This window comes from Arvicola amphibius, chromosome 18, assembly GCF_903992535.2.
Source record: "Arvicola amphibius chromosome 18, mArvAmp1.2, whole genome shotgun sequence".
NCBI lineage: Eukaryota > Metazoa > Chordata > Mammalia > Rodentia > Cricetidae > Arvicola > Arvicola amphibius.
Genome location: NC_052064.1, coordinates 32,204,781 through 32,264,912, shown reverse-complemented (window position 1 = coordinate 32,264,912; position 60,132 = coordinate 32,204,781). Strand labels below are relative to the sequence as shown.

At 44.8% G+C, this 60,132-nt stretch overlaps 2 protein-coding genes across 3 annotated transcripts; both read left to right on the top strand.

Moving 5' to 3' along the window:
• Window positions 1–586: 586 nt before the first annotated feature.
• On the top strand, window positions 587–16,311 carry Tmem237 (transmembrane protein 237). Of its 2 annotated transcripts, none has more exons than XM_038315624.1 (13): window positions 587–683; window positions 1,916–1,947; window positions 2,539–2,549; window positions 3,930–3,986; window positions 5,497–5,634; window positions 9,680–9,797; window positions 10,461–10,618; window positions 11,564–11,687; window positions 11,954–12,145; window positions 12,907–12,980; window positions 14,058–14,148; window positions 14,530–14,651; window positions 16,154–16,311. In XM_038315624.1, the coding sequence occupies exons 1-13, from the start codon at window positions 651–653 to the stop codon at window positions 16,213–16,215; spliced, it is 1,212 nt and encodes a 403-aa protein (XP_038171552.1). In that variant the 5' UTR covers window positions 587–650; the 3' UTR covers window positions 16,216–16,311. The 2 variants fall into 2 exon arrangements, with proteins under 2 accessions (XP_038171552.1, XP_038171553.1); XM_038315625.1 differs by having other exon boundaries at window positions 14,535–14,651; window positions 16,154–16,291.
• A 3,728-nt stretch (window positions 16,312–20,039) lies between these two features.
• Window positions 20,040–59,930, top strand: C2cd6 (C2 calcium dependent domain containing 6). Its single transcript, XM_038315558.1, has 13 exons — window positions 20,040–20,426; window positions 37,070–37,156; window positions 38,329–38,380; window positions 40,295–40,440; window positions 41,726–41,851; window positions 43,122–43,166; window positions 44,495–44,563; window positions 47,485–47,564; window positions 52,470–52,607; window positions 54,465–54,570; window positions 56,490–56,562; window positions 59,151–59,188; window positions 59,562–59,930. Exons 1-13 carry the CDS (start codon window positions 20,040–20,042, stop codon window positions 59,928–59,930), a joined length of 1,716 nt encoding a protein of 571 aa, XP_038171486.1.
• The last annotated feature ends 202 nt before the right edge of the window (window positions 59,931–60,132 follow it).

Here is a 60,132-nt window from a genome sequence, read left to right as displayed (position 1 = left end):
CCTTTCCCTTAATAAAAACCCCTCCAAGTAAACTCTGTCGCCTGGCGTCTTTCTCTTGCACGCCACTTTTAAAAATGACAACCAAAGGATTCAAAAAGCTCGTCCTCTTCTTAAAGTGAACACCGTACCTAAGGCAAATGCGGGGAAAATTAAGTCGTTTTCGCATGACAGGAAGGTAGGACGGGATTTGGCTACAGGTTGTGGTTGCTAAGAACCCGTTTTGACGGCTGTTCCCATGGAATAAACGGTCAGAGCTGCACCTATGAATTACACTCTGGGCCGGCAGGGAACCTGGGCTTGGACAATCACAGCCTGCCCGGTACGGTACCCCAGCTCTAGGCATCTCCCCTCTGACAGCTCCCCAGCAGGCTGCAACCAGGCCCAGCGTCTCCGCGTTGCCACGACGACGCCCGCGCGCGTCGGAATCCGAGGCTTCCCCGTTCCAGCTCAGTTTGAAAGGGACAGAGCGGGTTCGGATCCGGCAGCGCCAAAAACCTCCCGCGGCAGGCGCAGCCTGATGACGCGGAGGGGAGGGGACGCTCCGGCGGGAGGCGCAACCCGATGACGCTCGGCGCCTGCGCCTGGGTGGGCGGGGCGGGAGCGCGGGCGGGAGCGGCTCCCGCTGCTCCGCCGCGGCCCCTGGAGACGCGATGGGGAAGAAGCAGGTGGTGAGCGAGGCTCAGGTACTGCAGAGCGGCCGGACTCTCGTCTTCTGTGGAGCCATCCTGGTTGGGAGGGCCGTCGGGTTGCGGTTTCGGGATGGGCGAGATGGGTCGTTTCTGCGGGACTTGTGAGACGTGGACCACTAGGTGGGCTGGGTCCCGCTCGGTGGCATTAGGGCCTCCTTCAGTGCCCTGGTCTTGTATGGTTTTCATGAATCTGTTTGGATGACGGCCACAATGGATTGCTAAGTTGGACAAACAAGAGCATCCAGTATTTAAGCCTTGGGAATCAGTGCCCTCTGCAAGCAGCATGAGATGCTTGAGATATTAAACTGACTGCTAGGCTTGTTAGTTTTCAGTTCTGTTAAAGATTTATTTATTCAGTTCTGTTAAGGAACTATTTATTTAGTTATTTACTTATTCACTTATTTACATTCATTTATTTATTTATTTATTTATTTATTTATTTATTTATGATGTTTTGCCCACATCTGTCTGTGTGCACCACCGGTGTGCCTGGTTGTCAAAGAAGCCAGAAAGAGGCTGTCCGTTTGCCTGGAACTGGGATTACTGATGGCTGCGAGCTGCTTCGTGGGTGCTGGGAACCGAACTGAACTTCTGCAGGAGCTACAGGTGCTCTTAACAGCCGAGGCGTCTCTCCTGTGCTTGGTTTTCTATTTTGAAAGGTTTCAGAAGGCTCTTAACTAATGCTCCCTGAACTTGCAAATGTGATATTTTTTTCTTACTCAGAGCAGCGTAAATTATACCTGAACCCCAATATTTTCTGTCTTAAAATATGTTTTCTATTTCTCTTTAAGATAACTCTTTAAAAAGCATAAGACCTCAGTTGGCTTCCTATTTAATAAAAGCAAACCTATACTCCTTCCCTTGGTTTGCAAAGCCGTAATTAATCCAGCGTCTGCGTTGCTGTCCTTGGTTACTATGCTCCAGCCTTGGTGATCTTTACCCGGAGCCTTCTGAGCCCAGGGTTACCTGGAAGCCTTAACGTTTGCTCCCTGTTGCCTGTCATGTTGGCCCCTTTATCATGCAGGGCTCAGCTCAAATAACCTCAGAGAGACTTTCCCTAAGTAAAGTAGCACTTTTTATTCCTTATAGTTATTCATCATATCTAAATGCACACACACACATCACCTCCCAAGTTTCACTGATAAAACATTTTCAAAAGATTTGAAGAGAATAACTGATCCACTTATGAGTTTTTTTTTTTTTTTGCCTTTTCCTTACTCCTATAGCATCCTCCACGAGCCCTGCCACCTGTGCCAAGGTAAAAACAATTTACAGTCATTTCATTATTGAACTTTAAAGATGTAAAAATAAGTAACAAAATTAATTTTAAAAACTACAGTGCTACAGGGGGGAAAAAACTTTCCTGGAATTTTTAGGAAAATTTTTCCTAAAAGTTTGGAGGCAAACTTTAAATTTGAATCTTGAGAAATAATTGATATAAATAATAGAAATCCTTAATCCAGTATGATAGAATAATGGGCCTGTTTTGAGTGTTCTGGTGACCTGTTTATGAGAACTCTCCTGATGCCCTTGTATTTTCGGGAACAGTTCCATCAGGGCTGAAGCTGATTATACCCAGCAAAGAGTCCTTAATCTGCTTAGTCCCTTTAATTAATGGATAGCAGGGAATATGTATTTGTGTTTTCAAAAGGTTTTTTTTTTTTAGCAGTGCTGTTAAACAGAATGCTTCTTACAGATAATAAACTAGTTTATAAACTAACTGACAGTATGTGAAAGCTAGTCGTATTTTTAAGGTTGTAATGACGTAAGTCAGTTTTCAGTCTGATAATAATTAAGTTTCTTTCTTTCTTTTGTCCTGCTGATTCCGTTTGGCTGGGGCCACGTGAAGTGTGATTCAAGGTGAGTTCGTTTACTATTGGTGTTAAAAAACCCTAAGTCTTGGTGTTCTAAGACAAGCATGGGGATGAGTGTGTGGCCCATGCCAGTCCTAGTTCAGTCAGGGAGACTCTGAGCTGGAGGCCTGAATGAGCTGCAGAATGAGATCCTGTCTCAGCGGGGTTGAATCTGGGGACGGTGGCGTACACAGAGAGTGCCAGCCACTTACAGGCAGAGCCAGGAGACGTCGAAGGCAGCCTGGGTAACAGCCAAACCGTGCCTCAAAATAATAATAATAATAATAATAATAATAATAAAACAATAATAATTTGATTCCTTAGTTTGTTCTATTTAGAATTGAATCAGAATCTGTAGTCTATTAAACAACAGTAACCATTTGTTATTACAAACTCCCGTGACTGCCATTTTAAAATTATCTAAGACATACAGTTTTATATTGTTCTCTGCAGCCCTCCAGAGTGTACCCCTTCACTTGCTGAGAGCTGCATCAGACTGTACGTTTCCTTTTTCCTTTAGTCAGGGTAGGCAAGGTTATTCACTTAGTATCTTCTCAAGGTTGTTAGAAATAATACAGAGTGGGACCAGCAACATGGCTTAGTGGGTGAAGGCACTGCTTCCCAGCCCGAGAACCTGCGTTGGGTCCCCCGAACCTGCATGGCGGAAGGAAAGCAGTGACTCCTGCAGGTTGTCCTTTGACCGCTACATACAAGCTGTGGTGTGCGTGTCTACACACACACACATGCACATGTGCGTACACAGAATAAATGTTCTTTTTAAAAAATAAAAAACCCTGCTAGGTTAATTGCAGAGTCACTGTGCAACAGCCCACAGCGATTGCCTTGGTAACGATGTGCTGAGATCTAGGCCACTTTTGTCACGTGGTCCTGTGGTCCCACTCTGAAGCTTGTTTCCCTGCCATGGAGCCGCCTTTTCGGTGTTTGGGCTCCCAGGTGACCCACATCACTTTCGTCCTAGTACTGAACAGGTTTCACCCTGCTTACCCTCTGAGGTCAACAAGGTCAGTCCCCTTCAGAGCTGCAGGCAGACACAAATCACTTCTGTTCAGCCTCCTGGCCAGAACCAGTCTCGACCGTACCTCAGCACAAGGGGCTGGAGACTGTATGGGACCAGGTCTGTATGGGACCAGGTGGACGTCTCTTGAGCCCACTTTCTAATTCACAGTTGTAGACAGCACTGGGGGACAATGTGTTATTTGTCCCATGCTGTGTGTGGTGGCAGGTGGCCCTGTCAATTTCTTAACCTTTCCCCCAGTGTGTAAATGCTGGCTGGTCCCAGAGAAGAGAGGGGAATGTCTTCCTGATCAGAAGTTCCATTCCAGCTGGTTTTCTGCCATTCTCGCCGTGATTCTTTCTGTTTCTATAGATGATGTACCGCCTAGCCATCCTAAGAAGAAGAAACCCAGAACGAAAAGCACATTAGGTAAGATGTCCTGTGTTGTGGGAGACCGCACGTTTCCCCAGGAACTAAGCACGATCGGCATCACAGATGACAGAGCCCAGGTTCTCGGGTACCAGACTGATGTGTTGAGGACAGAGAGGCAAGCAAGGGCAGCCAGGCATCTTCATAGGATAAACTATTGTGCCGCCCCTGTCTGATATTTACAGTATTGCTGTGCCCGTCAGGTCTTTAGTCCCTAGGTAACATAAGTGTTTTTAAGCTCTGTTTGGTTCCAGACTTTTGAACACAATAATGGATTTGGAGACTTGGGAATTTTTAACTTTCCTATTCTGTGTTAGAGCAAGACCCCGAAGGCAGGTCAAATCATCAGTGTTTCCAGGCTTTAATAACAGCAGGGCCATGACCCCTTCCACCTCAGCCGCCTCACTGGTGACCGTGGATGGTCTGTGAGTAACCGAGACTCGACACAGTTAGAATTCATTACCTTTGGTCGTCAGTTCTCGCTACTCGTTATTTTCCCAGTGGGCTTGGAATCTCAACGTCACCGTTAGTTGACTCCTAAACTTCACCCTTTCCTTAACCCTGCTCAGAAGCCTAAAAGCCTGTGTGTGTGTGTGTGTGTGTGTGTGTGTGTGTGTGTGTGTGTGTGTGTGTGGTGTTTCTAAAGCTGACTACCAGCGGTGGAAGGATGTGTACTGCTGATGCTTGGGTTCTGCTAGCGTGTCTTCAGGGAAGCTTCTCTTACTGCTGCCATCATGAATCCAGGGGTGTGATACCTTCTCTAAATCCCTAGCAACGTGGGGCAATGCCAGTCTTTAATATTCATGACTTCAGGAATCGAAAAGTGGCTTATCTTCCACTTGTGTTTCTCAGCCACTTTCTCCCAGTACTAGGAGAGCCCAGGCCTCCACGTGCTGTGCAAATGATCCTCCACTCCCCTGCATCTTAAGCCACACACTTGGTCTTCCTCTAAATGCAAGTGAGGCTAAGAACACTCACCCTGTTCTCAGTATATTTTTATTTTCTATGGAATGGCAATAGACAAGAGAAGGTGGTCAAGGGTGATTCAAATTTCCCAAATTATGTTGAAATTCTGCTAAAAGGTTTCATTAGGGGAAAAGTTGCAACTGCTAATTGACCTGCTACCTCCAGTTAATAATTCCTGAAGACTTCACCACGCGCTGACGTACTAGTGAAGGCAGGAGCAGTAGAGGCGGTAGAATTCTTAGGGCGGGGGGGCGGGGGGCAGGAGCATTGTCTGTTCTGTTAGTTTTCAATTGTTTGCAACTTTTAAAAGCTTTGAGTGTTCTGAGTCAGTTCCTCCTCCTCCTCTTCATTCTGCGGGTCTTCCTCTTGGCCCTCTCGTCCTCAGTTTTCCGAATCCCACATTATTTCTTTCCCATCACAGAGAGGGGGTCATGAAGTCGTCAGGGCACAGCTCGGAAAAACACAGAAAACACTGCAGGTGTCCTTGCCCATCTTCTTTCTAACTCGGTGGTCTCTGCTCAAGATGACCGGTTTTCTCCTGTAGCTCCTGCTTCTTCGGAAGGCCTTGCTGAGCCCGTGGCTCATAGGCGATCAGAGAGCAGTGAACCAACAGCTGCGGAGCTCAAGGGACACCCAGAGGCTCCTGTTCCGCGGAGACAGAAGAAGATCAGGCCGCCTCCTGGTACGTGAGGAAACCAAGGTTAGACTGTGGCAGAGTTGTGGTTTAGAGCTTTGTTCCCGTATTCGGGTTCCCGTAGATGGGTTCTTGCTCCCTTAGTTAAAATAACCGCCACTTCGGCTCTGGTGACTTCAGGATTCTTTTCAGGCCTCTTTGGTCATGGAGTATATGAGAGAAGAAGTAAACAATTCAGGCATAAAAGAGAAAGCTCAGATCTCAGTGCATGCAAGAACTTAGTAAGTGAAGTGGACGTTTCAGATTAGTAGGACAAATTCTGGACTAACAGTAATCTAATTAAGAAACAGCATAGGGCCGTTGGGATCGCCAGTCTGCAGATCATTACACGTAGACTTATTAATTATGAAAGCTTGCCCTTTAGCTTAGGCTTGTCCCCTAGCTCTTCTAATTTAAATTAACCCACAATTTTATTAATCTACATCCTACCACAAGACTTTAAACTCGCTCCCGTTCTGTGTATCCAACTCATTCTACCTCCTGATGGCGTCTCCCCTTCCTCTCGGCTGCCCAAAGTCCCACCTGTGTCTCCTGCCTGGCTGTTGGCCAGTCAGCCTTTTATGACACCAGTGACAGCTGCCCATCTTCACTCAGCGCACAGATATTCCACAACACAGCAGCCACCATTTATTGAGTATGTCTAACTCAGGCAGTGCTCCCCGTGTAAACAAAAATACTCTGTGTGTGTGCGTGTATATGTGTGTGTACATGTGTGTGTACATGTGTGTGCATGCATATCAAGATGGCAATGCTATTTGCTTTTTAAATTAGAAAATCTAGTGTTGAGCTGTGCATCATACATACGTACCTGTAATCCCAGCACTCACAAGGCTGAGTGAGGCAGGAGGATTGCAAGGCATAGGCCAGCTACATAATGAGTTCCAGGCTAACCTAAGCTACAAAGCAAGATCTTGTCTCAAAAAAGAGCACAATATGAAGATAAAATGAATCTAGTGTTAATGGGAACAGGTAATACACTAGTAGAAGCATAAATTGCCTCAGTCTATTGAGATGTCTAAGTAGAATCAGCTGTAATAATTGATATAATCAAAGGATATTAGCTATATAGTATAAATGGGTAACCACTAGAACACTGTGGTCCTGATTAAATAATCACAGTTTATCTAAATAAGTGTGAAGCAAGTACAGGTTAGGAGGATTGTTCAAGTGAACTAGTATCCTGGGAAACTATCTACAAAGTATTATTGAGTCAACAAAAAAGATAAAACAGTAAGTATTGAGAGGGGGAGTCTGACTGTCACAAAAATATACTTTACTAATTTCCTGTGGTTGCTATAACAAGTTACCATAAACTGGGAGACTTCAAACAGCCAACATTTATTTTTTCATAGTTCTAAAGGATAGAAGCTCAAAATAAAGACACCTGTGAGGCTGCACTACTTCCAGGGGCTCTGGGAACGGTGCCTTCCTTGCCCCTGGGAGCATCCAGTGCTATGGGATAGTCTGTACACGGTGAAGATGTGTCTTTGCCAAGGCGCCTTCTGATTGGCTTGACAAAGAGCTGAATGGCCAATCGCTAGGCAGGAGAGGATATGCAGGATTTCTGGGGAGAGAGAGAGAGAGACAGAGATGCCAACAAGACACTGAAGAAGTTGTACATACAGTACTGAGGAGAGGTAACCGAGCCACATGGCAGAACGTAGATTAATATAAACAGATTAATTTAAGCTATAAGAACTAGTTGGGAACAAGTCTAAGCTGAAGGCCAAGCTTTCATAATTAATAATCAGTCTCCATGTTGTTACTTATGTGCTGGTGGCCCAGAGAAAGCTCCGACTACTTCCCTGTGATTGTTGGTGATCTTCAGCATCTGTTGACGGTGGAAGCATCATGCCAATCCCTGTCCTGTGTCATGTCTTCATGCAAGACACTAGTCGTCGGATTTAGGGTCCATCCTCACCCAGCATGACCTCATCTTAACTTGTCTAAATATGCAAATACTCTATTTACAAAAGTTACATGTGTGTTTCTGGAGCATAATTCAACCCAGAACATAGGTCTAAGCCCACACATGCGCAGTGAAAACGGGGAAAGTTGGCAGTGCTATCAGTGATTAGATTAAAAAAAAAGAAACAAGGTTTTCCTGTTTCTCATCTAAGAGTGCGCATTCCTTTATTAGAAGAGGCAGTGGACTGACTTAATGAAGTGGAGTAAACCTGAGGCTAGCCCTGCAGACACAGGTTAGCCCCTGGGGAGAAGTTAATAGACGTGGAGTAAACCTGAGGCTAGCCCTGCAGACACAGGTTAGCCCCTGGGGAGGACTTAATAGAAGTGCTTTCCCTGGCTGGTTAGAGGACTGTAGGCGCTGATTGAATAGCGTCTGGAGCAGAGCAGTGGGCATTAAAAATAGGAAGGACACAGCACAGTCTTGGGAAGCCTTGAAGTGGGTGCCTTACGCCCGGGCACTGAAGACCAGAAGGGGGCGGGAGGAAAACCCAGGTGGCTCTCAGTTGAGCCTGACCTTGAGGCAGGACTTTGGCCTAGGTTTCCTCATGGGTTTTCTGCGTGTATTTCTCATTTAATTTTTATCCTAAATTTTTGGCTCAACTTACTTAATCATCACCAGCATTAAATGTAGTTTGGTGAAAACAAGGCTTTAATCCTTTGGTTAGGAAACAAATTTGGCAAGTGAGATGATCGTACTTTCTAGTTTGTGGAGATTATCTATATAAAAATGGCTTGGCCATTTTCAGAGAATTCTGGACCCAGCTGGGTGTGGTGGCACCTGCCTGGAGTCTCACCACTTCTGAGGCTGAGGCAGAAGGAACATGAGTTCAGGTCAGTGTGGGCTAAAGTAGTGAGACCCTGTCTCAAAAAGACAAAACACAAAATAAAAGAAAAATCTAACCAGTAAAAGGTCCAAACTGAAAAGCCACCAAGAAAAATCAAACCCAAGGAAGTTTGGGCCTGTGGGGAGCCTATTACTGCCACTGTAAAATGCGCTCACCTTGCGGGTCCAGCGTTTCAGTATTTTTCTTCTCTTCCCAGGCAGGCTGTGTACCCCAGGCTCCTCTTGATGTCTTGCCGAGGATGGACGTGAGCTTCTGGTCCTCCTTTCTCACCGCCTCCCAGCTACTGGGATGACGGTCACTATACTTGGGTTTTTATGCTGGAGACCGACCCCAGGGCCTTGTGCGTGCTGGGCGAACGTACTGCCCGCTGAGTTACATCCACAGCACTGACATTTTAGGATTTTAAAGCTCTCGTTCCTGCTGTGTTTTACCCAGAGAGACCATCATGTGCTCTTTAGTCAGTATTGTCTTTTCTAGCCTAGGCTGTGATTCGGGATTTTGGTAAAAGTTTGTGTGACTAGCTGTCAGTAAACCCCTAGGTATTGGGACTCTGATGAGCTTCCCTGCAGAAACTGCATCTCCCGTGGTGTCGTGACTTGTTGCTGGGATAACGGCCACCTTATTTGGCTCCACTGATGGAGGACTGTGAGCACTGACCTGGTTCACCTGAGCCTGCTCCGTTTTCTTTTTCTTTTTCTGATTTTGCTTCTGCTCTCTGCCTGTATTAACTACAGCAGTGAGCGTATGACTTCTGAGTGCTGTGAGTCCTGGGAGCACGTCGCCAAACCTGGGCGCACCCCAAACATGGGGATTAGTGTTTTGTTTGAGACAGGGTCTCACTTTGTAACCCTATCCAGCCTGGAGTTTACATGTAATCCAAGCTGACTTCAAATTCACAGATTGTCCTGCATGTGTCCTGTGAGTGCTGAAATTAAAAGTATGACCACCACACCTGGCTAAGTTTTTCATTCAAAACATTTTACACCTCTATACTATAATTTCAAGATTTAATATCAATAAATATGGGGAAAACATTAAGAAATCTAATCCTAGCTGCATATGTTGGGCCATGCCTTTAGCAGACAGTTCAGGATTGACCTGGCCTACATCATGAGACCCTGACTCAAACACTAGCGCTGGCAGTAGAAAGAATTGGTACCACTGACGGTCTTTCGAGGGTCCGGAGACCGAGTGTTGTCTGTCTTTGTGTTCGTTTTCAGAGCTGGAGACTTCCTTCAGTGAGAAGCCGTCCAGTCCACCTTTACTGCGGAATGAAAATGGCATTGAGGCGGAGTCGCCTGCGGAGGCCGTTCTCCCGAAACCGCGGAGGAAGGCAAAGTAATGGTTTCCTCGCCCTTGTGGCTCTCTCGAGGAGGTGGTGCTGGTGTTTACACTGTGTTTGTGTGTGTCCGATAAGTCGTGTTACAGAGACACAAGTTAAACCAATCGACGAGGGGCTTGAAAGGAATAGAACACTAACAGAAGAGCAGAGTATGGGAAGAGCCTAAAAAAGCTCAAAACAAAAAGTATTTCCATGTAAGTTGCAAAAAACAAGATAAAGATTAGTCATTGAAGATGAGCTGCTTTGTTCTTCATGTTAATAGAGTTTGAACTATTTGCATTAAGCATAACTATTGTGTTTTAATAAAGGAAGTTAAGTCTCATAGAATACAAGAGCATACTTTAAAATAAGACCCTGGAAGTTATAAAACATTGATGTTTGTACTTAAAAACGACTCTACAAACAATTCTCAGTTACATTTAGAATTTTATAACTTTAGGTCAGGAGCAGTCACGTCCAGCCAGTGACCGTTTTCTCGGTGAGCAAACCGAGGTCCGCAGAAATACGGGCAGTTTGCGTCCATAACAGATCTTGTTTGGGTAAACAGTGTATTTTCATGCTCACGAGTTAGGACTCTTTTCATTATATTTATGGTAATTTTTAATGTGGGTCTTTCTTCGGGGATGATCTATTTTTTCAAAGATTTGCCCTGATTTCAGGAAAACCCAGCCAGCAGAACTGCAGTATGCTAATGAGCTAGGAGTGGAAGACAAAGACATAATTACGGATGAGCAGCGTATGCCAGAGCAGCACTCTTGGTTGACGGCACCCACGGGCGTCAGCCAGCCTGTCGGCAAAGTATTTGTGGAAAAAAGCCGTAAGTACTTTCTCATTTTAGAATACAGTTGCTCTAAATATCGTAGAAGGATTTCTTTAACCTGGTAAGTATAGTTCTGATGACCTGAATGAAGGAAATATTTAAAAATATGAACAAAAATTGACACACAAAAGTGTTATTAAACTATTTTCCCAGGCTGGAGAGATGGCTCAGTGGTTAAGAGCACTGCCTCCTCTTCCAAAGGTCCTGAGTTCAATTCCCAGCAACCACATGGTGGCTCACAACCATCTGTAATGGGGTCTGGTGCCCTCTTCTGGCCTGCAGGCATGCATGCAGGCAGAACACTCTATACATAATAAATAAATAAATATTTAAAATAAATAAATAAATAAACAAGCAGGATCTATCTTTGGGCTGGTGCTCACCAGACTAGACGTTCTTCCTGGGGGCCTTTGTTCGGACCCCAGCTGCAACTCCAGTTCCAGAGGGATCTGGCTATCTGGCTTCCACAGGGATTTGCACACGCATCCACACACCCACACACAGAGTCATGCACAAACACATATAAATAATTGAAATAAAATAAAAGCAAAAAAAAAAATGAAAAAGGAATCTGGAAGATGGCTGTTGAGGTAAGGGTGCTGCCTCAAGTCAGCCTGATGTCCTAAGCGTGGTCCCTCGAGGGCAGAACTGACACCCCAGAGCTGTCCTCTGACCTCACACGCATGTCACTCATATGTACCAAACAAGCACACAAGCGTAAGAAAACTAAAAGGAGGGTAAATCTAAGGCTGAATTGTGGAGCCGTCTCTGCAGCCCGTGGTTGTTCCTGAGACAGAGTCTCATGCAGCCCCATGACCTGGCACTCGTGAGCCTGCTGCCAGTCCCCCCAGTGCCCGGATGGTGGGCTCGCCCTGTCACACCGGGTCGAGGCTCCTTCTTCCTAGCCGCTGGCGATCGTGTCTTTTCTGCTCTGCCCTCCAGGGAGGTTTCACGCGGCAGATCGTTCGGAGCTGATCAAGACCACAGAAAACATAGACGTGTCGATGGACGTGAAGCCATCCGGGACCACTCGGGATGTGGCGCTCTCGGTGCACCGAGCTTTCAGGTGACACTTTTCGTTGACGTTCGTTAAGCTTATGTGAATTGGATTTCATCGTTTAAAACAAAAGAGAAAGGTCTTGGCTGTTCTGTACTTTAAATAAAATTGACAATTTACAATGGTAAATAATAGATTTATAGATTTATTTTTATAGACAGTCCACTTGTTCTTTTCATAGTATGTTGAATCTTATTTTATATGAGGAGATTTAAAAAAGTTTGCTAACTTTTTATTTTAGGGATCGGTATATAATTAAACCTTTTCCCGTGCAGGATGATTGGTCTGTTTTCTCACGGCTTCCTGGCTGGCTGTGCCGTGTGGAACGTTGTGGTGATCTATGTTCTCGCCGGGGACCAGCTGTCTGGCCTCTCCAACCTCCTGCAGCAGTACAAGCCCCTGGCTTACCCGTTCCAGAGCCTCCTCTACCTGCTCCTGGCTCTGAGCACTGTGTCAGCGTTTGACAGGTAAGGCTGCGACGGTGGATCCTTCTAGCCTGTCTTCAGGAGGAGGTGGTGAGCAGAACGTGTCACCGGCTGTGCCTGTGTGTCTGCAGGTGACGTCAGCCGTAGGAGTACCAGGGTTAGGCACTCACCGCTTACATTGGGGAACACAAGTTGACCCCCCCCCTTTTTTTCTTTTTTTTTAAACCATCAGCAGGGCTGGAGAGATGGCTCAGTGCCCTCCAGGGGAACCCACAGCAGGAACTCACAGGGCAGGGACATGGAGTCATGAACTGGAGCCGAGATCATGGAGGAAGGTTGCTTACTGGTTTACACTCCATGGCTTGCTCAGTCTGCTTTTTTTCTACAACCCAGAACTACACACCGCAGGGATGGCTCACAGTAAGCTAGGCCCTCCCACATCAATTCTTAATCAATAACGTAACCCTATCGGCTTGCCTACGGGCCAGTCCTATGGCGGCATCTTCTCAGTGAGGTGCCCTCTTCCCAGCTGACGCTAGCTCGTGTCGGAAGCTTGATCTACCGAAAGAGAAGGAAGTTCATGATTTTTGAAGATGAGAATTAGTTTGCTTTTTCATGATGTCTTGATACTGAATAGTCTTAATATTAGATATTTGATGTGGCCTTTGTAAGTAAGGGTGGACAGCCTTTCCACTTGGAGACTGGCAGGCGACCGTGGGCCTGGTGCCAGCCGACTGGGGAAGGGAAAGGTAGTGAAGGAGGAAGTCACCGTGCACAGTGACAAGCGTCCTCCTTTTATTCAGGACCGACTTTGCGAAAACCTCAGTAGCCATCCGGAACTTTCTGGCCCTGGAGCCGACAGCTTTAGCTTCTTTCTGTAAGTAATAGTTTGCCTTGATAACTGTCATAATTGAGGAGTCTTACTGTCGTTCTGAATCAAGAAAAGTATTTTACAGACATTTAATATTATTTCTTTGTATGAACCATTACTTATAAGTCAGGGAAATTGTAATTTAAAACATAGGAGTAACCTTGATAGAACTTTTCTTTTTTTTGAGGCAGGCTCTCTCATGTAGCTCAGGCTGGCCTTGGATTCCCTGTGTGGTCGAGGATTGCCGTGAGCCTCTCGTCCTCTTTGCTCTCCCTGGAGTGCTGTGATTTGCGAGCCTGCACCGCCACACCTGGCTTCCAAGTGTTTTTTTTAAGTTGAATTTATGTGTGAGGTCCTTGGGTTCATTCCCTGCACCAAAAAAAAAAAAAAAAAAAAAAAAAAAAAAAAAAAAAAAAAAAAAAAAAAAAAAAAAAAAACCCAAAAAAACAACAAAAAACAAAAAACAAAGTTAGGGGCTGGAGAGATGGCTCAGAGGTTAAAAGCATTGCCATCTCTTCCAAAGGTCCTGAGTTCAATTCCCAGCAACCACATGGTGGCTCACAACCATCTGTAATGGGGTCTGGTGCCCTCTTCTGGCCTGCAGCATACATGCAGACAGAATATTGTATACATAATAAATAAATAAATATAAAAAACAACAAAGTTAGCTGTGTTGGCCTTCACTAGTTATCTGGCTCCTGTTTTTTCTCTTGGCGTCGGACAGACACAGTTGGCATGGCCTTTGCGTAATAAGCACTATTTCTGTATTTCTGGCAATCTGTGACACATTTGTTCTAGGTTACAAGAATTTTGTTACAGTTAGTCTGAGCAGCTGGAGCAAGTCATTTGAATTCTTAGGAGATCTTCTGGGTTCCTTCTTGCCAGTTCTAGTGATAAAGCAGTGCTCACCTGTCACACTGTGCCACACCCGTGCCCAGTGAGAGAAAGCTTCCTGTCGAAGGGAACTTGTTCTGTGCAGTCTGTCACCCACGTGTGGGTTACTCCGACCTTAAAGAGCCCATACCACACCCGTGTCAACAGGAAGTAGAACAGCTGTGGTTTGGCCCTTGTTTTTCTTCCCAGTGTACTTTGCTGCTCTGACACTGTCTCTGAGTCAGCAGATGACCAGCGACAGGATCCACCTGTACACGCCGCCTGTTAATGGGAGCCTCGGGTAAGAACTCACACAGGTGTTACCAGCTGCGGGGGTGGGGTGCTGGAGTCCCAGTCTGTTCTGAGAGCGTGGGTGGGTGGGCTAAGAGAGGAGGAGAGGACCGTCAAGTGAGGAAGATTGCCATGGTGTTGTAGGGGAAACAGTCAGCACTCTTGAGGGGAATTGAACTTTTCGTCTCTGCTAATCTACAGAGAGCTCTTTAGACTCTTCAGACATGCGCTGAGGCCTCTACTCTAGCTGTTTGTTTTAGGAGACTCAGGCTTTATTTCGTACTTGGGATCTCTCTAGGAGAGGGCTGCTTTTTAGAAGTTCATAAAATCGTTACATTTGGAGGTGCGAGCAAAAAGGAAGGCATTTCTAATGAGCCTCTCTCCTCCCCAGGGCAGCAGAAACCGAGGAGCAGATTCTTGTGCCGTGGATCATCGTGAACCTGGTGGTGGCCCTCCTGGTTGGGTTATCCTGGCTCTTTTTGTCCCGCAGACCAGCCGTGGATCTTAGTGAAGGTATTAAAATACAAAGATAGAAGTATTCTGAGATTTCTCTCCTCATCTTATAAGTCTTCCAATAATGCTTTAATAACGGAGACATTTAAAATAAAATGTTTAGAAGGACAATGAAAATGACAGGGTCTCAGGATGATGGCGGAAACAGGGAGGAGGACCTAGAGAGCTGGAGCCTGGGAACACTTGGCGAGGGTCCTCGGCCTTCTGCGCATGCGGCCCGCCCATGTGCCTTCTCGGCGTGCTCGCTCGGGTCCCGCTAAGGCTCTGGAGTCACCGCGCTCAGCCTTCTTCACTTGATGACGTCACGCTCCTTGGTGTCGCCTCTGTCACGCAGAAGCGAGTCTCGTTGGCACAGAGTCTCGTTTCGTTCTTATTTTACCCCCAGTGTGCCCAGTGCCCAGTGAAGTCACTGATCTCTAGACCCGTGACTCCTCAGAACACCCAAAGGGGAGCCCCCCTTAGCAGACAGCTGATGGTCAGCAAAAGCTCCAGGAACACTTGGGGCTTTTCCGGACGCTGGGCTGCTTGGCAGGGCCTCCCCATTTTCATCCGTTCGTACGTGAGCACCGTAGTTACATCATTTCCGCCGTCTAACCAAACTGATGAATGTGGAGAGCAGCAGAGGAAGACGCTGACATCCACTGCCAGCTTCTGCATGTGTGTGCACCACAAATGCGCACACTCGTGAACATGTGTACACTACACACGTATTCATACACAGTGACATTGCACTCGATGTATATTGCTGGTTTTTTTTTCTCACGAGGTATGTTTTTTGTTCATTTGAAGGATTTTTGTATCTAATGCTTTATGTCAAAGGACTTTTATTTTTGTATTCTCAAGGTTTAATTTTTCTCTATTTCTTGACATTTTAATGATATGTTTCTGTGTGAGACACTATTCACTAGTTCAGTCATGAAAATGCGCCCCAGTGTTGCTGAGACTGGTGCCGATCTGGCTGGCTCGTGCAGGTTCTGTCTCAGTTGCCGTGTGCATGATGCACAGCAAGAATTTTAGAGACTGCTGTCTTTTAAGGATGGTAAACTTAAAAAGCAAAATAAAACACGGGAATACCCAGCTTATTGAGTGTTTTGGAGATGAAATGGGATTGCATATTTGAGGTATTTTAGTAGACACCCAACGTTAGCTCTGAATCCTACTCCCCTGCGTTTTAAATTACCCGATAGACTTAGATCATCTTCAGTGATCCTAGGCTGCCTAGGTGACTTAATTTTCTTGGTAAGATGTGTTTCGTTTTCTACATTATATTTTATTTTTAAGATGTTTATATTGAATGTAAAACTTGAACTTGTAAAAATATAAAACGTGTCCACTTGCTGCCAGCTTAGCATTTAGATAAGAGAAACCTCCCTGAAGAATTCATACTTGTACTGGGGGACTTTGTATCACCATGCACAAATCAGTATTTATTAAGCTGCAAGACTCTTTTTTGAAGAGCTGGGAAAATGTTTAAAGTGTGGTATGTTCATTTTCTTCTCCAGAGCTGATGTTCTTCTCTGACGTGGAAGAGAACCCTGATAGGGGAATCCAGGCGTCTTCATAGTGCCAACACCGCCTCTGCAGCACAGACCGCTCTTCCTCGTTCTTGTTTTTATAAGTGTGTGTGTGTGCGTGGTGTGCATGTGCGTGTGTGTGTGCGTGTGTGCACGTGTGTGCGTGTGTGTGTGCGTGCGTGTGTGCGTGTGTGTGCGTGTGTGTGTGCGTGTGTGTGCATGTGCGTGTGTGTGTGCGTGTGTGCGTGTGCGTGTGTGCGTGTGTGTGTGCGTGTGTGCGTGTATGTGCGTGTGTGCGTGTGTGTGCGCGTGTGCGTGTGTGTGCGCGTGCGTGCGTGTGCGCGTGTGTGCGTGTGTGTGTGTGCACGCGCACACGCGTGCAATTGAGCTTTTGTTATATGATGCTGGAAGACTTGTGAAGATTATGAAAAATGTTTAAATTGTATCTGGTCTTTATACCCAGCATTAATTTCTATAGTATTGTCTGCCACCTTAGTGATACAGGAGATAATGGGCTAAAAAAGCAGGGGGAAGTGTTTGATTCCTGTTCTCTCAGATTTGCAATATTCATAATCATAATAAAAAGCACCAAATTTAGAAAAGCCATAACTTCAGTGTTACAGAATATACATCACATTCCAATGTAAATGTAGAGAATAAGGTAGAAGGGAGAACACCTTCATTTTGTATTTTTCATGTTTCCTTATTGAACACACTACAGTATAAAATCTGTGTTTTCTGAATCTGCGTATCATGTAATAATTATAATTTGAATTGAAAGATATTTTACTTTATGGCTAATAAAACAGATATCTTTTTGTTTGAAAAGCTTTTTAAAAGTTTTATTTTTCTCTTTTAAAATCTGTGCCGGTTGTTCTCTTGTCCGGCTTCACGTCAGGATCTGTAGGAGCTTTGGAAGAACAGCTGTAAGGGCTGGGAGTAGTATTGTGTGGCCGGGAAGTGAAGGCAGGAGAATCAGGAGGCCAGGGCCACCGTCCGCTGCTTAGCAAGTCTGAGTCCAGCCTGGGCTACTCGAGAGCCCTTTTCAGAAACCAAAAGCAGCAGCAATAAATTCAAACATAGCAAAAGAGAAGCCGAGCCATGACTCAGCTCAGCCCTGTGATTTCGGGCTAACCTCTGTGGAGCGTGATCCCCACCCCACACCGTCCCATCCTGCCCCACCTTTTTACAGCTGCTGGAGAGCAAACCCAGGGTCTCATTCTGGAGGCAGGCGCTCTGCCGCTGGGTCTCATCTTTAGCCCCCTTGTGTTTCTGTTTGTTTGATGAGAAAGGGTCTCACTGTGTATCCCAAACTGACCTCAAACTCCCGATCCTGCTTCCCAACCTCTGGAATGCTAAGGTGGCAGGGCCCTGGTTCTTCTGAGTCACAAGAAACACGGGTGAAAGTTCACCATCCTCGTTCTCAAACTCTGTCGGGTATCTTCAGGTTTCTAGGAAATTCCGCATGGAAAAGGCTGACTTCACACACTTCAAATCTTTCTTCAGCTGTTGCCTGTGAGCCCCTATAGCGTACGTCAATAGGGGAGACCTTAAGAAGAGAAAGTGGCTCAAAGGCTTGGACATGTCTCTGGAAGTATCGGACCTCTCTGGTTAGCACACGACCAAACGTTGTATAGAAGGTGATTGGCAGACTGATAATTGAGGTGTTTGTCCCTGAGGACTGGTCCGTATTTGGTACAAGTACCACACTAAAAATGTCTCTTCCTGTCTGTAAGGCCAGAGTGGCAGGACAGTGTGACTCTACAGGCAGTGCTGACTGTCCTGTCCGTCTTAGTTGTCCTTGTGATTGGCAGCAGCCGGGAGTGTAGGCCTTTGCTCTACAGCAGCTGCCGGGAAGTTGAGCTGAGATTCATCACATCTGAACTGTGGTCCCTTGATTTGGACCCAGCTGTGTAGCTTTGGCTGTCCAGGAACTTGCTCTGTAGACCAGTCCGGCCTTGAACTCAGAGATCCGCCTGCCAGGAATGGAAGGTGTGCGCCCCCATTGGCCAGCTGCACATTAACTCCATTTTGCAGCCACCTGCCTCTGTCTCCCGAGTGTAGTTACAATCACTTTAGAGTGATTAAAGGTGTGTGCCACCACCACCCAGTAGGACACAGTACAAATAAAACCATCTCTCATTGTGCAACAAAACAAAAGACCCCAAGATTACATTATCTATGGTGCTAGCTATACTTCATGCTGCATTACGTGAGCCCTTACGAAGTCAGAATGAGCTGCAGTGACATGTCTCGCCGGAGTGGAGATTAAACATTTTGCAGCATAGACCCACACGGGCAGCACTTAGGAATTAAGGGGCTTGGGATTTTGTGCCTTGCATCCTGAAAGGGCAAGGCAAGGACGGGAGTTCTTGTTCCTAAGGAGTTCTGCCTTTGGAGATCGGCAGCTGCTGATGGCAGCCCGCCTTGAGGGTTGTGCCAAGCAGCAGGTGGGAGACAGCAGCTAATTGTCCTTTGGGATGTGTGTGAGAGCCCAGGGCAAACATACTGTCTGCCATCTGGAGGGCCTTAATCTATTTAGAGATAGGAGTCGAGAATCTAGAAAAGGCTCTAGCTGAGGCTGGATGTGAGCAGGGACTGTGCGAAATGGAGTTTTTAGTGGTAGAGATTAACTAAAGGTGACTTTTGAGCTCCCTCTGGCCTAAAAGACTACATTTCCAATATTATAGCAATAAATAATGGCTCTGAGATAGTTAAACATATTTAACATGTTTTATTTAAATTTTTTATTATTTAAAATTTAATATTTAAAATGTTTTATATTTTTAAAAGCCCAATGTGCAGCTGGCTAATGGGGGCACACACCTTCGATTCCAGGCAGGTGGATCTCTGAGTTCAAGGCTGGCCTGGGCTACAGAGCAAGTTCCTGGACAGCCAACGCTACACAGAGAAACCTTGTGTTGAAAAACAAAGCAAAAACAAACATCCAATGTGGTATCCACCTTGCCTGAGAGCCACCTTTAAAAAATATCTTTAAATGTTAAATGGCCAATAAAGTTCTGGAAACCTCTTGGTTGGCTTTGTGTATAATGGTTAAATTATTCTAATTCTGAGACAGCAGAAGGAATTGATGAGTCAGGCTGGGAAACCATAGAGTAAATCGTTGTACTTTTCTGTGAGAGAGATGTCCCAGAATAGGAACAGTAAAGAAAGTGTAGGGTTCTTGTATCAGGGATACAATTGTTTTAAGGGTCAGATTTTTTGTGAATGTGGTGTTACTACGTCAAATGAATTTGGAGCGTACTAGAGCTCTGGAGGTAAATAAACATACGACTGCTGTGCTCCGTGTTTGTGGAAGGGTCAGATAAATGTGTTCAGGTAGGATGCTGGAAATATACATTTGGCGCACAGGTGATTATGCACAGAAAGTGATATCTGATATTATTTTTTTCTTTTTCTTTTTCTTTTTTTTTTTTTTTTTTTTGGTTTTTCGAGACAGGGTTTCTCTGCAGCTTTTTTTTTTAGAGCCTGTCCTGGAACTAGCTCTTGTAGACCAGGCTGGCCTCGAACGATATCTGATATTATTAACCTAAAAGAAATGGCGTGGAGAGAGGCGGGCTCCTAAGACTAAAGTACTATTTAGAAAAATAGTCCATTAGTTGGAGGAGGTTGCCCACCAGCAAGCTCTGACTTCCGGAGGAAACAGAAACTGCCTGATGAGGAACCAGAGCAGACGGTCCAGCTTGCTAAATCCACACCTCCAAACCCAGGAGACCTCCGGCCCTGCAGCCCCGGGGCGTTCTGCACGTGGTCCAGAAAAGCGCGGGAAAAAGGCAGCTGCGCGCGGCGCGGCGCGTGCGCAGCAAACAGCGGTTGGGTTAGTGGCTAATAGGGCCCTGAAGAGAATGTAACAATGGAGTTGCCTCCTCCGGGAAACCGGAGGGTTTCCATCAGTAACCCTCAAGAGGCACCCCGCAGGTTTTCCACCGCCCAAGGCACGGTGCCCTCCCGCTGGTCTATGGCCTCCGCTGGCTCCACGAAGCACCACGCCTTGCCTGATGCCCGCAAGTCTTCCATCCCGAGCAGTGTGCCAGGCGGGTCCACGCTGCCGAGCTCCATCCCCCAGAAGAGCGCCCTCCTCCCTCCGGATGCCGCCGGGCAGCGCAGAGGGTCCACCGTCTCCTCCGTGCACTATGCCGACGAACAAGGCAAGCAACTGGCCACGGACAAAGAGAAGGACACGGAGAAGAAGGGCAAGAGCAAGGGCAAGAGCAAGAACAAGGGCGCAGGACTGCTGAACGTGAGTGGCCCCAGTGGAGGGGTGGGTTGGGGTGGCTGAGGATGGGAGACCCGCGGTGCCCTCAGGGCTCTCCATCCCGAGACCTCCCTCGCTAGACACTTTAGGCGATTTAGCTTCGTCTCGTATGTGAAAGACGGCGAATAGGAGCTCATGCCCAACAGGGCAAAGGACTATCACTGCATGTTCGCTGCAGGCAATGCCATGGTTGGCTTGTCATTTATCAGGAGAGGCGCTAAACCCGAGACGCTTTAATTTTATGATTTTTATTTATTTTGTTATGACGCGTCTTTGTTTTGTTTTGCCTTTCTGCGTAAACTCTGGCTGACCCGGTACTTGCTATGAAGCCCAAGTCGATTTCAAACTCTTGGCAACTTGCTATGAAGTCCAGGTCGATTTCAAACTCTTGGCAACGCCCCCCCCCCCCCCCCCCCCCCCCATATACCTAAGGGATGAGATACTGGTGTGTATCACTACATGTGGATATTACCAAAGCCCTTACATTATGACCCTGGAGCACTAATTCTACATCAAGTCTCCAGTATTTAGTGGTAACTAATACTTTATGGAGGCATAAATGACAAGGGAGAACCAAGTTGTAATTCGTTCTCTATAAAGGTCGTTAGAGGTTTATTGGGAAGATTTTCATCCTCTGTTGCCCTTACTTAATGAAGAAATAGTGGAGTTGAATTATTCAGAAACGTGGGCGGTGGTGGCACACGCCTTTAATCCCAGCACTCGAAGGCAGGGGCAGGCGGATCTCTGAGTTCGAGGCAAACCAGGTCTACAAAGGGAGTTCCAGGGCAACCAGGGCTACACACACAGACAGAAAACAAAAACAAAAACCCTCTCAAAAAAATCAAACAACAACAAAAATCCAGAAACAGATGGTACATACAAAAGATGAGCTCCATCTCTGCACAATAATTACATGATCTCCAAGAGACTGCTAATTCCAAGAATTTAGCACGCTTTTAGAGCATTGTTACACATTGAGAGCATATCAAAGACTAATAAAAGGAGAGATTCTAATGTATACTACTAAGTTAAAAACCACAGAAGCGTGTAAGAGAGATGCACTTTGAAATCAGACCATGGGCTGAGCTTATTGTATATGATCTTAAGGAATTTGGGCTTTATTTCCCAGGATAGTGATTGCTAATATTGTTTAGAATATGGCAAATTCCCTTTTTAAATGTAAAACTTTCCTTTGCATAAAATAACTGATCTTTGTTATTTGCTGATTGGGTAATTATAAAACCACAGCAATGAGCAAAGAGGCCTGGTATTATTAATAGAATTCTCCCTAGGTCGTGGTTTGTGTTATAGTTTTTTGTTCATCTGTATCCAAGCCGTACTTGGTAAAGTGTTGATATTGGAGCGCTGGGGAGAAGGCTGAGCAGTCAGAAATGTGCACTACTCTTGCAGAGGAACCTGAGTTCAGTTCCGTGCCCACAGCAGGCAGCTCACAACCACCGGTAACTCCAGCTCCAGGAGACCTGGCCTCTGAGGTCATTTACACTCATGTGCACTCACACTCATGCACATCCATAAAAAATAAATCTCTAAGAATGTAGGTTTTGAGTCTTCACCATAGTCCTCCTGGATGAGAAGGGTGTGTTCAAATCAGAACTATTTTGAACCGATTCCTAGACGTGAGCTTAAGAATCACCGCAGAGGAAAAAGGGACGCATTGCTATGGTGACAACAGCCAGAGGAACTGGATACATGGTGGTGGGGCTGTCTCTCCGTTTGTAGAGTGCCTGTGTACCACGCACAAGCCCCGAGTCCAACCCCTGCACTCCAGAAACAGTGGCCCTGCCTGCACTCTCGATATCAGGAGGTGCAGGCAGAAGGATCAGAAATTTAGGCCTTATCGGCCTACATAGTGCGTTTTAAAAATGGATGAATGGAATAGCATCAGAAGGAGGGCTAAGGCACTGGGGGTCTCAAATACTTTTTAATTTAATTTTTTATTTATTATCCTGGTTATTGTTTGTTTGTTTGTCCTTCTCTGTTAACTCGATGCAAACTAGAGTCACCCAGGAAGAAGGAAGCTCAGTTGAGGAACTGCTTCTATTAGATTGGCCTGTGCCCATGTTTCTTGATTGGTAGTGGACCATGCCACCCTTGGGCTGATGGTTCTGGGTTCTATAAGAAAGCAGGCTGAGCGAGCCATGGGGAGCAAGCCAGCAAGCAGCAGTCTTCCATGGTCTTTGCTTCAGTTCCTGCCTTGAGTTCCTGTCTGATCCTCCCTCCATGATGGGTTGACTATAAGCTGTAAGATGAAATAGACCCTTTCCTTCCCAAGTGGTCGTATTGTCTTAACCTTCTGTTTCTGGGGAGAGATGCCATGATGGGCTCATGGTCCCAGAGGGTTAGTCCATGGCCATCATGACAGGGAGCACAGCAGCAGGCAGGCGGGTATGGTCCTGGAGAGCTCACATCTGATCCACAAGCATGAGGCAGAGAGGGGGCCTAGCTGGGAACAGTGTGGGCTTTGGTAACCTTCACCTCCCTGCAGTGACACACCTCCTCTGTCAAGGCCACACCTCCTAAGCCTTCCCAAACAGTTCCACTGCCTGGGAACCAATCAAATACATGAGCCTATAGGGGCTGATTCGCTTCCAAACCGCCACACATAGTATTTGTGAGAGCAATCTAAAGCAAACCAGGACAGTTACTACCGGGAGCTGTCACAATGGTCATACGCAGATCAGAGGATAACTTAGTGGAGTTATTGTCATGTGGGTTCTGAAGGATAAACTCAGTTCACCAGGCAGAGGAACCACTGTGCCAACCGTTAAAGAGATTTAAAAAGAAGTTTTATTAAAATGTAGGTTTCTAAGGAAATTGGAAAGATCGGTTATGCATAGTCCTTAGGTTATGATATATTGTAGCTTACGACTTCAATAAAAATGTATATTGCCATCCTGGTTTGATGGCACACACTGTTGTTCCTGCATTCAGAGACTGCATTCAGGATTGGGACTGCAGGACTGCGCAGTATAGTGAAAATCTGTCACAAGACTAAACAAAGTGTGAAGAACGACCCCAAGTTCTAGTCCCAGTTCCCTTCAACAGATGGCAACAGTTCCTCACCCTGGGCCTTGTCTACATCATGACCAATCTTTACTTCTCATACATTGGAATCTAGTATTCTTCTAAACCACCATTGATTTTCATCTATTACGTCTGTCATTTGAAATAAACGCCAAACTCTGGCCTAAATGCAGAAGACGCGGCGGTGGGAAAGTCAGTCCCCTTCCTGTATGCGCTGACATTCAAATTGGACAGTTACAGATAGCTTTCCATCCTAAAGGAAATAGAAAGGGTGATGTCAGGGATTGTGGTGGAGAAGGGATGGCTGGTGCTTCGGCGAGCGAGCGTAGCAAGAGAAAGCGTCTCTGAGTAGGTAGCTTCTGAATGAAAACTTGAAGAATGGAAAGACGTTGGGGTGGAGGAGAGAGCATTGAATGTGGGCCAAGCAATCACCAGGTTTCTGTGGAGTCATTAAGTGTGGAACGTTCAGGAAACAGGGAGTGAGAGGGAGAGTGGTGTGGGGGGAGGCTAGAGCCCTCTCTTTGTTTAAAAGGCCCCTTTAAAAGCTTTTGAGAAAGCATTGACGGCTCAAATTAATTTTCCTATCACATTTGTATTCTTTTGTGCTTTGGATTCCCCCGAACTTCTTTAATATATGTACTCCTCTGTGATAACTATCAAAATTAGATGGTAGCTCTGGAGGAATGGCTCTACAGGAAAGAGCACCCTGGCAGCTGTCCCGGAGAACCCACGCGGGCAGCTCACAGCCACCTGTACCTCTAGTCCCAAGGGATGGAACACCCTCTTCTGGCCTCCCTGGGCACCATGCACGCGTGTGATGTGAAGACATGTATGCATACAGAACTCCTATATACACAGGATAAATAAATACATTTTTAAATTAAAAAATAGTCTTCTGAGTGCGTGGAGTACTTTTTGGCCGCACGACTCTTTGTTAATTAGTAGAATCGCTTTTCTGCGCTCTAAAGTTGCTGTTTCTTTCTGTTCCTTACCTTGTCACGGTTACTTCCTTCACTGAGTTGTAGTTAGCTTAATTGAGATCTTCCTTTCTTGGCATAGGCCCTTTCTTGTCTCTTCCTCTAGCTTTTTGCAGCATTCTGTAAGTCTGGATGTTGCAGAACCAGTTTTGCTTGCCTGAAGTATTTTATTTCTTTCACCTGTTGGTTGCCCTGCTGTTTCTGTGTCATTTCCACACGCGTGTGAATCCTCCTGGCTTCTTCTTGCTGATTTCTAATTTCACACCACTGAGGCCAGAAAAGATGCCTGATACAGTACAAGACATTTGTTGTTGACCTCACGGCATCCGTCCTGAAGAACGCTCAGTGTGCCCCAGAGAGAGCCCGTGTTGTGTTGCAGTCGGATGGAATGCTCTGTGTGTTGTCTGTCAGCCTCACCAGGTCTGAAAGGTAGCTTCGAATCTAATGCTTCCTTGTTGATTTTATGCCTGGAAAACCTGTTCATTGTTAAGAGTAGGGTCCTTGTGGGGATGTAACTCAATGGTAGTACGCTTGCCTGTTGTGCTGGCTATTTTTTTTCAATTATTTATTTTAATTTCATGTGCACTGGTGTTTTTGCATGCATGCCTGTATGAAGGTGTCGGATCCCCTGGAACTGAAGTTACAGACAGTTGTGAGCTGACATGTGGGTGCTGGGAATTGAACCTGAGTCCTCTGGAAGAGCAGCCAGGCCTCTTAACCACTGAGCCATCTCCCTTAGCCCTGTGCTGGCTGTTTTTAAGTCAGCTTGAGGCATGCTGGAATCATCAGAAAGGACAGAACCCCAGTTGGGAAATGCTTCCATAAGATCTGACTGTAGGAAAGCCTTTAGGGTGTTTTCTTAATCAGTGCTTTATAGATTTTTTTTTTTAACTCTTTTGGTTCTTTGGGGAACTCACCACCAAATAAATCACACAGAGACTTATTCTTTCTTATGAATGCCCAGCCTTAGCTTGACTTGTTTCTAGCCAACTTTTCTTAAATTATCCCATCTATCTTTTGCCTCTGGGGTTTTTATCTTTCTCTCCTTCTCTTTTCCCTTCTTTACTTCTTACTCCATGGCTTGCTGTGTAGCTGGGAGGCTGGCCCCGATGTCCTCCTTCTTCTCCTCTCAGATTTCTCCTCCTATTTATTCTCTCTGCCTGACAGCCCCACTATCTTTTCCCCTTCCTTGCTATTGGCAGCTCTTTATTAGACCAATCAGGTGTTTCAGGCGGCAAAGTAACACAGCTTCACAGAGTCAAACAAAGGCAACATAAAAGAATGCAACCCATCTTTGCATCATTAAACAAATGTTCCACAGCATAAGCAAATGAAATATATCTTAAATTAATATGCCACAAGAGTGATGGATGGGCCTACCCCATGGTGGGTGGTGCCACCCCTGGGCTGGTGGTCCTGGGTTCTATAAGGAAGTAGTCTGAGCAAACCATGGAGAGCAAGTCAGTAAGCAACACCCCTCCATGGCTTCTGCAGCAGCTCCTGCCTCCAGGGACCTGGGCTGTTCCTGTCCTAACGTCCTTCAGTGATGAGCAGGGATGTGGAAGTGTGAGCCACATAGGCCCTGTCGTCCCCAGCTTCCTTTTGGTCACGGTGCCTCATCACAGCGATAGTAACCCTAAGACACCTACCATGTGCAAGGCCCTGGGTTGAAGCCCCAGCACCGAAAAAAAAAAATGGAAAGAGAATTGAACCCCAGTTGTATTTTACTGCCATTTGTCTCTTCAGGTATAGCAATATTGTTATGTACTCTGATCTTAGATGAATATATAATTACAGTTATCATAATCGTCCTGACAACTCGATCCTTTGATTATTATGTAATGATCTCATTTGTCTTTTCCATGTGTAATAGGGTCTGACTGTATAGCACAGGCCTGTCTTCCTGCCTCAGCCTCCCGAGGCTGCCATGACAGGGGTCTGTGACTGTGTGGCACGGGCTCGTCTTCCTGCCTCAGCCTCCCGAGGCTGCCATGACAGGGGTCTGACTGTGTGGCACGGGCTTGTCTTCCTGCCTCAGCCTCCCGAGGCTGCCATGACAGGGGTCTGTGACTGTGTGGCACGGGCTGTCTTCCTGCCTCAGCCTCCCGAGGCTGCCATGACAGGGGTCTGCCGTTGTACTCAGCTTCTTCCGTTTTAGCGGTTTGACTGTTCTCTGTCCTTTGATTGGCGAATGAATCTATTTCCACATAAAGTAGTTATTAATAAGTACCGATTGTTGCCGTCTTGTTCACTCTTTTTTGGATGTGTTAGTTCCTTATCTCTGTCTTTCTGTTTGGGCAGTTTTCTGTTAGGTCAAAGTCTCGAGGAGGATGAGTTCAGTCTCCTGTGGGGCTCGATTCAGCTACCGCTGCCTTTGGTTTTCCCCAGGGATGAAGTATTCAGCACAGTGACTCAGTATTTACTTCGCACGGGCTGGTGGTCCCTGTTACACTCTCGGTTACAGCCAGTTTAACACTCGGTGTAACAGGCTTGGTACCTACCAGTGGCTAGGCACCCCCCGTGGCCCAATGCACCCCCAGACACCCGTGCGGTTAGTCTGCTCACAGCGAGTTTTCTGTGCTGTGTGGGAAGAGTCCTCACACCTTGGTTCTCTGATGCAGCTACCACAAAAGGCTGATATTTTGTTTGGTTGGTTGGTTTTTGTTTTTCGAGACAGGGTTTCTCTGTAGCTTTGGAGTCTGTCCTGGCACTAGCTCTTGTAGACCAGGCTGGCCTCGAACTCACAGAGATCCGCCTGCCTCTGCCTCCCGAGTGCTGGGATTAAAGGCGTGCACCACCACCGCCCAGCAGAGGCTGGTATTTTTATAGTGGCATGTAATCCCCTTTTCAGGGGCGTTTTATGGAAGGTAGAATTTGTAAGCATTTTTTTTTTTTTTTTTTTTTTTTTTTTTTTGCTTCTCAACTGCATTAGCAGGCTGCAGGCTCAGACTGGTTTTGTGTAAAGGATATCAAAGAACGGCACTTTTCAAGAGAGAGAGGTTTGATATTTTGTATGCTTGTTAAGAAGTACAGTATTGGAAATTAAAGGTGGACAACTGATAATTGAGGAGTATGTCAGTATTTTTTATGTATATTACCTGTTTACTTGTACAACTCTTGTACAAATTACATGCAGCTTCATTTTCAAATGAATCTTTAAGGAAAACTTTTCAGGAAAAACATTTAATTTTTGTATTTTTGATTTTAAGGCATGTGTTGTCAGTTTTTCAGTGTATTAATGAAGATTTTAACTTTTCATCAGGTTGAGTTGTTTTCTTATTATTATCTGTTATGTATGTAGTTAGCATATTGAGTCACTGAACTGTTTAAAAATCTAGCACATAGAGCAAGCCTGTTTTGTGGAATCCTTATTCTTAAAAAAATAATCATGGCAGATCTTCTGCAAAAAAAAAAGCAAATGCATTTGCAATTCAGAATACTGATTTTTTATTTTTAAAAAAGTATTTTGCTTGCTGGAACAATTCATTTTAATGAGAATCTTTGAAATGTATTTATCTTTAGGGCACTTGGGCATCTTTATGCTGTTTGTTTTATGTCTTGAAATAAAATGTACATACGTTACCTTTAGAAAGAAAGAAAGAAGGAAGAAGGAAAGAAAGGAAGAGCGAGCCTCTCACTAAACTTTGGAGCTAGGCTGACAAACAGCAAGGACCAGGATCTTCCTGTCCTCTCCACCTTTCATTTGCTTTCTTGTTCTTAACCAAAGTTTAGTATATTTCTCCACATTTACCACCTTAATTTTTTTCTATAATTTTTTTTTGTCATTCCTTATCCTTCTGTCAATTCAGACTAGGTAGATACTCTGCTAGATAAGACCACGTAGTTGTTTGACCCACTCAGCTGGCAAATGCAATCCTCTGAACTCAAATGCAGCCATGAAGCATGGCATGCTCTCTGACCACCTCTCACTTCCTGGGGATGGTCATCTACTCCTGATGGTCGTCTCCTTCCTCGCTAATGAGGAACTGGGGAGTCGTAGTATTCTCTCCCGCGGCTCTGGGGATAATACCTGGTTTGTGTCGTGTTTTGCTTCTGTGCCGCTCCTTGTTTCAACAGAGACAAAGAGCCTCAGACGGCGGAGGGAAGTCATTGCTCTGACACTTGGCTGGGGGAAAGAATGAATGCGAAAAGAACACATTGTTAGTCACCACTTCCTGGCATAGTGAAGACTCGTCTAACGGGGCAGTTGACTCTTCCTCTAAGGTACAAGAGTTGGGCTGGAAGGAACTTGAAGTCAAAGTTTCCTCTTCTTTTTTTTTTTTTTTTAACTCTTCTTAAAATATTTATTTATTTATTTATTTATTTATTTATTTATTATGTATACAATATTCTCTCTGTGTGTATGCCTGCAGGCCAGAAGAGGGCACCAGACCCCATTGCAGATGGTTGTGAGCCACCATGTGGTGGTTGGGAATTGAACTCAGGACCTTTGGAAGAGCAGGCAATGCTCTTAACCTCTGAGCCATCTCTCCAGCCCAATGTTTCCTCTTCAATTCCCAACAACTTCTGCCGAGCCTGGAGAGACTGATTCGGGTAACTTCCGGAAGCCCCTTGTGGCTTTGACAGGAACGTCTGTACCCGGTTCACGTCCTCGACATTCCATTCTCTGGAGACGTTGTCTTACCCACAGAGTTTCTTGGAAGCCCCGCTAACCCATAGTTACTTTTCCTAGATGCGTTTACTTCCTAGTCCTGATTGAACCCCTCGTTATCCTTAAGTTAATTGTTTCGTGATTACCCATACAATGACACCACTATGTGTCTGGCACCAGCCCGGATTCCAGCTTGAAGAATTCTTGCCCTCGAAGTTCCAGGTCATATTGGAGTCTTTATGTGATGTGTTAGAACCCTTGCCCAAGTTCTATTAGGAATTCAGCAATACGCGTTTTTCTGCTGTTGCTGCTGCTCACGAGAGCCGTGCTCAGCTAGGAAGGAAAGCAGCCATGCTGAGGTAGGCAGGCAGGAATCATGGTCAAGGAACTGAGCACCAGTAGCGAAGGCCGCTTTAAGGGTTTGCAGATTAGGCTCTTATCAACTGAAGCTCGCCTTTCAGAATAGACATCGAGTCCATGCCCGTACCTGCAGCATTTGGAAGGCTGTGGCAGGAGCATGTCAGCGGTTTTGACGACTGCTTAGGTTACACAGTGAACTTCGCATTAGCCTGGGCCACAGAGGGAGACCTTAACATAACAAAGCAGACTTCCAAAGTAAGGGATAGAACTGTAATAAGAAGCATGAGGCTTCACTTAAATACAAGCACAATATATCATAGTTAGACACATCTTATGGTATGGTAATTGTAAGTAGTTACTGTAAACTACAGTTAAACCACAGACAACCGTGTGTGTGTGTGTGTGTGTGTGTGAGAGAGAGAGAGAGAGAGAGAGAGAGAGAGAGAGAGAGAGAGAGAGAGGTTCAACAATAACAAACTGATTGCAGATATATCGGATCATTTTTCGATTGTTTATTGATACCTATTATTAGTTCTTGAAGGAGAAAAATTGGGAGTACCGGATTCCTCGGTCCCATGCATCCTATATTGCAGTTCTGAACTATGCAATACGTCACTATGATCCATATTACCCATGGTATTCAATAGATCACTGAAACGTACTCAGTTTTCTCCAACTGAAACTCTATCCGCTTGGGCCACGCTTTCTCCCCACCTTTCCTCTGGCTCTCCCCTGCAGCTTCCTTCACAGTGCTCTCCTGTCTTGTAAGAGGTTTTGACTATTCTTAAGATTCCACATATAAACAAGGTCACAGAAGTCTGGTCTTTCCGTGCCCAATCTAGTTCACTGAGAACAATATTCTCTCGAATGGCCCATGTACGGCAATGGGCAGAATCTCCTTTCTTTTTTAAAAAAGGCAGAAGCATACTTCATTTTGAGCGTAGTGTGTTTTCTGCAACCAGCCGTGGGTAGCATGAGGCCGCTTCTACCTTAGCGACTGGGGATGGTACCGCCACGAGCACAAAGACACACTAGGTCTTCAAAGCTCACAGCATGTATGAAAAACCGTGGCAGGTTTCACCCTCAGCTGTGAAAAACAGGAAGCTTCCTCCTGACTTTTTTTTTTTTTTCTTTTTTCTTTTTTTGGTTTTTCGAGGACAGGGTTTCTCTGCAGCTTTTTTAGAGCCCTGTCCTGGAACTAGCTCTTGTAGACCAGGCCTGGCTCGAACTCACAGAGATCCGCCTGCCTCTGCCCTCCCGAGTGCCTGGGATGTAAAGGCGTGCGCCCACCACCGCCCGGCTCCTCCTGACTTTAAGAACATTTTTAAGACGCTCAGCATTTGTATTTAAGACAGGATGGACTGGAAATCCTAGCCACCTTAATTAGATAAGAAAACAAATATAAAAGGGAAAAGTGAAATTTTCTTTGTTTGTTTTACACATTAAAAAATTCTTAATGATGATATCAGAAACCTGCTAGAACCGATGAAATTGTAGAATAAAAAAAAAATCAGTGTAGAAAAACCATTGTAATTGTTAAATGCTTTTTGTGTGTGTGTGTGTGTGTGTGTGTGTGTGTGTGTGTGTGTATGACAGTGTGTTGCCTAGGCTAGGCTGGCCTTGAACCTTCTCTGTAGCTGAGACTAGCCTTATATAGTGTTATACTCTTGTTCCTTTTTCCTCTGCCTCCCAAATGCTGGGATTACATGGGCATGCCACCATACCCAGCTTTAAAACCCTTTAATAAAAAATTTCCACTAAGGCTTTGTTTTATATATATATATATATATATATATATATATATATATATATATATTTTCACCTTTTGCCTCCTGAGTGCTGGGGTTAAAGGTGAGCACAATTACCACCTGGCTGAATTGTTGTATGATTTCACTACTACCACCTAGCTGAACTGTATGATTTAACCACTTCCACCTGGCTGAATTGTTGTATATTTTAAGAGCTGAACGAGTAATTATTGAGAAATAGCTAATACTAAACCAGGAAGTTAATGCTTACAAAGCCATGTTGATTCCAGTTCAGCAGAGGTGGGGGTGAAGACAATTGTCCTTTTGGGTTTGATTTTTAATAGGCGGCCTTTCCCTGTCCCCTCTGGCATCCCTTCTTCCCGGGTACTTTACCTTCTTCTGGCACGGGCTCTTTGGAAGCATGTTGTTTAGTTTCCATGTGTGGCACATTTTTATGACTGCTTGATTCATGGCTCAGGAAAATACAGATTGCCTTGCGACTGCTGGGTGATCCCACACTTCAGACGGCCTCTTCAGACATCACCCCAGCAGGGAGGGGTGCAGTACTCTATTGGGTGTGCATGGAAATCCAGGTCCTCCTTGTGGTTGGTGTCCATTGATGCTTTATGGGTGCAGGAAGGTGGTGCTGTCTTGTTATAGTAGTGAGGACGGAAGCCCTGGCTCCTTACATAGCTCTTTAGTGCAAAGTCAGAAAGATATGGAGGCATTGATATATAGATCTTGGTATATAAGTATCTATCTCTATATATAGATACTTATATACCAAGATCTATCTGTATATATATATATCAGATATATAGATCTATATCTATATAGATCTTGATATATATGCTTATAATTCACCAACCATCCATGATATATATATGTATATTTGTGTATATATATATATATATATATATTATACTTAGAATTCACCATCCATCCATGATTAAAAATATCTCAAGAAACTCAACACACAAGAACTGTATGTGACCACAATAAAGGCCACATATGACAAAGGCACAGCAAACATACTGGATAAGGAAAAAGTCGAAACCTTTTTTCTTAGGCATGGAATGAGATAAAAATGCCTTTCTGCTCAACACAGTTTTGAAAGTGCTAGCCTAAGCAATCATGTAAGAAAACAGGCATCCTGACTGGAGAGGAAGCAGTCACATTGTCACCGGACATTGCCCCTACAGGTAGAAAAGGTTGTCACAAAACCGCCAGAGCTAAACTGAAAGAATTCTGTAAATTTGGGGGTTACAAAAGGAACATACGAAAATCGCTAGTATTTCTTTACATTCGGAGAAGACGACTTGAGAAAAACAATCAAGAAAACATCTTCATTTCTAATAGCTATAAAAACAAAAGCACTTAGGAACAAATTTAACCAAAGAGGCAAAAATATCTCTACGCTAAATACTGTGAAACATCCATGCGAGAATTGAAAAGAATACAAATCAGTGTAAAGACCTAATTTTGTTACAATGTCCGTGCTTCTAACAGTGAGCTGCAGGTTTTATATTTTGCCAACAAAACACTGACTTCCCCTCAAAGGTTACATTTGTAAAGTGTTCTCTGGGAGTAGCACCTGCCCTTGCTTCCCGTTCTCTTCAGCAGCCCCTGCCCCTCCCCACCACCAGGTACCAATCTCTGGTTTACCCTTCCTGTATTACTGATGTTCTAGCCTTGCATTTGGCTTTTATGTTACTCTTATATAATAAAGCAGTAAAACGAAGCAAGTTTTATTGCTTACTCTTATATGCAATTTAGTAGCTTTAGCCTGCCCAGTGTGTCTTTGTGGAGGGCAATAACTTTTCTTGGGATCACTGTGAGTCAGTCTTTCCAGGCACACTGCAGGTTCTATAAATACATAGATATCCTGTTATTGTTTGAATTTTTCCTGGAGATGGTAATTTTATTTTGTTTTTCAAAATTATTCTTCTATGTGTTACATCCCAACTACAGTTTTCCTCCACTACCCAAAATCTCCTCGCAAGAGAGCAGAGGCAAAACCCAACCCACAGCTGCGAAGATCGCAGGCCGATTCCCCTCCCCTTCCCTCCTCTCCTCTTCCCTCTCCTTTTCTCCTCTCCTCGCGTAGAAGGGCACGACTCCTCTAAGAGAAGAACCCCCCTTCTCTCCTCTCCCCCTCCCCCGAAAAGAAAAGACGAAGAAGAAGAGACTCCTCCCTCTCCCTCTCCTCTCCTCCCTCCCCTCCCCTCCTCCTCTCCCCCTCCCTCCTCTCCTCTCCTCTCCCTCCTCTCCCTCCTCTCCTCTCTCCCCTCTCTCTCCCCTCCCTCCTCTCCCCCTTCCTCAAAAAGAAAGAATCTCTCCCCTCCCCTCCCCTTACCTCCTCTCAAGGATCTCCTGTAGATCCCTCCTCTCCTCCCTCTCCTCCCCTCCCACCTCCTCCCCTCCTCTCCTCTCTCCGAGGAGCCCTCCCCAAAGAGAAGAAGGAGAGAAACGAAAAAAAACCTTCTCTCCCCCTCACCTCCTCTTCTCTCTGAGAAGAAAAGAACACCTCTGCTCTGCTCCCCTGCCCTCTTTTCCCATGGGTTTTCTCCTCTTCGCTTTTCCCATGTTGCTCTTTCCTCCTACCCCCTCCCCTCCATCTCCATCACTCCCCTCCCGGAAAGTCCCCTCCTCTCCCCTCCTCTCCTCTCCTCTCCTCTCCTCTCCTCTCCTCTCCGCAAAGAGCAGGCCTCCCAGGGACATGAACCAAATGTGGCTTACTATGCTACAACAACACCAGGCACACAGCATCGTATGATGTCCCGACAAGGCTGCCCAGTAGGAGTTTTCTCTTCCTCCACTTCTCCCATTCCCCAGCTACCTCCCCTCTACCCCAGATCCACTCCTCCCCCCCAAAAAACCAGTTCTCTCAGGGATATCCACCAAACATGGCATAGCCAGTTTCAGTAGGACTAGGAGTTAGAGACTCCCTGCTCCCACTGCTGGGAGCCCCACCAGAGCGCTCAGCTATACACCCATAACATGCATGCCGAGGATCTAGCTCAGACCCATGAGGGTCCTTGGTTGTTTCAATCTCTGTGATCTCCTATGAGCCCTGCTTAGATGATTCTGGGGGCCATGTTCTCCTGGTGTGCTTGACCCCTCTGACTCCTTTGACCTTTCCTTCCCCCTCTTCTGCGGAATTCTCCTGGTTCTGCCTAGCGTTTGGCCATGGGTCTCTGCATCTGTTACCATCTATTGCTGGACGGTATTTCTCTGATGGCAATCGGGCTAGGCACCTATCTGTGAGTCTAGCAGAAAGTCATTAGTAAGTGGTGTGGGAGGTCCTTCTGTTTATGTGTGGCTTGTATTGGTTAACAAACAAAGAAACCGCCTTGGCCTGATAGGGCCGAACTTAGGTAGGCAGGGAAGATGGAACTGAATACTGGGAGAAAGAAGGACGGAGTCTGGGGACGCCATGGATTCGCTGCCAGAGATAGATGTGCTGAAACTTTGCTGGTAGGCCACGACCTCGTGGTGATGCACAGATTATTAGAAATGGGTTAACTTAAGATGTAAGAGTTAGCCAATAAGAAGCTAGAGAAGCTAGAGCTAATGGGCCAAGCAGTGATTTAATTAACACAGTTTCTGTGTGATTATTTTGGTTCTGGGGCGGCCAGGACAAACAAGTGGTTCCTTGCAGCAAATAATCATGTCATTTAATTTTTTTTTCATTTGTGTCTGGGTCTCTGGGTTGTCCAGCCTCTGGTTCTTGGCCATCCAGGTAGTGTCATGGCATGGCACAAGACCAGTCATTGGTTGGCCACATCCATAAGTTTTGTGGCCACCATTACCCCAGCACATCTTATAGGCAGGACAGATTGTAGTTGGAGAGGTTTTGTGGCTGGATTGGTGTCCCAGTCCCACTGCCGAAAGCTGTGCCTAGTTGTAGAAGGCGGACAATTCAGGCTCCAGATTCCCTGTTACTAGGAATCTTTACTAGGGTCACTCTCGAAGATTCCAGGAAGTTTCCACTGCATGAGGTTTCCATCCCCATCTGCCCCCAATTCCAGTCATCTCTCCGCTGACACCTCCTCCCCCCACCGGATCCCTCCTGTTTCCATTCTCACCTAGTCCAGGCAGAAATAAAGACTTCCTAGAATTCAGTGACCATCAATGCACGACATGCCCAAACTTATCTAAGAGGAAAGTAGACACTGAGTACCTACATAAAGAGATTGGAGAGGTCCCATATCAGCAACTGAACAGAACACCTAAAAAACTCTAGAGCAGAAAAGAAGCAAACTCACTGAAGAGGAGCAGACAGCAGAAGATAATCAGACTGAGGACTGAAATCAATCAAATAGAAACAAAGAGGACAATAAAGAATCGATGACACAGGAGTTGGCTCTTTAAGAAAATCAACAAGATAGACAAACCCTTGTCCAAACTAACTAAAGGACAGAGAATATCTAAACTAACAAAGCCAGAATTGGAAAGGGGACATAATAACAGACATTGAGGCAATCCGAAGAATAATTAGGTTATACTCTCAAAACTTGCACTCTATAAAATTGTGGATCATTTCCTTTCTTGTCAGTAAGGGTGATTGTGGGAGACTGGCTTTATGTAGATTGGGCTACGAGAACAAAGGTTTGGTTGAGTGAACGCTTTCACACCAGGGCCCCACAGGGTAGGAGAAAGTCAGCCAGTTGCCAGCACAGGAAAAGTCATGTTTAAAGAATGAGTTATACGCTGCTGGGATGTTTCGGGATGAATCCCATTACGGAAGGGAGCAAAACCAGGGCTTCACAAGATTTCTACAGAATTGATGGTGACTATCCCAAAAACAGGTGTTCCTGAAGCTCTGCAGATCAGGTTAATCATTAGATTATATTCTTGGGAGTTTGTCTATTGATCTGTATAATGCTTGTGGCCACCAACAGTGAAGTATAACATAAATGTATTCGGTGGGTTTTTTTGTTTGTTTTTTGGTTTTTTGAGACAGGGTTTCTCTGTAGCTTTGGAGCCTGTCCTGGAACTAGCTCTGTAGACGAGGCTGGCCTCGAACTCACAGAGATCCGCCTGCCTCTGCCACCCGAGTGCTGGGATTAAAGGCATACGCCGCCCGGCTGATTGGTGGTTCTTATTTCATGTTCTGCTGTCCTTAACTCCCCGCACAAAACATCTTTCTTTCTCCTTACTGTTACAAATTCAGGGGACCCCGCTCCTCCTCTGTCTTTTTCCCTGAGAAGCAGACCTCCTCTGAGGAGGTCACACCCAGTCCTTCTCCTGCAGGGCTCGGTTCCTACCCAGTGCTGTACCGTCTGCAGCCAGAACGTGTATAGTGTTGACTTTCTCCTTGATTTTGTCTCTTCTGTGGTCCCTATTCCTCCCTACTGTTTTCCACAGTCACTTACGGATTTTCTTTCTTGGTCTCCGTCCCCATGGGTTTGTGCTGAATTTTTTTTTTACTTTCTTCCTTTCCTTAGAGGAAATCTGGAAATTGTGAGACCCTTCTCTAATGTGTCCTATGTTTCATGTGTGTCCTCATCTTGATAGAGTTATGTTTGAATAGAAGTTTGGGTGACTGCCATACTGGATGGAGTGATCTTATAAATGTTTCAATATATCCTGCTGTGTGTTCAATCCATTAACTAACCGAAGGACCATTGTTCATATGCGTGTTTGCTTTTCTCCTCTTTTCTGACTTACTGGATAATTCCATATTTAATTATTGTACACTTTATTTGTTTATCTAGGTGATAAACTTACTGAAGATAGAAATGAGTTTCTTATGGTTATATCCACTGCCTAGAGCACCAGATACTTACTAGACACTCGGAAAATATTAGCGGAAATAATATTTTATCCAGTTATGTTCTACTTCTTCTTCTAAAGTGTTAAATTAATTTATTTTCATTATAGATGCTAAGAAAAACTCTTCAAGGGTCTCAGAGTGAAGAAATGATAGTAACAAATGAGACACCAACGTTGATACCGTTTGGAGATGTGGTATGTATGAGTCTCCTTCAGCGAGCCCCGTACAAATTACTCCTCATTTGACATGAAACACAGTTGATATTATTGTCTGGTGATTGAAAAGTAAGTGGAGAAAAGAGTCCTCTAGGGTAAGCATGCTCATGAATTTTTATTTATATGAGTCATCAAACCACTAAATATTCACCCAAATTATGGAAAACATTCCAATTCACAGAAACAATGTTTTCGATTATAAGGATTCCCAATCACCTGACATAATTGCAAGACACTGATTCGAGACCCACCTAAGATCCACTAATGTCCAGCGTCTGTCTGACACGATTGTAAGACACTAATTTGGGGACCCGCCTAAGATCTGCTAATGCCCAATGTCTGTCTGAAAGAGGAGTCTGTGAACCAGTGTTTTTGTTGAGCTCAAGTGGTTATACTTATTTACAGATTGGCCGACGGTTTAAACATTGACTCCTTTATCCCCTTTATCCTCCGTGCTCCTCGCCAACCTCAGAAGCAATAGTCTCCACATGGCCACAAACCTTGCTTGGGTGGTGAGATAGCAAGGGGGCCAAAGGCACTTGTCACCTGCTAAACCTGAGGACCTGCATTTGAACTCCAGGACCCCCATGGTGGGGAAAGGGAAACAGCTTCTTCTGCAAGCTGTCTTCTGACCACTAGACATGCCATTGTGCACGTGTCTACACACACACACACGCACACACAAAATACACACACATACACAAAATACACACACACACAGGTGGGGTGGGGAAAGGAGAAAATCAGAAGAGAGAGAGTGATGTAATAGAAAATTGTAAAGAAGAAACAGTATTTTAAGCTTTTGCTATTTGTGTGTGTGTGTGTGTGTGTGTGAGGGGTATGTATGTGTATGTGTATGTGTGCCACCTGTGTGCCTGGTGCCCATAGAGGCCAGAAGAGGACATCAGATCCCTTGGCACTGGTGACCTGATGTGGGTGCTGGTAACTGAGTTTGATTCCTCTACAATCACCGAGCCATCTTTCCAGCCTCACAAAACCATGCTTATAGTAAGAACAAACAACAGAGTCCTTCTAATGTGAGAAACCCAACCCGATTGTGTTTTAAAGATTTAGAAACTTCACCGTGAAACGTAAGAAACTTAACTTTAAAAAACGTGTTTGCCTTTTGTGTTTTGTTGCGGTTGTTGCAGGTCGGCTGCCTGGCTGTTCACATAAAGAGTTGTAGACAGTTTTCCCACAGATGTATCCTTTTGGTCTGCAGACCACGGCATCGGCATGTCTTGCTGCTCTGGGGTCTTACTGCAGAGTCACTAACTACCTGGAAGCAGAGCAGCAGCTTGGAACACTAACCATTTGATCCTCAAACGCTCTGTTTGCCCTCCAGGTGGTACGTCTTCAAAGTGTTGGCTTTGGCTGCTGTTTGGTAGTTGAAAGGGACTAGGATGCTCTGCCCTCCAGGGAGGACGCCTGCAAGGGTGGGCTTGGTAGGGTAGGGTGGTTTAGATGCTTGTTCTAAGCCGGGCGGTGGTGGCGCACGCCTTCAGTCCAAGCACTCGGGAGGCAGAGGCAGGCGGATCTCTAGTTCCAGGACAGGCCCCAAAGCTACAGAGAAACTAGGTCTCAAAAAAAGCTTGTTCTGTTCATGGATCACTCGTCCTCCTGCACTTGTTTTCAGTTTACAAAATATTACACATTTATAACAAACCCTTGATTACCATAGTTCTTCATGCTCTCTCATATCTCAGTCTCGGATGAATGTCTCTGTCGTCCATTCTAATGCCAATTTCAGTTGCAATCACTGGACTTATGTTAAAATGATCATGAATGCCTGCCTGTTCAGATTCAAGGACATCAAAAATAAATCCCATTTCTCAGTGTAGAAGTTTAACACAAAGATTTTTGGTCCTCCGTGATTTCCGTCAATCACCACATAAGCTAAAGGAAAACCATGGTGTGCCCTTAAGAGATAATGCTAAGCCGGGCGGTGGTGGCACAGGCCTTTAATCCCAGCACTCGGGAAGCAGAGGCAGGCGGATTTCTGAGTTCGAGACCAGCCTGGTCTACAAGAGCTAGTTCCAGGACAGGCTCTAGAAACTACAGGGAAACCCTGTCTCGAAAAACAAAAATAAAAAAAGAGAGAGAGATAATGCTAATTTACATGTAAGCAGTAAGTCTACTCAAACGTCTTAAAAAGAATTTACTTTAAATTTGTGCCTTGTTTTGGCTCTTTGTGAGTGTCTTTCTACATAGCCCAGGCTGGCCTTGAACTCCCAACCCTGTTGGAATTAGAGGTGTGGACCACTGTATTCCTCTACGCTTACTCTTAAGCCACTCTCATTACGGCTTTGCGTTTCCTCTTTTTGTATAAAGGGCATTTTTCAAAAAAAAAAAAAATTCTATAGTGATGTTTGAAGAAACTCAAATCTGGAAAGCATTTTTTTTAAACTTATAAAGTACAGTGAAAGCAATATAGTGCCCTCAGAATGGAGACTAATTCACTAAAATGAAGTGAATTAGAGTAGATCACATTGTTGTGAATTCTATCTTAGGATCCAGTTATTCTTAGTTTATTTGCTTGTTTGCCCCCAACACCTTGGCTGGCTCTTGGGAGCCTGTTCCTCATACTGGATTGCCTCGCCCAGCCTTAATACGTTGGGAGGTGCTTAGTCTTGCTGCAACTCGCTATGCCTCGCTTGCTTGATACCTTTCTGAACAGGAGGAGGAGTGGATTGGGGGAAAGGGGATGTGAGGAGAGGAGGGAGGGGGATCTTTGGTCAGGATGTAAAGAAACTAATTGATTTTAAAAACTTCTATATATACTTAGATCTGGAAAATAATGTCAGTTATAGATTATATATACTTAGTCATCTTAAAATTAATATATAAGAAAATTGCAAAGAAATTACAGCGAGAATGCAAGGATAGAAATGAGAGGTATGTAGAGAAGAATAATCACTCCTGATGACACTGTGCCTAGCAACGAGAGTCAAAGATGTAATTATGAAAAGTTTTTCCTGTTGTCCAGTATACTCAGAGATTGTCTTCTCTTTGTACTTGCTTGAGTTTTATATTTTGGCCCGGATTGTTTAATAGATTTTACAATGCGTTGTTTGATCAATTACACCCGAACTTGTTTCCTAAATATTTTATTCTCAGTCATTGTACAACAGCATGTTAATCTGTTCGTTCGTATCTCTATAAACCACGTCACGAAATGCACGAAACTCCGGAACTTGAAAGCCGCCAACAACGAAAAGAACTTTCTACTCAGGTTTGACGAAGTGAAGTATTTTTCTGTACAGGTAATGGGAAACCTCTCTTCTCAATAGAATGATGTGTCTTTATAGGTTTCAAGCATTCTAAGTACTTGCATCTTTGGGGAGAAAAAAAAGGCAGGCAAGAACTAAGAGTAGTGCTTTTTTATTCTGGGTTCTGCAGGGTTGTGCTCCCCCGCTGTGGCCTGGGGCACCTTCCTAAGAAGTCCTGTGAAGCTCTGTGAAGCACCTGCACCTCCACCCTCCGCCCATCTGTTGATTGCGGGTGCTTTATCCTTTCTGGGTTTACTCCTCTGAGTCCTTTACGTATTCCGGATTTTAATCTCCTGCCAAATGAGCTGCTGGCCAAGGGAGTTTGTTTCCCCATGCAGAAGCGTTTTAATTGATGCCTTCCTGCTTGCCAGTCCTTGCTGCTGTTTTCTCCAGCTGCCAGGGGCTCTGTTCAGAAAGTCACTGCCTGTGAATGTGTCTTGAAGTGCGTTTCTGATGGTCTCTTAAAGTCTCAGGCCTTACACTCACCTCTTCTGGATTTGTTTTCGTACAAAGGTGGGGATCCAGATCGTTCTTCTGCATACGAGTATTTGGTTTTCTCCAGCACTGTTTGGCGAACTGTCTTTTCTCCGATGTGTATATATATATTTGTGCCCGTGGAAAATCAAGTAGCTGTGTGGCCCTATATTTGATTCCACTGGTCAAGGCCTGTTTTGTTCTAGGGCCATGCTGTCTTTGTGACTATGGCTCTGTTAGGATAATTTGAAATTGAGTATTATGATAGCTCTAGCTTTGTTCCTTCTGCTTAATATACCTGAATCACACTTCATCTTTTTTTTTTTTTTTTTTTTTTTTTTTTTTTTTTTTTTCGAGACAGGGTTACCCTGTAGTTTCTAGAGCCTGTCTTGGAACTAGCTCTTGTAGACCAGGATGGCCTCGAACTCAGAGATCCACCTGCCTCTGCCTCCCGAGTGCTGGGATTAAAGGCGTGCGCCACCACCGCCCGGCCCCACACTTCATCTTTAGACGTGACTTCAGGAGAGTGTTGAGGGCACCTTTCTAATGTATAGTTAAAAGGACAATTCGGGCAATTGATGATTCGAAGGATCATAATTAATGTTAGACATAAACAAGTCCTGATTTTGTTGACCTTAGAATATGTGGAATGACAAACTTGGAAAGTCACAAGACTAACGTGCAAAAAAATAATAATTAGCAATGCCCACGGTATAGTATGCCTTAGGAAGGCATTTATTTGGAAGTCACGCCTGAAATCCAGGCCTGAAATTTAATGCTTCCTTTCATACATTTTGGCATTGAGGTTCCCAGGCGTCAAGATGATGACCGGAATAATATCTTTTTGGAGCTAATGCAGGACGGAGGAAGTACAGAAAGACCCCCCCTTTCCTTGGGCAGCGTTGAAGCACATCTTTACGAAATAATACAGGTATGTATAAAAAATAACCCTCTTTTCCCCCCAGCTACATGGGACCCATACCTGTAATCCCAGTACTTGCGGTGTGTGTGGGGGGGGGGGTACAGACAAGACAGTTATGAGTTCAAAGTCATCCTTGGCCACATAGTGACTTCAAGGCCAACCTGGGCTATGTGAGACATACTCTCAAAAAAAAAAAATGAATTAAAAAACAAAAAGTAAAAAAATAACTAAATCTTGGTGCCGTACTGTCTAGTTGGCATTTTTCATCGTGGCTCCTGCTTTCTGATGGATACCTTTTGTTTACCACATGCATAGGAAGCAAAGTTCATTATAAACAAACAAAAAAATTAGGACCGTCAGAAAGCATGAGGTTTTAAATAAGAAAACTTTGAATCCCCACATGAGATCACGTAATTTGGGGCAACTGAGGGTAACGGGGGCCGGGGTCTGCATTACTTTCTGACGTTGACTGGTGAATAAGGCCTTTGCTTCAGGGTCTGTGAGAGACAGCACAAGGTGGGGACGAGAAGGAAGATCGCGTCACATACCAAAAGTACTCAGCAGTGTGTATACCAAAGTACTCAGCATATAGTGTGTACGGTTCCCCCCCCCTCTTGTTTTTCGAGACAGGGTTTCTGTGTAGCTTTGGAGCCTGTTCTGGAACTTGCTCTTGTAGACCAGGCTGGCTTCGAACTCACAGAGATCCGCCTGCCTCTGCCTCCCGAGTGCTGGGATTAAAGGCATGCGCCACCGCCGCCCGGCTGTGTGCATGGTTCTTAACCATGAAACAGGAAGCAGTGAAGATGCTCAGGAAGAAGAATAAAGCCCGGTTGGGCGTTGAATTGGGCGAGGTAACCTATAGGAGAGCAGAGATAACCGCAGATGATAACCCCAGATCAGGGTTGGCAAAGATTCCAGAGCCTGTCCGTGCCCTTGGGGTGTGAAGGTCTTCCACCTGTCCGGAGTTTGCCATGGAGATTTGCAGTTAGCCAGAATGGGGGTTGATGAACAGGAAGGGAAGTCTGCCAGCAGGAACATTTTTGCCCTTGTAAATGCTAATGTCTACATTTATTTCTGTCATTTGCAACTGGTTTTTTTTAAAATGAACATTCGTTATATTTGTATTTTAATTTAGTTAAGATGAGATCATATTTGTATTAATATTGTATTTTAGCTGTCAAATTCGTGTATATTTAAAAACGACGACCAGATTTGTATGCTACTGTGCTGTAGATAAACTACAGACACACGCGTGAACCGTTCTACCTCTGTTTTCCAGAAAGGCTGCTTTACTGAAGTCCTGCAGATGAAGCACAGAAACTCGGTAAGAACCGCACCGGCCTTCCTCAGATTGCCCATGCGTGGTATCTAACAGTGCCGAGAATTTACTCTGATGGTTTAGTGCCTAATTTTTAAGATTTTTTCACTACATTAACCATAGTTATATGAATTAGTAAAAATATGTGTAACAGAGAAATTATCATATTTGCCCACAAATTCTTTATTTTTAATATAAATTTTGGCATCATGTTTTTCAGACTCAATTTAGCTTCTTTATATTTTTTATAACTTTAAAAATTATAAAGTCACTCCCCCTTTCCATTTTCTCCCTCCAACTCCTTCCACGCATGCCCTCCCCCCTTGCTCTTTCTCAAATTCTTGGCCTCTTTTTCTTTGTTACATCTATACATATATAAATATGTTTTAAGAATTTGATCCAGCCGGGCGGTGGTGGCGCACGCCTTTAATCCCAGCACTCGGGAGGCAGAGGCAGGTGGATCTCTGAGTTCGAGGCCAGCCTGGTCTACAAGAGCTAGTTCCAGGACAGGCTCTAAAGCTGCAGAGAAACCCTGTCTCGAAAAACCAAAAAAAAAAAAAAAAAAAGAATTTGATCCTATTAGTGAATTGTGGAGGAGAGGCTTAGAAACCACGGGACGAGACTGTCTGCGGAGAAGTCTCTGAAGACGTGTTGGCAGTCCCTAGTTCTGAACGCATCTAAATGTTGGTGATTTTATCAGATGATCAGTCCGAGCCACTTCTGCTGTCTCCTGGCCAGAACGGGGTTGAGGGACATATAAAGCCACAGAGTAGGGGGCCCTTTCTCCCTTCACACATGGTCAACCTGGGTTCAGAGGTGAGGTTGCATGTCTCAATCTCCATTTGATCTGGGGTAGATAGGAAAGGCATTAGACCTATAAACATATATAAAATACATACCTTACTCGGGCGATGGTGGCGCACGCCTTTAATCCCAGCACTCGGGAGGCAGAGGCAGGCGAATCTCTGTGAGTTTGAGGCCAGCCTAGTCTACAAGAGCTAGTTCCAGGACAGCCAGGACTGTGACACAGAGAAACCCTGTCTTGCACCCCCTCCCCACAAAAAAATCAAAATATATACATATAAGTCAATATCTTAGGATAATCTTACTAATAATTCTAAGTTCAAATTTTACACATTTGATCACTAGCATTGTGTTAAGGTGAAAGGCTTGTCATGTTCTTGGAACCGAACAGAACTCTGTGGGAGTTCTCTGTGTATGTGAGGCTTTGGTCTCTTCTCTTAACCAGAATGGTCACCCTAGGCTTTTCTAAAGTGTACGTTTATGACACTGTCATCCCGGCCACTTCTCTAACAACAGCGTTCCGATTCCAGTTTATCTGCATGGTGGAGGTGGAATTCATGTTTTCCTACGGAAGCTTTGGTTATGGATTTTCACATCAGGTTAGTCCCGTTTCAAAGAAATGTCTTCGTTTGAGCGCATTAATCCAACTATTCTATTCCTAGCCTCTGTTTCTCTCCAGCTGGGCAACTTTTAAAAATAAGCGTTTTTTAGGGCTGGTGTACAGGGCCTAATGACCTGGGTTCAGTCCCAGGAGTCCACATCGGGGAAGGAGAGAGGTCTCTCCCTCAAGCTGTCCTCTGATCTGGGCATGTGGGCCATGGCTCATACACTCCCCCTAGAAAAATAATGAATGTTAAAAAAGAAATGCTGTTTCACATTCTGCTCTTGAGATATAAGAGCTTTTCTTCACACACATACACACACATGCACACACACATGTTTGCACACACACACATGCACACACACACACACACACAAAACCCGAAAACAAACAGAACACTTTACCACGTGTTTGCTTATACATCTTAAGCGATGACATTTTATTCAAAATTAATTGATTGTAAGACTTCATTTTTATTGCTCCTCCACATTTTTACTATTAAAATCAATGCTACCTTAGGCATTTAACTGAGTATGGGATCTTACATCTAGAAATGTTAATCAGAAATGGAGTCACTGATCAGAGAGAGACACATGCCTGTGATCCCAGCTTTCAGACTGAAGAATCAGTCTAGAAAAATCATACCATATTATATAAACACTGTCACCTAGTATTTGAATGAACTCTTTGGTTTGGTTTGGTTTTCCGAGACTGGGTTTCTCTGTGCAGCCTTGACTGACCTGGAGCTCACTCTGTAGACCAGGCTGGCCTCAAACTCACAGAGATCTGCCTGCCTCCTGAGTGCTGGGATTAAAGGTGTGAGCCACCACCACCCAGTGAAACCCCTCTTGCTATCCCTGGATCAGCAGAATTCCAGGCGTGTTAACCCGGCTCTATGAGTGCTGATTTGGGGTTGGGGGGTGAGCCTTCATTTCAGATTCCTGTTTAATAGTCTTGGATGAATTTTGGTTAGTAATTGAGAATAAGGAAATAATCTTGATAAATAAGTCTACTGCTATGTTGATTGAAAACATCCCTATGACGTGTTTAAATTTTGCCCACAGTATTCCATGTTTGTTAATATGTCTTGAAGCAGAAGTATACAGACGACAGCCACAAAGAACGAACCTTTCTTTCTAATCTGCTTTTCCTGTTCCTCTACTTATTTACTAATTGTATCGCTTGCTGGGTGGTTAGCACGGCCTTGAGCACAGCAGGCAGATGCTCTACCACTGAGTTGGGTGCCCAGGACGCGGCTTTTAGAAATAGGGACTTTCCAGACAGCTCAGGATGGCCCCGAGTTTCCTGTGGAGCTGGGGTTTCCTTTAAAGTCTCTGATTAGTACCTCAGACTGAGGAGTGCTGAGATTGCTGGCACGCCTGGCTATTTTACCCTATTCTCTGTGCACGCATGCCTGCATGCTTGGGTGCACTGTGTGTGCATGTGCACGTGTGTGTGAAGGCTAGAGGCAACTCTGTCATTCTCCCAAGAGCTGTTTGTTTTTTTTTTCGAGAGAGTCTCTCACTGGGACCTGGGGCTCAGCAGTTAGAATTATCCAGAGACCCCGTCTGTCTGTCTGTCCGTCCGTCCGTCTGTCCGTCTTTCCCAAGCACTGGGATGGCAAGGCCTGCCACCAAGCCTGGCTTTTTATGTGGGTGCTGAATACAGAACTCAGCTATTCAAGTTTGACCAAGCCATCTCTCCGGCCTTTCAGTTTTCTAGTGATTGTGATGATCACGCCTTCCGGGAAGCCGCTATTTCTGCTACTTATGTTTAGCAGTCATCGCTAACGAGTATAACGTTAGAAGTAGGTTTTGCATTACATGTGAGAGAATCCTTAGAGGGAGAGGTTATTTTCAGATCAGCAATCCCAGCACTGGGGAGGTGGAAGCAGGAAGATCTCCGGGGCTTGCTGGTCAGCCACTGCAGCCTACTTGATGAACTCTGGGCCAGCGAGAGGCCCGAGGTGATCCTCTGGACTACCCATGCAGCACACACACCTCCAGATACAACTGAGCACACATAGGCATGACAAACAAGTGCACACAGAGAGAAAGCGGTAGCTTATTTTCAGATGGAACTAGGCAAGTATTGCCTTATGTGTAGACCTCACTGAAAACGTAGAGCAAAGGTTTGATATGGAAAAGAACTGGCTGATCAACAAGAGTGCCGCTTGACTGTGAGCCTGTCATGCTTCCTCCACGCCAAGCGTGACGAAGTTGGGGGGGGGGCTCTCTGCAGCGCAGATAATACAACCAGAGACAGGCATTGGAGTCGATCTGAAGATCAGAGAAGCAAAGCAGCCATGCCGCTAGAGAGCTCTTTCTTGTATGACATCTTCAGACTGAAAGAGAGCGAGTTCTTGGCTCATCTGCCTTATATTCCTCTCTAGCGCTGGGATTAAAGGCGTGCACCACCACTGCCTGGCCTCTATGGCTGACTAGTGTGGCTGCTGGGATTAAAGGTGTGTGCCACCACTGCCTGGCCTGTCTGACTGCTTTGCACTGATCTTCAGGTAAGCTTTATTTATTAAGACACAAATAATATACCACTATAGAGCTCCATATAAAAGGTAGAAAAATCTACACTCACACCCCATGTTGCGCACTCATGCCCCGTGTTGCATACTCACACCCCGGGTTGCACTCTCATGCCCCGTTTTGCACATTTTGTAACCTTGAATGAATTACTGTTTAGTGTGATCTATAAAATACTCATACTTACCTCCTACTTTTATCAGAAGGGTTAGAGAAAATTGAAAGTGTGTCATGCTTGGCAAGTGTTCAGTGCTCAACAAATTAAGTTCCTTTCTTCCTCTTGTCTATACGCACGCCACTCAAGTATGGTATAGGCCTTTTCGGGGGGCTGGGGCTGTTAGTCCTATCATGGAGAATTATACAATCATATAATTTTATCCAGTTAAAACCTCTTCAAAAAATCATCGAGCCATCCATGTTTATGAAGATCGCCCCTCCCCCAGAAAGGACAGACCCTGTCACGTAAGTGTTTCAATTTCGTTACTTTATTAAGAGCAAATGGCATTTCAAAGGTGCAATGGAGCATATCAGTTATCTCAAGAATCCCTGAGAGCTTGGCCAGGACAGCTAGATCCTAAGGTAAGGTGAGCACGGAACTCCTTTGCTTGATAAGGTGAGAAAAAGAACCAGGTATAGTGGCTCATGCCTGGAACCCCAACCCTCGGCAGGCAGAGGGAAGAGGATGGGGAGTCTGGGGAGGGGGGGTTACTTGAAACCTTGTGGGGAACAAGCCAACAGACAGAGAGATGGGAGAGTTTCTAGGGGTCCCTGCGGGGAAAGGAACTGAGGTCTAGAGATGAGAGGAAACGGTGGCTCCTTCGTGAATGAAGAGGTGGCATAATGAGGAAATTAGCCATCAAGATCCTCCTTAAGGAATATAGAGGAAGAACTTTTACGATCCATGTGTCTAGGGTAGCCAGTTCCTGTTTTACAGGGTGTCAGTGTTAGCCCACCCCACACCACGCCAACTGTTACTTCCAAATGGGCTGTAAAACAAACAAACAAAAAAACCAACAATAAAAACTGTGTTAAAAATGTTATTAGTGGGGCTGGGTAGATGCCCTGCAAGCTGTGTTCAGATCCCCAGCATCCATGCATAAAGCCAGTCACGGCTACAGGTACCTGTAACCCCCAGCTTTGAGGGACAGAGACAGGGGTTTGCTGACCAGGCCAGCTGACACGGCTAGCTTCAGGTTCAGCCAAAGGGACCAAGGCAGAGAGGGACAGAATATGACACATTCACGCTCATGCACCACTCCCACACTCCATACCTCCCCCCACAAAACATATTTTAAGTTGTTAGCAAAGGAAATGTAGCTTAAAATATAGTATTCCAAATGATCTTAAAACTTCAACAGTAAAAATACACTCAAGAAAAAAATATGCACCAGAGAAAGAACTATCCAAGAAGAAGGGATTGTTTTGGAAAATTGAAATGAATCAAGGAAATTAGATATGGGATGTGGGACTCACTCTGTAGACCATTTCAGGACAGCCAGGGCTACACAGAGAAACCCTACCTTAAAAAACAAAAACAAGCAAACAAAAAAGATACGGGATGGGATACTGTGTTTTGAAGGGATTTTTTTTTTTAATGGTCTCACCACTGGGTATTTCATTAAAAAAAAAAACAATTTATCCACTTGATAGTGGCAATTTATGAAATTATAAAGTTTATTTATTTTTGTCTTGATCCATTCATTTACAAAACATTTGCTAGATGTCTGCCTCATTCCTGAGGCACTGAAAATACAAAGATAAATGCCATCCAATTCTCCTGCCTTGTGCTTGTAGTTTAATGCACAGGTAATTTGAAAAAAAAAAGACTTCAGAGAGAGAGACAGAGAGAGAGAGACAGAGAGAGACAGAGACAGAGAGCGAGAGAGCGAGAGAGCGAGAGAGAGAGAGAGAGAGAGAGAGAGAGAGAGAGAGAGAGATTGCTTGGCTCCTTAAGGAGACCCCAGTGGGTGAATTGTACAACAGGCCTTTAGAGTGTTTGGATGAAACCCCGGTGGCTGTACAAACGGCAGCTCTGCTTTTGAGAGGGAACTCTGGCCTACCAGTGGAGCCCAGTGGAGACTGAATGTGAAAACCAGAGGCCATCAGCCACCATGTAACCTCCACTGCCATCCCACTGAGGGTTGTCTGGCCCACTCAGCCGTAAAGTTGGCAGTGCCGGTAATGCTACATCCTCAAATGGAAATAGTACCGTGTGATTACCTACCTACCCTGGACAATGGTGCCCTGTTTCGGGTACGGCTTCGCTTGCCCTGTATGCACTGGTGGTCTGCAGACTCTAACAACGCTCCTCCCACCGTCGCTGCAGCTAACGAAGCGCAGTCGTCTCCCCGTGATCCGTGGAATCCATTCTTACTACGTTCCCTGCCGTCCTGAAACAGCCAGCTCCACAGAGCGGCGGAGTGGCCTCTCCAATAATCAGCCACAGCGCCAGCTCAAACACCCAGACCTGGGGAAGGTTCTCCAGAAGGTTTCGTTTGCTCTGAATCAGTTACCAACACCTGAGGGGGTTTCTCCCATAGCCAGCATCCAGTGGTCCATGAACTGAGGACTGAGAGCGAGAATTGCCTCCCATTGCCACTCCTGATTCACGAGCAGAACTTTCTCTCCCGTTCCTGTGATCTTACCTTCTGCTGGCCTAGAGTTACTTCCAAAAAAGTAAAATGCTTCCACTGAGTGACCGCACTGAGCTAGAAGTTAAGGCCACTACACAACTACCCGGGGTCCTCGTGACCTAGAACCAACAGGCAAAGGAGGGAGTCCCTGCCCTGGTAAAGGATTGACCCCAGCCGCCAAAGAAGGCATGGGAGAAGGGATGACCTAAAATACAGGAATAGAAGTGCCTAAAATACAGGAGACCCGTTAGGGAATCTCTTCATATTACCACTCTCTGCAATTAAGAGGTTTTTACATTAGAAACTACTTGGAGACCTAGAAAAAATAGCTCAGTGGTTAAGAGCACTACTGTGTGCTGTTTTACTCCTTTTGCTTCTTTAGTGGGGGCACCACCCAGCTCCCCCACACAGAGGCTTATTCCTAATCCTGAATGCCTGGCCTTAGCTGGGTTTGCTTCTTTACCTCTTACTCCATGACTGGTTGGGTTGCTGGCCCCTGATGTCCTCCTCTCCTTCTTCCCTTGTTCCTTGTTCTCTCTTTATACTCTCTGCCTGCCAGCCCCAACCTAGCCTTGCTTCTGCCTCGCTGCTGGCTGTTGGTCTCTTTCTTAGGCCATCAGGAGTTTCAGACAGGCAAAGGCTCACGGCTTCACCGTTAATCAAATGCAGCAGAACCAAAAGTAACACACCTGGAAATAATAATTCCTAACGGAGTCCTGGCTCCTCTTTCAGAGCGCTGGGGTTAGGTTCCCAGTACCCACAAGGTGGCTCACAACTATCAGTAATTTCAGTCCCAGAGTCTGATGCCCTCCTTTGGCTTCCTGGGCACTGCACACATAGGGTGCACGGGTACACACGCAGGCAAAAGACCAATACACGTAAATGAATAAAATCTTAAAAAAAAAAAAGAATTAAGAAGCATTATTTGGCGTGGGAGGCATAGCATGGCGTGTGCGTGGAAGTCAGAGGACAGCTTGTGGAAGCTGGGTCTCACCTTCTTCCATGTGATGCCAGGAACGGAGCTCAAGTTCAGTTTTGGCAGCAAGTGCCTTTGCCTGCCGAGCCATCTCCCTGGCCCCGAATAAGAATTGAATACAAAGCTACAGCATTTTAATCTGCAGAGGACTATTCCCGACCCTGAGGAGTGAAAGTTTAAGAGGCCAGCTGAGGTGATACTGAAGTAGAGGAAGGACAGAATGGGCGGTGGAAGAAGAGAAAGATATCGGCTGTGACATATGAACAGTTACAGAAACAAGGGTGATGCCTGTTACGAGTATTTCCTCGACAGTTGGTTACGACATATGTGTAAATAGCTTGTTTTTTTTTCCCTCTCTTATCCCATATTCACAAAACTAAAAGTTGAGGATATTGAGAAGAGTAAACACCACTCAAAACTCGACTTCCTCTCCAGCCTGTTGGCAGACGGAAGTTGTATCATGTCAGGTGGAACTGTGATCCCATGATTGTCTTCCTCTGGAGGTGAAGGATGACTGAAGAAAGGCAGGGTGGTGGTGGATACGCCTCTCAACCCAGCACTTGGGAGGCAGAGGCAGGCAGATCTCTGCTGTGGGGTATTTGTACCCCGTGTAAAGATGTTGCTGTGATGGGTTTAATAAGGAGCTGAATGTCCAATAGCTAGGCAGGAGGTACGGGTAGGACTTGCACGCAGAGAGAGGAAGCAGGAGGAGAGAGCTGAGGCTCAGAGGAGACGCCAGGGAGATACGGAATGAGTTGGACACACAGAATGGGGGAGAGGTAAAGGCCACGTGGTAGAAGGTAGGTGGATAAAAATATGGGTTAATTTAAGTTATAAGAGCTAGTGGAACAAGTCTAAGCTAAGCCCAAGCTTCCATAATCAACAATAGGGTCTCAGTGTCATTAACTGGGAGCTGGCTGGGGGGACAGAGAGACTCATGCACAGACCACTAGGTACCCACGTGGTATTACGAGGCTAGAAAAGTTATGCATTTTTCTATTCTGGACATACAAAACCCAAGGTGCTCATCACTGTGCATAGCTAAGATTAGTGTTGGCAAAACTGTCGAGTGTTAGCTATGGCACTCCCTCGCTGTTAGACATGTAAGGGAAGTGGTTAATCTCTTCACTCCCGGCTCTCTGGTATGTCGAGTGGATTCAGTAATTCTTATCCTGTGGGTTTGCCATGCAGGTGGACTAAGACAACCAATACAGACAGGCATACGGATACAGAGCCCGACATAAAATCTACTCCATAGAATCAGTTGTTTGAAAGGATGGGGGACGCTGGGGGCATATTTGGCTATAAATGGTGGCCAAAAGACCTGAACTTTTTTTTTTTTTTTTTTTTTTGGTTTTTCGAGACAGGGTTTCTCTGTAGCTTTGGAGCCTGTCCTGGAACTAGCTCTTGTAGACCAGGCTGGTCTCGAACTCACAGAGATCCGCCTGCCTCTGCCTCCCGAGTGCTGGGATTAAAGGCGTGCGCCACCACCGCCCGGCTCAAGACCTGAACTTTTTATTTCTCCTTCCTCTGGGTCTCCTTCCCCATCCCTACTGCCCACGGTCTTGATGAGTAACCAAGAGAGCAAGAGAATCCCAGGATTCCAATCCTTGCCTTCTTCCTTAGCTCTCTGTCTTCTTGACAGCCCGGGGTAGTGGGTGAGCTGGTACAAGAACAACTCAGAACAGCGGCTACCACACTGACTGTAGGGATGCACTCTTCCATAGTGCTGGCATTAACTCTACTACCGTTTTTCAGAAATGTTATTACCCCACAACGAGTCGAATACCCAGCATTCTTATCCCCAGAACTTAACGTTTCCGTCGGGGTTGCCGAGAGCAGCCATCCGAACGCCGCCGTGCGACTTGAAAAACTCCAAGAGAAACCCCGGGAAAGGTAACAGCACACATTTCATTTTTTCCCACGTAGTCTGTGTCATTCCGAATTTCTTATGTTGACCTCAGGCTTTTCATGACCTAGGGATACTCACTGGGATGCTGTCTCGTGTGTCCCTTGGAAGTTTCTCAGGGAACACATGGCATACAGTAGACATCCAATGAGTCTTGGCAAAACAGCGTGTCATATTAGAGGACAAAGGTGTGTCCTTTGGTCATGCATCTCACCTTAATGGATTTATGAAGGCAGAGAGCCAGCTTGTGCCCATACTCACTCTCTACGTAAACTCTCATAGGTTACTTCAGACTATTTCATTGTAGGACAATGGACAGCGAAGTCTGGGTGAAATATGTTCTAAAATTTTGTTTGAAAGCAATGAGTTATAAAAGAGGTTCAGAGATGTCAAGCCCATCGTTTGGGGCCATCATTTTCAAGGAACTTGGTGACAGCCAAGATGATAAAAAAAAAAAAAAGTGAGCAGAGCTAGGATAGACATGCAGAGTTCAGCGAATCCCAAAGACGATGAACCCCATAACACCCAGACTTCCACTTGGGCCACCGATGAGCCATGACGGGCCCTGACTCCAAATGCCACACCCTGGATGTCCACCACTGGTTCCTATTCTAGAGTTGATGTAGGTGTGTCTTCTATCTATCTGATGATTTCATTGGATAATTAATAAAGAAACTGCCTGGCCCATCTGATAGACCGGCCCTTAGGTGGGTGGAGTAGACAGAACAGGAAGAAGGAAGTGAGGTAGATGGCTCAGTCAGATGCCACGCCTCTCCTAAGTTAGACAGACTGCCGTGCCTCTGCTCAGGAAGAGAGATGCAATGAAGCTCCAGCCCAAGATGGACATATGCTAGAAACTTCCCGGTAAGGCAACACTTCGTGGTGCTACACAGATTATTAGATATGGGTTAATCAAGATGTGAGTAAGAGGCTGAAACTAATGGGTCAGGCAGTATTTAAAAGAATACAGTTTCCATGTAATTATTTTGGGGCATAGGGCGGCGGGAAGCCGCCCACAGCTCCTCACTACATAGAGTTCTGAAGTGAAGAGAGTAATCAGTGTTCTTAGCCTCAGGCATCCTAGGCAAAGGCTCCACCATTGAGCTGCCTCCTCAGTTACTATGTTAAAGGTTTAAGCTCCGATTTAACAATAGTCAAAGGTAGAGCTTTGAGGAAATAACTGGACTAGGTGAGATGAGGTTTGAGGACGAAGCCCTTGTAATCCAATCAATGCCCTTATAAAAGTTACAAAAAGAGAAGACATGATATCTCCACTATGAGGAGATAAGATGATCTCACCCGAAGCCAGGAAGACCCTCACCAGAGTCTGGGCGAGCCGGTACCTCGGCATTAGACATCCTAGCCTGAGGATTATGTGAAATAAATGCCTGTCATTTAATCCACCCACTGTATGGTATCCTGTTAATGCATCCCAGACTGACCAAAATAAGCAAGTTAAAATACTGAGAATACATAATGCATTATCGAATAATTTCTGAAGTGTGTTTATAAAGCTTAGATGACGATAATAAAGTTATTATTTGCATAAGAAATGCATCGTTATCACTAAGGTCAGAAATGTATTTTATGCGCCTTTTAAGAGGCTTCTCTTTTCCTAATCTCTTCCCATAACCGTGACCCTTAATTCTGTTGTAATCATTTCTTTTAACTGTTTCTTTAGAGAATATGTTGTAAGTTTGTCACTTTTGGAACATCTTATGAATGGGTCATATTGTATTATTCTTCTGTGGGTTTTAATATATATTATATATGTATAATATATAAATATGTATATCCCTCTGTCATTTGTAGTTTTTCATCTGTAGCTGATTTTTTTTGTTTAGGTTGGAAAAAATGAAAGAGGAATATAAAAATCTAAACACATGGATGGAAAAATCTGAGTATTTAAGAAACCTTATTACTCCAAAAGTGGCTTCCAAAGTTTCAGAGGTAATTGCCAAAACACATTCTCTCCTGTGTAGTGTGTTATCCACTGTGTAATAGAAACGCGCCTTGATGATTTAAAATGTTTGATCAGATAATTGCTTGCTACCATTAAGTAAAATGCTATTAGCAGTTCGCGTTCCTCTCTGTATCAACAATGTGCCGTTCAGTAAGTGTTTATTCGGAATTTATAAGGTTTGATTAACTGGCCAATCTAAAGTGTACATTTCAGTGGCATTCACCCTCACCGCAATCCATTTTCGGACATTTTCATTCTTTTTAAGCAGAAGTAGCCCAACGCCACGAGTCAATACTTTCCCAGTTCTCCCATTGCCTTCCTGCCCTCGGCAGAAGCTGACCTATTTCCCTCCACATACATTGCACAAAGAGTGGGATTATGTATAAATACACGGTCCTTTGTAGCTTGCTCTTCTCTCTCTCTCCGCGTAATGTTTTCCATGTGTTTTCTTGTTATAACATTTATCAGCATCCCATTTGTTTCTAGATATATTTTATGTGTTCATCCCCTGATGAACATTGAGGTTCTATACACGACTGAGCTTTGGTAAAGGGTGTGCTGCTGTGGACGCTCACGTACAAACGTTCGCTGTTTTCCTTCAAATGGAGTTTTGCTATGCAGGCTGGACTTACTCTTGCTGAGTTGCCCAGACTAACCTCAAACTTGGAATTCTTCTGCCTTGGTCTCCCAAGGGCTGAGATCCCGGATGTAGACCAATATACTTGGCTTCCTTATATATGTTTTTGTGTGCACAAACGCTTTTAATTTTGCTTCACGAATGCCCAGGAACGGAATCTGGATCAAACGGCAGTTCCCAGTTTAAAGTTTTGAAAAACGGTCAAGCTATTTCGACAAGCAGCTTTGCTATCTTGCATCCCAATAGAAAAATGTGTGGTGGTTTTGAATCTTGACCACTTGCTCATTTCCCATATGGTCATCACCGCTAGTCCTGATACTCCTGACGTGAATTCCAAGTGCTGACTTTTGGTATTTTTAGTTTACATTTCTCTAATGATGGATGGTGTGAACGTTTTTTCATACACCCGCTGGCTATTTGTATATCTTCTTTGTACAATTATTTATCCAAATATCTCAACAAATTTTCAGTTAGATTTCTTTTCTGCCTTACCATTGAGCTGCAGTGGTTCTTAAAAATATATTTGAAATAGATACGCCATCTAACCCGTCCATTTTGATCAAGAAACAAAGGATTCCTATCTCAGATAAAACATTTCAGAACCCTGAAATACTAGCCATACTGTGTTTATCGTTTTTATGTTTTACAATTTCTCTGTAATAATTGGGCAGCAGTGTAGTATTATGGGTTAAATTAATTACTACTTACTAATATAGAGTTAATGTTTCAGGGAAAACTTAGAACTCGTTAGAGAAGGTGTGGATTTGTACTCTTATTTTTAAAGGGACTTTATTCAATGTCCTTGTAAATAACAAATCTCCTTGGACTTTTGTAAATATATTCATAATTTTAGAGACATAGGTCATAGTGTATCCCGATAAAAATACATCCCTGGCCCTCTCCCTCACTCTTGGAAGTTGTTCAGTTAGCGTTGTGGTTTGCTTCCCTCTTGTTTTCATTTTGATACTTAAACGATATGCGTCCCCGCTCTCGGAGTTCTCCTCTCGGGAGCAGCAACCCCTCCTGAAATCCCGCTCTATGGATTCAGGTCCTCACCAGCTCCGTCTCGGCCTCTGTCAACTTAGAGGGAAAATGTGTCTTACAATTGCCTTAACTTTATACTCTCAACTATGTGAGTTTTATGACAGAAACCGATAAAGTATTCTTTAAATAAAAATTACGAAAACAGGAAAAACATTTTAGTTTTTCAAGTTCTTCAAGTATTTTGCCCAACATGTTTTCTTTTTCTTTCTTTCTGTGTGTGTCTAGGAACCTAGTTTGAATGAACTATCTGAAGTAAATTCTAGTCTGTTGGAAGAAATGTATGGAACTTTAACACATGGTAAAAAAAATCATGCTAATTTTTATTATTAAGATAATTAGAGAAAGGTGTTATGTTGTAAAAGTTACTAATTTGTTTTAAATTGATTTCATTTTTGTCATAGATCAAATAACATTTTATTGTTGTGCCAATTACTTTGGTATTTTTTAAGAATGTCAAAGAGAAGTCTTAGCCGGGCGGTGGTGGCGCACGCCTTTAATCCCAGCACTCGGGAGGCAGAGGCAGGCGGATCTCTGAGTTCGAGGCCAGCCTGATCTACAAGAGCTAGTTCCAGGACAGGCTCTAAAAAAGCTGCAGAGAAACCCTGACTCGAAAAACAAAAAAAAAAAAAAAAAAAAAAAAAGAGAGAGAGAGAGAGAGAGAGAGAAGTCTTAGACCCCCCCCCCCATTAAGAGTTTTCTAATTTTTAAAATCATTTTATGTGTATGGGTGTTTTGTCTGCATACATGTCTGTGTACCAAGTGTTTTCCTGGCGCCCTCAGAGACCATCAGAGAGTATCAATTCCCTTAGGACTAGAGTTACATGAGATTGTGAGCTGCCATTGGGTGCTGGGAACTGAATCTGGATCCCTTGCAAGAGCAGCCAATGTTCTCACTGCTGAGTCATTTCTCAAACACCGGGAGTTATAAACAATTTTATTGGTTCTTCACTTCCTTTTTTTATATTTATTATGTATACAATATTCTGTCTGCGTGTATGCCTGCAGACCAGAAGAGGGCACCAGACCCCATTACAGATGGTTGTGAGCCACCATGTGGATGCTGGGAATTGAACTCAGGACCTTTGGACGAGCAGGCAATGCTCTTAACTGTGGAGCCATCTCTCCAGCCCCAGTTCTTCACTTCTTTAAAGACAGAAAAAATTTAAATCTCAACTGTGATATTTATAAGATACTTTGGTTAAGCATTTTGAACTCTTGAGGCAGAAGAAACTGTAGAACCATTGAGGTAGGGTGTGTGTGCGTGTGTGTGTGTGTGAGTGTGTGTGTGTGTGCGCGCGCGCGCGCGCATGTGTGAACAGAGAGGGTGAGAGATGAGACACATAGACAAAGAGAGACAGGTAGAAAGAGAGAAGAATTGTGCTGGAGGAAATTCAGTTAGTATTTAATTGGAGAACTTAACCATAAATTACCAGTAAGAGATCTAACCAGTGTTTACACAGTCTCCCAAACATCTCTCTCAAATTTATCTAGAAAGCAAGTTGACATAAACGCCTGTACTTTAAACACACGGTTATGCATCTTCAGTGTCTGTAAAGTTCCTGTTGCAAGGGTTTGGCTGCAACTTACTCATCTTTCCACACTCTGTCCGTTTCCCCAGCTAGATCAGCCTTACGCACACGTGTGTGTGTGTGTGTGTGTGTGCGTGTGTGTGTGTGTGTGTGTGTGTGTGCGCGCGCGTGTGCGTGCTTATATCTCTGTCACTGCACTAGTACAGTAGAGTTGGGTCTCCAACCTACACTACCTGGTTCTGCAGGCTTCTTTTTAGTGCTATTTCCACTGTCTGACTGCAAAGCTAAAACCCCAACCCAGGACCTCGCATGCACGGGGACCCCGCACTCTGGTCTCCCTCCAGGGTTCCGACTCTGATGCTTTAAGTGTTAGATAATCATAGACTTCCTCTTCTGTATCGCAGATGGGAAAAGCAAAAGGACTCTCTCACTGTGGGGCTTATTTGAATTCTATTTTTCAGACATGCGATGGAGTGTCTAATGACTTGACTCTCTTTGGTATTTCTGAAGCCTCCAGTATTACAGCACGCGCGCACACACACACACACCACACACACACACACACACACACACACACACACACTCCTACACAACTAAAAGTTTAAAAATGTATATTTTTAAAAGAAGACCCGAAATAAACAACTGAAGTTCATGCCACTAAGAGCTAGAACAGAAACCAATGTCAAAGTTAGAGGAAATGAAGATCACAGTAGCTCTTCTTTTTACAATTAGAGAATTGAAAAAAAAAAAAAAACAATGAAGCTAAGTTTTTAAAAAGATAAATAAAATCGACAAATTGGACTAGACTAAGAATAGAATGTGGCTGTAGAGATGATTCAGAGGTTAAGAGTATCTGCTGCTCTTGCAGAGACCCTGGGTTCAGTTCCCAGCACCCACATGGCAGCTCACAACCACCTGTAACTCCAGTTCCAGGGGATCCAGCACCCTCTTCTGACCTTCCCAGGCAACAGGCATGCACATGGTGGACAGACACATGCCTGCAGGAAATACTCATACATGTAAAATAAAAATACATCTGAAGAGCTGGGCGGTGGTGGCGCACGCCTTTAATCCCAGCACTGGGGACGCAGAAGCAAGCAGGTCTCTGTGAGTTCGAGGCCAACCTGGTCTATAAGAGCTATCCCCAGGACAAAGCTCACTATTTAGACTGGGCTAGCTGGCCTTAAACTCAAGCAATCTTCCTAGAGATTTGTTAGCCTGTTTTCACTAAGGTAATGTTCATGTTTGAATAGCTGCTTTAGTAACCCTTTACTTGAAGGGAGGAAAATTATATGTAAGTAATACAATGTTAAATAAATGTTAAATAAAGCAGAGTACTCATTATTTTTTAAAACAGATTTCCATCACAGAAAATCTGAACATATTTCACATGAGGTAAGAGAATTTCTTTTTCTTTCTTTTTTTTTTTTTTTTTAAATTTATTTTATTTTGTGTCTTGCCTGCATGTGCAAAACACATTCAGAAAAAGGCTCAATCTCTCCTGGTTCTGGAGTTATCAAGGTTGTGGGCCACCAGGTGGGCACTGGGAATTGAACCTGGGTCCTCTGCAAAGGCAGCCAGTGCTCTTAACCACTGAGCCATCCCTCCAGCCCCCAAAGAATGTCTAATTACCGTGATTCTATGAAGGGATGGGATATCTGTAACTGGAAGGATAGAGTGAAAATTAACTATACAATGGATTGATTTATTGACTTTGAATGCTCCTTAGTGAATAGCGATTAAGTTTACTGTCTTGCTCTTTTTGTAGTTTGTGGACAAGGGGGAGAAGGAAGGCCGGGTAATACCAGTTGTGAAACTGGTGGACCAAGATTTCTCAGAGCATGCTCTGCCTAAAAGTGGGGAATCCACACCGGGAGACATCCCGCTGCCCCCTATCCACACCCTGCGGATAATTGAGGAGGATGAGACACCACGCTCACAAGCAGCTTCCGAGTGGGAAGACAACCTCTACGAAGAGAGGAAAAGTGTAGTGTTGCCACCGGATGAAAGTCTAATCCCCAAACGTCCCAGCATTTTAAGAGTAGCCTCATCTCTGCAGGAGGTAAAGTCGAGTTTACCCATAAACCCGGAGAGCGTGAGGAGGAGGAGGAGTTTAGGCGTCTTTCCAAAAGAATGAGGTGGCAAAGCCAACATTTTAACTGAAGTGGGGGGGTGGGTAGTCTGGGTTCCTGAGATTTGCAATGAAAAAGTGGCTTCAAAGGCAGGATCCAAGAAGCTTAACTAAACATGTCTCGCCCGCAGCAAAACTTCAGATAGGCAAACCCCAAATCATTATTTTTTTTTTTTAAAAAATCAATTAAATACCAATAAATTCAAAA

Excerpts from the sequence above, each read along its gene's own strand:
- Tmem237 (XM_038315624.1), top strand. The coding sequence starts at position 651 with ATGGGGAAGAAGCAGGTGGTGAGCGAGGCTCAG. Across the intron at positions 11,688-11,953 it reads TCGGTGCACCGAGCTTTCAG|GATGATTGGTCTGTTTTCTC; the intron begins GTGACACTTTTC and ends TTTCCCGTGCAG. Across the intron at positions 14,652-16,153 it reads AGCCGTGGATCTTAGTGAAG|AGCTGATGTTCTTCTCTGAC; the intron begins GTATTAAAATAC and ends TTTCTTCTCCAG.
- C2cd6 (XM_038315558.1), top strand. The coding sequence starts at position 20,040 with ATGGAGTTGCCTCCTCCGGGAAACCGGAGGGTTTCCATCAGTAACCCT. Across the intron at positions 37,157-38,328 it reads TGATACCGTTTGGAGATGTG|GTCGGCTGCCTGGCTGTTCA; the intron begins GTATGTATGAGT and ends CGGTTGTTGCAG. Across the intron at positions 40,441-41,725 it reads TGAAGTATTTTTCTGTACAG|GTTCCCAGGCGTCAAGATGA; the intron begins GTAATGGGAAAC and ends TTTGGCATTGAG.